The sequence below is a fragment of the Dama dama genome, chromosome 11 (assembly GCF_033118175.1).
Source record: "Dama dama isolate Ldn47 chromosome 11, ASM3311817v1, whole genome shotgun sequence".
NCBI classification, from domain to species: domain Eukaryota; kingdom Metazoa; phylum Chordata; class Mammalia; order Artiodactyla; family Cervidae; genus Dama; species Dama dama.
The window spans coordinates 47433048-47505136 of record NC_083691.1 but is presented as its reverse complement, the minus strand read 5'-3'; positions in this window follow the sequence as shown (position 1 = coordinate 47505136).

Here is a 72089-nt window from a genome sequence, read left to right as displayed (position 1 = left end):
ACTCTGGAAGTAACCAGTAGAATAACGGAGGCAGAAGATAGGATAAGTGAAGTAGAAGATAAAATGGTGGAAATAAATGAAACAGAGAGGAAAAAAGAAAAAAGAATTAAAAAAAATGAGGACAACCTCAGGGAACTCTGGGGCAATGTGAAATGCCCCAACATTCGAATCATAGCAGTCCTAGAAGAAGAAGACAAAAAGAAAGGCCATGAGAAAATACTCTAGGATATAATAGCTGAAAACTTCCATAAAATGGGGAAGGAAATAGTCACACAGGTCTGAGAAATCCAGAGAGTCCCAAACAGGATAAACCCAAGGCAAAACACCCCAAGACACATATTAATGAAGTTAACAAAGATCAAACACAAAGAACAAATATTAAAAGCAGCAAGGGAGAAACAACAAATAACACACAAAGGGATTCCCATAAGGATAACAGCTGATCTATCAATAGAAACTCTTCAGGCCAAAAGGGAATGGCAGGACATACTTAAAGTAATGAAAGAAAATAACCTACAACCCAGATTACTGTACCCAGCAAGGATCTCATTCAGATATGAAGGGGAAATCAAAAGCTTTACAGACAAGCAAAAGCTGAGAGAATTCAGCACCACCAAACCAGCTCTTCAACAAATGCTAAAGGATCTTCTCCAGACAGGAAACACAGAAAGGTTGTATAAACGCAAACCCAAAACAACAAATTAAATGGCAATGGGGCCATACCTATCAATAATTACCTTAAATGTAAATGGGTTGAATGCCCAAACCAAAAGACAAAAACTGGCTGAATGGATACAGAAGCAAGACCCCTATATATGCTCTCTACAAGAGATGCACCTCAAAACAAGGGACACATACAGACTGAAAGTGAAGGGCTGGAAAAAAAATATTTCACCCAAACGGAGACCAAAAGAAAACAGGAGTCACAATACTCATATCAGATAAAATAGACTTTAAAATAAAGGATGTGAAAAGAGACAAAGAAGGACACTACATAATGATCAAAGGATCAATCAAAGGAAAAGATATAACAATTATAAATATACATGCACCCAACATAGGAGCACTGCAATATGTAAGGCAAATGCTAACGAGTATGAAAGGGGAAATTAACAATAACACAATAATAGTGGGAGACTTTAATACCTCACTCACACCTATGGATAAATCAACTAAACAGAAAATTAACAAGGAAACACAAGCTTTAAATGACACAATGGACCAGCTAGACCTGATTGATATCTATAGGACATTTCACCCCATAACAACCAATTTCACTTTTTTCTCAAGTGCACACGGAACTTTCTCCAGCATAGATCACATCTTGAGCCATAAATTTAGCCTTGGTAAATTCAAAAAAATTGAAATCATTCCAGTCATCTTTTCTGACCGCAATGCAGTAAGATTAGATCTCAATTACAGGAAAAAACTATTAGAAATTCAAACATATGGAGGCTAAATAACACACTTCTGAATAACCAACAAATCATAGAAGAAATCAAAAACGAAATCAAAATATGCATAGAAACGAATGGAGACACAATACTGGGACACTGTAAAAGGAGTGCTAAGGGGAAAGTTCACAGCAATACAGGCTTACCTCAAGAAACAAGAAAAAAATCAAATAAATAACCTAACTCCACACCTAAAGCAACTAGAGAAGGAAGAAATGAAGAACCCCAGAGTTAGAAGAAGGAAAGAAATCTTAAAAATTAAGACAGCAATAAATGCAAAAGAAACAAAAGAGACCTTAGCAAAAATCAACAAAACTAAAAGCTGGTTTTTAGACAAGATAAACAAAATTGACAAACTGTTAGCCAGACTCATTAAGAAACAAAGGGAGAAGAACCAGATCAACAAAATTAGAAATGAAAATGGAAAGATCACAACAGACAACACTGAAATACAAAGGATCAAAAGGGACTACTACCAGCAGCTCTATGCCAATAAAATGGACAACTTGGAAGAAATGGACAAATTCTTAGAAAAGTATAACTTTCCAAAACTGAACCAGGAAGAAATAGATCTTAACAGACCCATTTCAAGCATGGATATCGAAACTATAATCAGAAATCTTCCAGAAAACAAAAGCCCAGGACGAGATAGCTTCACAGCTGAATTCTACCAAAAATTTACAAAAGAGCTAACACCTATCTTACTCAAACTCTTCCAGAAAATTGCAGAAGAAGGTAAACTTCCAAACTCATTCTATGAGGCCACCATCACCCTAATACCAAAACCAGACAAAGATGCCACATAAAAAAAGAAAACTACAGGCCAATATCACTGATGAACATAGATGCAAAAATCCTTAACAAAATTCTAGCAAACAGAATCCAACAACATATTAAAAAGATCATACATCATGACCAAGTTGGTATTATCCCAGGAATGCAAGGATTCTTTAATATCCACAAATCAATCAATGTAATACACCACATTAACAAACTGAAAGATAAAAACCATATGATTATCTCAATAGATGCAGAAAAAGCCTTTGACACAATTCAACATCCGTTTATGATAAAAACTCTCCAGAAAGCAGGAATAAAAGGAACATACCTCAACATAATAAAAGCTATATATGACAAACTCACAGAAAACATTATTGTCAATGGTGAAAAATTGAAAGCATTTCCCCTAAAATCAGGAACAAGACAAGGGTGCCCACTCTCACCACTACTATTCAACATAGTTTTACAAGTTTTAGCCACAGCAATCAGAGCAGAAAAAGAAATAAAAGGGATCTAGATAGGAAAAGAAGTGAAATTCTCACTGTTTGCAGATGACATGATCCTCTACATAGAAAACCCTAAAGACTCTACCAGAAAATTACTAGAGCTAATCAATGAATATAGTAAAGTTGCAGGATATAAAATTAACACACAGAAATCCCTTGCATTCCTATACACTAACAAAGAGAAAACAGAAAGAGAAATTAAGGAAACAATACCATTCACCATTGCAACAAAAAGAATAAAATACATAGGAGTACCTCTACCTAAAGAAACAAAAGACCTATACATAGAAAACTATAAAACACTGATGAAAGAAATCAAAGAGGACACAAATAGATGGAGAAGTATACCTTGTTCATGGATTGGAAGAATCAATATTGTGAAAATGAGTATACGACCCAAAGCAATCTATAGATTCAATGCACTCCCTATCAAGCTACCAACGGTATTCTTCACAGAACTAGAACAAATAATTTCACAATTTGTATGAAAATACAAAAAAACTCAAATAGACAAAGCAATCTTGAGAAAGAAGAATGGAACTGGCGAAATCAACCTGCCTGATTTCAGGCTCTACTACAAAGCCACAGTCATCAAGAGAGTATTGTACTGGCACAGAGACAGAAATATAGATCAATGGAACAAAATAGAAAGCCCAGAGATAAATCCACATACCTATGGACACCTTATCTTCGACAAAGGAGGCAAGGATATGCAATGGGAAAAAGACAACCTCTTTAATAAATGGTGCTGGGAAAACTGGTCAACCACTTGTAAAAGAATGAAACTAGAACACTCTCTAACACCACACACAAAAATAAACTCAAAATGGATTAAAAATCTAAATGTAAGACCAGAAACTATAAAACTCCTAGAGGAGAACATAGGCAAAACACTCTCTGACATATATCACAGCAAGATCCTCTATGACCCACCTCCCAGAATATTGGAAATAAAAGCAAAAATAAACAAATGGGACCTAATGAAACTTAAAAGCTTTTTCACAACAAAGGAAACTATAAACAACTTGAAAAGACAGCCCTCAGAATGGGAGAAAATAATAGCAGATGAAGAAACAGACAAAGGATTAATCTCAAAAATATACAAGCAACTCCTGCAGCTCAATTCCAGAAAAATAAATGACCCTTTCAAAAAATGAGCCAAAGATCTAAACAGACATTTCTCCAAAGAAGACATACAGATGGCTAACAAATACATGAAAAGATGCTCAACATCACTCATTATCAGAGAAATGCAAATCAAAACCTCAATGAGGTACCATTACACACCAGTCGGAATGGCTGCTATCCAAAAGTCTACAAGCAATAAGTGCTGGAGAGGGTGGAACTGGAGGAATCAACCTGCCTGACTTCAGACTCTACTACAAAGCCACAGTCATCAAGACAGTATGGTACTGGCACAAAGACAGAAATATAGATCAATGGAACAGAATAGAAAGCCCAGAGATAAATCCACGAACCTATGGACACCTTATCTTTGACAAAGGAGGCAAGGATATACAATGGGAAAAAAGACAACCTCTTTAACAAGTGGTGCTGGGAAAACTGGTCAACCACTTGTAAAAGAATGAAACTAGAACACTTTCTAACACCATACACAAAAATAAACTCAAAATGGATTAAAGATCTAAATGTAAGACCAGAAACTATAAAACTCCTAGAGGAGAACATAGGCAAAACACTCTCCGACATAAATCACAGCAAGATCCTCTATGACCCACCTCCCAGAATATTGGAAATAAAAGCAAAACTAAACAAATGGGACCTAATGAAACTTAAAAGCTTTTGCACTACAAAGGAAACTATAAGTAAGGTGAAAAGACAGCCCTCAGATTGGGAGAAAATAATAGCAAATGAAGAAACAGACAAAGGATTAATCTCAAAAATATACAAGCAACTCCTGAAGCTCAATTCCAGAAAAATAAATGACCCAATCAAAAAATGGGCCAAAGAACTAAACAGACATTTCTCCAAAGAAGACATACAGATGGCTAACAAACACATGAAAAGATGCTCAACATCACTCATTATTAGAGAAATGCAAATCAAAACCACAATGAGGTACCATTACACGCCAGTCAGGATGGCTGCTATCCAAAAGTCTACAAGCAATAAATGCTGGAGAGGGTGTGGAGAAAAGGGAACCCTCTTACACTGTTGGTGGGAATGCAAACTAGTACAGCCGCTATGGAAAACAGTGTGGAGATTTCTTAAAAAACTGGACATAGAACTGCCATATGACCCAGCAATCCCACTTCTGGGCATACACACTGAGGAAACCAGATCTGAAAGAGACACGTGCACCCCAATGTTCATCGCAGCACTGTTTATAATAGCCAGGACATGGAAGCAACCTAGATGCCCATCAGCAGATGAATGGATAAGGAAGCTGTGGTACATATACACCATGGAATATTACTCAGCCATTAAAAAGAATTCATTTGAACCAGTCCTAATGAGATGGATGAAGCTGGAGCCCCTTATACAGAGTGAAGTAAGCCAGAAAGATAAAGAACATTACAGCATACTGACACATGTATATGGAATTTAGAAAGGTGATAACGATAACCCTATATGCAGAACAGAAAAAGAGACACAGAAATACAGAACAGACTTTTGAACTTTGTGGGAGAATGTGAGGGTGGGATATTTCAAAAGAACAGCATGTATACTATCTATGGTGAAACAGATCACCAGCCCAGGTGGGATGCACGAGACAAGTGTTCCGGCCTGGTGCACTGGGAAGACCCAGAGGAATCGGGTGGAGAGGGAGGTGGGAGGGGGGATCGGGATTGGGAATACATGTAAATCCATGGCTGATTCATATCAATGTATGACAAAACCCACTGGGAAAAAAAAAATAATAATAATAATAAAAAATAAAAAATAAAAAAAAAAAGAACTGCCATATGACCCAGCAATCCCACTCCTGGGCATACACACCGAGGAAACCAGATCTGAAAGAGACATGTGTACCCCAATGTTCATCGCAGCACTGTTTATAATAGCTAGGGCATGGAAGCAACCTAGATGCCCATCAGCAGATGAATGGATAAGGAAGCTGTGGTACATATACACAATGGAATATTACTCAGCCATTAAAATAATTCATTTGAATCAGTTCTAATGAGATGGATGAAACTGGAACTCATTATACAGAGTGAAGTAAGCCAGAAAGATAAACACCAATACAGGATACTAACACATATACATGGAATTTAAAAAGACAGTAACAATAACCCTATATGCAAAACTGAAAAAGAGACACAGATGTACAGAACAGACTTTGGGACTCTGTGGGAGAAGGCAAGGGTGGCATGTTCTGAGAGAACAGCATTGAAAGAAGTATACTATCAAGGGTGGAACAGATCACCAGCCGAGGTTGGATGCATGAGACAAGTGCTCAGGGCTGGTGCACTGGGAAGACCCAGAGGGATGGGATTGGGAGGGAGGTGGAAGGGGGAATCGGAATGGCGAAGACATGTAAATCCATGGTTGATTCATGTCAATGTATGGCAAAATCCACTACAATATTGTAAAGTAATTAGCCTGCAACTAATAAAAATAAATGGAAAAAATAAAATAAAATAAACTGCTTGTAAAAGAATGAGAAATCCATGGACAGCTGGTTTTCAAAATTATCTGTGGTGAAATTGATCACCTTTCATTTGATAAGATAATTTAATATATTGATAACTGCTGCTAAGTGATTTAAACATTCTCAGACAAGTGCCATGCAGACAATAAGGCATACAATTTTAACTCTCCATATTTTCAGTTAATAAGTAGAAGGAAAACATTACACTTCATGTGTCCCTGAAACTCACTGCTTTACAGAAATGTCTAAATTAGAAGAGAATTAAGCCCTCATTCCCTTCACACCCCCTCCCCACCAAAGTAGTTTATTTTACTTTACTTTGGAGAAAAGTTTGTGATGCCCATTAAAACAGCATTTGATTAAGCATGATACTAACAGAGTGCTCAAGAACAAACCATGGTGAACTAGTCCCTTACCTTCTGCCAGTGACACATGAATCAGAGAACAGATGACATTTCACATTTTCCAAGACACTATGGTATAGAATTTCCAAGGAAATGAATAACTTACATGATGACCTTTTATGACCAACCTAGACAGCATATTAAAAAGCAGAGACATTACTTTGTCAACAAAGGTCTGTCTAGTCAAGGCTATGGTTTTTCCAGTAGTCATGTAAAGATGTGAGAGTTGGACTATAAAGAAAGCTGAGTGCCAAAGAATCGATGCTTTTGAACTGTGGTGTTGCAGAAGACTCTTGAGAGTCCCTTGGATTGCAAGGAGATCCAACCAGTCCATCCTAAAGGAGATCAGTCCTGGGTGTTTATTGGTAGGACTGATGTTGAACCTGAAAATCCAATACTTGGACTCCTGATGCAAAGAGCTGACTCGTTTGAAAAGACCCTGATGCTGGGAAAGATTGAGGTCAGGGAGAGAAGGGGATGACAGAGGATGAGATGGTTGGATGGCATCACTGACTCAATGGACATGGGTTTGGGTGGACTTTGGAAGTTGGCGATGGACAGGGAGGCCTGGCGTGCTGCGGTTCATGGGGTCGCAAAGAGTCAGACACGACTGACTCAACTGAACTGAAAAGGAAAATGATAAACTCAGTTGTTACTTTCCTGGCACTCAGGAGGGACAAAAAACATTGGCTTATTGCAAGTGACTGTAGAGCTAAGAAGAAAATATTTGAATCAGCCCCTTAAAAATTGAATCAACATTTTCCAGTAATGCCAATTATGAAGCCATAATAACTTTGCTTAGTATCCCTTTGCATGTGGCTTTTTTTTTTAACTCAAAGTGTTAGAATCTTTTTATCTTCCAGTGTTCTAAAGTTTCATAGTAATAACTTCAGTGTAGACCTTATATTTTCATTAGATCAAGTGTTTGGAAGGATTTTCCAGTCTGAATATGAACAATTGTGTCCTTATAATTTTTTGGTATGATTTATATTTTTTCTTGTCTAACTTCTGCCTAGAAAACTTCTGTTTTCTCTGCTGTCTCTTTCAGGGACCCCTTTTACTTAGACTTCTATACTGAACCTCTAATTTTCATATATTTCATATATTTTTGTTTCCTGTCTATGTGTTCCTTAGTTTTAATTTCTGAAAAATTTCTCTTTCAAAACTCTATTGATTTAATAAATGTATGCTGTCATATTTTCAAATAGCTGTTTTGATGATTTTCTGATTTTACCTTTATTATTATGTTAGACAAACCTCTCTTCTGTATTATATATCTACCTTTGTTTTCCTTCAAATAAATCTAAAAATATCAGAAAATGTCCATGAACCATAGCTTATAGGAAGCAACATTATTGTATCTTTACTTTTAGTTGATAGTTTACAGCTATTGTTCAGCTTCCAAATCCCTCTGCTTACAACCTTCTACTGTGTTACATCTATAAAAACTAGAATAATTTCACTGATTAGCCCATGCAAATTGACTCATCTTCACCAATAACTTCTATTGCATGTCTTCTGCTTAGGATGTAGCATTATTCATTCTCATCCTTTTATTCTACTGTTCTTTAAACTAGTGACTATTAAAGAGTACTAATTGCCAATTCAAAGTATTTTCTCACCGCTGCTTCTAAGAGCAGATATTGGGATAGGAGCAGTATTAAGGACCACTATAAGTGGTTTACTTTTTTTTTTTTTTTCTGTCTTCACCATATCATTTTGCAAACATTATGCATGTTTACAACAGCATTTCTGCTAATATTTTTTTCTGCATTCTACTGTTTCTAATGCAACTTATTTAACTTGTATTAGTACAGAGATTATGAGATTATCATTTCTCCATCTTTGGCTAAATAGAAGTTTATGTTTAACCAGAAAATCCTAAACTTGAAATTTTATCCACACTCTAAACCTAACCAAGGATGATGACATAAACCCACTTCCAATTAGGAACTGTTAACAAATTTCCTTAGACTTTGTCAGATTTAAATAATCACACTATGTGTCAATAGAAATTATCAGCAAAATAACTCATAAAAGTTCAAAATTATCTGTAACCTTGAAAAAATAAGAACACAGGGCATTATCATTGCTAAAGATCACACTGCATAACAATTAGAATTATTATAGAAGCTCATTACATTTTTTCCACTCTTAAATATTTGCCAAAGCTTACAATAATCACACCTACAAAGGGAGAAGTACAACCATATTAAAATCTGAAAAATATAATTAAGCACATCACATTCAGGCTGATAAGGCACACATACTAACAATGCATCCTGAAGAGGAAAAAAAAAAAAGTCTTACAATATATATACAGATTAAAACAGAAATTAATTATCTACTTTGAAGATGTTATCATAAACAATTATATTTGAACTTCTGAACTCTTTTATCTTTGTTATTGTCACTTCAAAGTCAAATTTGTGTCTAATTAATTCACACAATTACAGAAAATTTTGATATTATAAACATCCAGTTAGAACTGAACTTCCTATACGGAGAAAGAAAAAAATAGGATACATGCTTGTAAAGAGTGATTCTCCATCACTGATATTGAAAAGTTTGTAAGTCTTCATAGATAGCTCTCTGTTGTTACATATGTCTTAGTTTGTCTAACAACAGCAGGCCAGTTAGGGAGGTGTATGCAAAGTTGTAAGAAGACAAAGAAAACTCCCCTCTTTTCCTTGACTGATCTGCATGTGTTAGTTGCTCAGTCATGTCTGACTCTTTGTGACTGCATGGACTGTAGCGTGCAAGGCTCCTTTGTCCATGGAATTCTCCAGGCAAGAATACTGGACTGAGTAGCTATTCCCTTCTCCAGGGGATCTTCCTGACTCAGGGATCAAACCCAGGTCTCCTGCATTGCAAGCAGATTTTTTACCCTCTGAGCCACGAGGACAGCCCCTGACTGACTTACCCGGTAGCATTTTTTCAAGTAGTAGTATTCTGCTTCCTTGTACTTTTTTCAAGTTTACTAGCTTATATGCTGATTAGGACAGATGGAAATACAATTCTATGTCTTTATTCGTAAATTTTAGTGAGATAATATGCACAAACTAGCTAGAAAAATTATTCTACATGATGAAAGGAATGTGATTGATATTTATGCATTGTTTGAATTATTGATCAATTTTGATATCCAGTTGTTTTCTTCTCTTTTTCCTTTCCAATAATAAATTACATAACCTTAGCTCCACTTTATCAGTCATTATAACAACTATATGTTTGATAGTTCTTGATTTTCTGATTGAACACAAAACCAGAAAGTAAAATGTATTCTCTAGTGAAAAGAAATTTCTGCTCTTTTAAAAGATGAGTGCTTTGCTATATGATATTTAATAGCTGGAGTGGTAGTGGAGATGCAGGCAGCAAGGAGGTTGATTGTTTCCATTTTGGAGGTAGTATGATGGTTTGTCTGTCACTTCATCATTTTATATAGGATGGGAGACCATTTCTTCATTTTTTTATGGTATTTGAATGTTTCTTAAAATATGCCAAATATGTATTTTGTGTCTTTCACAGCCAGCAAAGAAAATCCTGTGTCGAGAAAAATGTAAATTCAACTAGTAAATTGCTTTCAGCATAGTTTGCTTTAATAAGAAACTTTCAATATTAACATCATGATGTCTGGTTGTCTGGATGTCTAAAATAATGTCAGTGCATTCAAGACATTCAGTACATTTTTGAGATATGCCCTTTGAGTAAACTACTTGAAATAATAGAAATGATCTTTGGAAGAGCAATCAGATAATAAGAAAGCCATTTGTGGTCTCATTTTTTTGTTCTTTTTTTTCCTATATTTTTCCCCATTTTAAAGTGTGAACACTTTATCTCTGAAAATCAACTGTTCAGCCATGTGAATTTAAAACCATCATCTCTTTTCTCTTTCACTGCACAAATCATGACAGGCAATTTCTTCATATACAAATTATCTGATATTTTGGTCAATACTGAAACAAAATATGGAGAAATGAAAACTGTTTTCTGTTTCGAATAAATATTGTTTAGTAGGCATTTTACTGCATTTTTATTTTCATGGCAACATTTTTTCTGCCTTCTACAATGTTAATTCTCTAGTAGTACTAGCTTCAATTGTCTATTAAAATCAAGATAATCTTCAATTAAATGGAAATTTCCCCCAATGTAATGGAGCTCCACAGATACAAAGACATTCTCAAACACATTTACTTTGTATATTTATCACTTATATCCAAGGAACTGTTTTGTACTTTGCATACCAGAAGTTTAATCTTACTATAAAGCAAAATATTTACTATGAATGCATCAGTAACTGTTCTTACAGATTGTGTGTTAGTGAAATTATAGAATGTAAAATAATGCCATTTGATAAGGAGATGTTTTTCTCAATAAAATATTATGTTTCTTTTCCAAAATAAAAGTATGATACTTTTTATCAATGTTGTGTCCAGTGTTCAAGCATCTCAAAAAGAGCCTGAGTTATGCATTTTTATGTCTTATATTTTCCCTTGGAAAATATTCAAGTTTTATATGGAAAATAATTCATGGTTTTTCTGGAAACAAATTGTATCACCAGAGAGATTTACATAAAGAAAAAAATTTTAGTCTTTCTCCTTTTTCTGGAAAAAAGGATTGTTTAACTAAAACTATAACATGGATTCAATTCTACAAGCCCAAAGAAAGTCATAGAATCATTTAATATGTATATTTATCAAGTTCTTCTAAATTTGAATGCTTATAGCAATATTTAGTTTCCTCTTTATAGATTTATTTTTTTAGAAAATTGGAAAAGTACATTAATCAAAGTGTATATAGACAGTTTTAAAGATAAACACTTTTATAGCAGTCAGATATAAAAATACATTATATATAAATAAATAAGGTTTATAACTGACAACATCAGAATATATGTAAGCTAGAAATGATGGAAGAGCACTTTTAGAACAAAAAGAAAAATAAGAAAATCCATCAGCTTGGAATTCCAAACACAAAAATGTTTTTCAAAAATGAAAGATATTATTCTGAAAACAAAAGCTGAGAAGTAAAAGTTTTTTCCTGAAAAATAAAAGCTACATACCTTCACTACTAAAGGAAATTTTTTAAGCAAAGGAAAAAAAAATACCAGATGAAAATTTGAATCTATATAAAGGAAGAAAGAGTGCCAAAAATGTCAAATATTTAAGTAAATATAAGAAAATGCTTTATTTTGCGTAAAAATCATTTTAGAAGTTAGTGGGAGGTAGTCTGACTATCCAAAGAAATGGCAAAAATGTAAATCTGATGTTTTCAAATTTTGTCCCCAAAAAACAATGAAAAAAATTTTAACATTGCCATCAAACAGAGTTCAGAAGCAAGATCACATATATACAGTAAATTTTTTTAAACAAAGTTACCTAGATAGCTAAATTGAGCAGCCATTTTTTTCAACAAATAATGCTAGATAAAAATCAGAATGCTAGATAAAAATGTCTCTTATTAGAAAGAGAAATTAAGTTTAATACCCTACCATACGAAGAAAAATAAAAATTGATCATAGGCCTAAATGAAAGCCAAAACTATAAAACTTTTGAAAGAGAACAAGAGAAAATCTTTGTAACATCATGAGAGATATAAATGTACCAGTTAACACAAACAGGACAAACAATCAATGAACTCTTAAGGAAATATATTTTATAAAAGAAGTTCTTACAAAAAATCAAAGTACTTTTCAGATAATTCATTTAGCAAAAATAAAAAGCAATTCACAGTTGTGAAAAACATTTGCAATGCACATGTATGATAAAAGACTTATAACCAAATTCTGCAATTCAATAATAATACAAAAAAAAAAATACTGATTCAAAAGTGATTAATATATTTGGGTAGAGTTCTGATTATAGTAGAGTGATTATATGCCTTTTATAATCACTGTGAATGCTAATAAATCATTTAAAATCACAAGGACTTCAAATGAGTCTTCTGGAACTGTTTCTTCTTTCACACTATGATTCCATAGCTGTAAGATAAATGTGTATAAAATATCCTATGTGTGTGTGTGTGTGTGTGTGTGTGTGTGTGTCAGTCACTCAGTCATGTCTGACTCTTTGCAACCCCATGGACTATAGTCTGCCAGGCTTCTCTGTCCACAGAATTCTCCAGGCAAGAATACTGAACTGGATGGCCATTCCCTTCTCCAGGGGATCTTCCTAATCCAGGGATCTCATCGGTGTCTTCTACATTGCAGGCAGATTCTCTACTGTCTGAGCCACCAGGGAAGCTCACAGTAATATCTCACATTCAGTTCAGTTCAGCTCAGTTCAGTCGCTCAGTCATGTCCGACTCTTTGAGACCCCATGAACCGCAGCACGCCAGGCCTCCCTGTCCATCACCAACTCCCAGAGTTTACTCAAACTCATGTCCATCGATTTGGTGATGCCATCCAGCCATCTCATCCTCTGTCGTCCCCTTCTCCTCCTGCCCCCAATCCCTCCCAGCATCAGGGTCTTTTCCAACGAGTCAACTCTTCGCATGAAGTGGCCAAAGTACTGGAGTTTCAGCTTCAGTATCTCACATTATATATACATTATGCTTGTATTACATAAACAGTTGAACCTTGAACAACATGACTTTGAGCTACACAGTTTCACTTATATATGTCAATTTTTTTTTCGATAAATATGTACTACATGCTTGCATGCTCAGTCGTGCCTGACTCTTTTGAGACCCTATGGATTGTAGCTTGCCAGGCTCCTACATCCATGGGATTCCCCAGACAAGAAGACTGGAGTGAGTTGCCATTTCCTCTTCTAAGGTATCTTGTTGAACCAGCGACTGAACCTGCATCCCCTGTGTCTCGTGCATTGGCAGGCAGAGTCTTTACCACTGAGCTACTTGGGAATGGTGCCATGTGTGCACCTCTGTCCATGGGATTCTCCATGTAAGAATACTGGAATGAGTAGCTATTCCTTTCTCCATGGGATCTTCCCAACCCAAGGATTGAACCCGGGGCTCCTGAACTGCAAGAAGATTCTTTACCATCTGAGCCACCAGGTAAACCCTAGTATAGTACTACACAATTTGAGGTTGGTTGAATCTAAAAATGCAAGACCTTGGATAGAGGATTCCAAATGTAGTTATATGTGATTCTTGACTGTGCAGGGTCAACATACCAAACGCTTGTGTTGTTCAAGATTCAAATATATGTATATATATGTATAAATGTTATATATATATTGGGAAATTATTAAGGAATCTGTATACTGTATGCCATACTGGCTACACAAATTTACATTCATATCAGCTTTGTACAAGGGTTCCCTTTATTCCATATCTTCATTGACACTTGCTTCTTCTCTTTTTGATAGTAGCCATCCTAACAAATTTGAGGTGCTTGTCATTTTTGTCTTCTTTGAAAAGGAAAAGGGTTGGACTATGTGGGATTTTTATTTTTTAGTTCTCAACTTGCACAGAATTTTCATCTGTAGGATATTTAGATAAAATTTATAACAAAAATATTGAGGAAAAAGAACTGGCCAGCAAGAGAACATAGATCAGTGGAGTCTCAAGGAAACAATAGGTTCAATGACATTTGAATTCCTTATTGTGGCTGGCAAACATTATAGATGTAAAAATCACATTTCTATATAACAAGTGACATAATAAGTGAGCACTTAAAAACCTTTGTAAGATTGTGTGTAAATTAAAATGTAACACATGGATAGAGTTTCAACTAAGGCCACAGATAGCCTTTTGAAGCCAAAATATTCAGCTCAAAATGCATTTTTTAAAATAATGTCTGCATTCACCTATCAAGTGAATGAACAGTATTTCTCTAAAATCATTTCCTCTCTTACAAATTGCCCACATCTGACTTACTTCCCTGAAATATATATATATATAGTTGGTATTAAACTTTTCCGAGTTTAAAAACAAACAATAAAGTCCTTAAAAATCTCTCCATCTCATGATCATTTATATAACTCTTATTTTTTTCCTTTTTTACCATTTGAACTTCATCACCTATTTCTCTCACTCCCACCCCCTATCTCTGATAGCCATCAATCTGTTCTCAGTACATATGAGCTGTTTAAAATTCTACATATGAGAGATCATACAATATATGAATTTATGTATGTGGCTCAGATGCTAAAGAATCTGCCTGCAGAGCAGAAGACCCAGGTTTGATCCCTGGGTCAGGAAGATCCCCTGGAAAGGGGGATATATATATATATATATATATATATATATAATTTCTTTATCCATTCATCCATCAATGAACACTTAGGTTGTTTCCATATTGTGGCTATTGTAAATACAATGAATTTGGAAGAGCATATATCTGTTTGAGTTACTATTTTTGGTTTCTTCAGGTAGAAATGTAGAAGTGGAATTAATGGACTGTGTGATAGTTCTGGGGCTTCCCTGGTGGCTCAGTGTGGATAAAGAATCTGCCTGCAATACAGGAGATGCAGGAGATATGGGTTTGATTCCTGGGTTGGGAAGATCACCTGGAGGAGGACACAGCAATTATGCTCCTGTTACTGATTTCAATTTTTATAAAATTTGGTCAGATTGTGACCAGCAAATATACTTAATATGATTTTTACTATCTTAAATTTTTTAAGTCTTACTTTACAGCCTAAAATATGATACATCTTAAGAAATACTTTTTGTGCTCTTGAGAAGAGTATGTATTCTGGTGCTATTGTATTTGAGGTTCTCTATAATCTTTAATGTCTTTTGTGCTTATAATTTCACTGTTTCCTTATTGATTTTTTTGTTTGTTTGTTTAGGTGATCTATCCAGTTAGAAAGTGAGTTATTGATGTCTTCTACTATTATCATATTTCTGCCTCTTTCTTCCTTCAATTTTGCTAATAATTCCTTTAAAGAAGGAGGTGATACAATATTGGTCACATATATATTTACAATTGCTATATTCTCTTGGTGAATTCACTCCTATATACTCTATAGTGACCTTTATCCCTTGTGACCAATTTTGTCTACAAGCCTATTTAATCTAAGTGTAGCCACTTATGTTCTTTTGATTACTATTTCATCAGTTCAGTCTCTCAGTCATGTCCAACTCTTTGTGACCTCATAGACTGCAGCACGCCAGGCTTCCCTGTCCATCACCAACTCCCAGAGCTTACTCAAACTCATGTCCATCGAGTAGGTGATGCCACCCAACCATCTCATCCTCTGTCCTCCCCTCCTCCTCCTGCCTTCAATCTTTCCCAGCATTTTTTCCGGAATATCTTTTTCCATTCCCTCACTTTAAATCTGTATGTGTCTTTAAAACGAAAGTGAGTCTCTTGTAGTGTTAGATTTTTTTTTTTTTTTTCCATTCAGCCACTCTGCATATTTTGATTGGGCAATTTAATCAATTTACATTTAAAATAAATTATTATTGGTATTGTCATTTGAAAATTGCCATTTAAAAATTTTATAACTGTTTAAGTTCCTTTGCTCATTTTTTCCACTTTTGACATTTTCCTTTGTTATATACTTATTTATTTTAGTTGTATGTTTTAGTTACTTTCTCTATAACTTTTGTGTATTTACCAGACAGTTTTCTTTCTAGTTATCATGGGGCTTACACAAACCACCTTATAGATATGACAGCTTTTTAAAAACTGATAATAACTTATTTTCAACTCATAAAAAAATCTCTAGATTTAACGCCTCATACCCCCACATCTTATGCTACTGATGTCATAATTTACATCTATCATGAAATTATTGTAGCTACACCTACATTTAAAACTATTGTCTTTTACCTTTTATGCCAGAGATAAAAGAGATTCATGCACCATCATTACAGTATTAGTGTAGTCTGAATTCAACCATATTTTTACCTGTACCAGTGAGTTTTATACTTTTATGTTCTCATATTGTTACATAGCATCCTTTTATTTCAACTTGAAGAGCTACTTTTAGCATTTCTTGTAAGTCAATTCTAGTTGTGATGAACTGCCTTAGCTTTTGTTTATCTGGGAATGTCTTGAATGTCTTAGTATCTCCTTTATTTCTGAAGGATAATTTTCCTGGTATGGTATTCTTTGTTGTCTTTTTCTTAGCACTTTTTGTATATCATCCCACTCTCTCTTGGCCTGAAATGTTTCTCCAGAGAAACTTGCTGATAGATTTTTATGGGGGTAGGAAGGATGCTTTGTATGTAATGAATCATTTTCTCTCATTGCCTCCAAACTTTCTCTTTTATATTTTACTTTTAATATCTTAATTAAAATGTTTCTTGGGTTAATCTTTTTTGAGATAACTTTTTTGGGGTCTTTTGAGCTTTCTGTATCTGGATGTCCATATTTCTACTAAAACTTAGTATCTAAGTATTCAGCTATTATTTCTTTAAAAAAAAAAAAAAAAAAAAAAAGTTCCCCTTTCTCTCTCTCTTCTTGGAACTTCCATGATGTGAATGTTCATTTACTTGATAGTCCCATTATTCACGGAAATTTTCTTCACCTATTTTTCGTTTTTTCTCTTTTTGTTCCTCTTTTGTTAATTTCAAATAATCTGTCCATGAGTTGGAAGATTTTTTTTCTCTGTGTGATAGAGTCAGTTGTTGAAGATCTCTACTGAATTTTTCCATTCTGTCATTGTATCTTCTGCTCCAGGATTTCTGTTTTGTTCCTTTGTATGGTTTATATTTATTTATTACTTTTCTCGTTTTGTTCATGCATTGTTTTCCCTGCTTTCCTTAGCCGTTTACCTGTGTTCTCTTGAATTTCATTGGGTTACTTTAAGATGATTGCTTTCTATCTTCATTAGTTAAAATTTAGATATTCAATTTTGTCTTGCTTGGTTATCAGAGTTTTATTAGTTTCCTTTGGTGCATCATATTTGCCTGATTTTGTGTGTGTATGTGATTCATTTATCCTTACAATAATAAAGATCTCTTCAGTCTTTACAGATTGATTTTGGTCGGTAAACACCTTCTGTCAGTTCACTGGGCTATTGGGATTACTTTCAAAATTACAGTTATGCTGGATTGAAACCATGCTATGAAATTGTTACTGAATTTTCAGTAGGAAGTACAGTTTGTAGGCCTGTTATCAGAGAATTGAATCTTTGGGTCCCCGTGTGAATAGGACTTCCTTTAAGACCTTGTTCAGTAGAGTAATGCTTGGATAAGTGTTTGTCTCAAGGTCCACTGTTGAATCTGCAGCCAATGAGTCTGTTGTCAGGTACACAGATAAGCATGAATCCCCACTAGTTTCCTGGGACAGCTCCTGCTGGGTGGTTCCTTATGCGTGTAAGACTGGAACCAAGACTGGACTGGAACCAAATCCCAGGGCTACTTCAGGGATTTTATTGGGTCTGAGGTAAGCAGCTCTGTTTCTGGGAAATAGGTGGATATGTCTCTAACCAGGTCTTGAGTGGGCAGAACTGATCCCTGACCAAGGAAAGGAGGATTGAAGCTGTTATATTGTTTTAGGATAAACAGTCAGGCTGTGGTTGGCAGGCTTACCTCCAGGTACATGAACATGTGTGTTTTCTGGTCTCTGGGTAAGGAGGACTATGTGTGGACCAGAGCTAGGAAGTGTTGGAGCTGAACATTTAATCATGTCAGTACCTGCTCTGGGACCAATGTGAACTGGTCTGTCTCCAAGTGTTCTGGTAGGTCTGTCTCCCTGCAGAACTTTGGACTATCAAGACTGCTTACAGATGGCAGTTAGGAGGAGATGGAACCAAGTGTAGATCTATTTCAGGATGTTTGGGATGTAGGCATGAGTGTTTATGGTCAGGTCCCTAGGCCAGCAGGACAATTCACATATTGCATCTAGAAGAAGTTATAATACAGTTACAAGGCATTTAAGAAACTACTGTCAGACCAACTTCCACAGTTGCCTCCAGGGGCTCCTAGACTGGGCCAAGAGGGGCTAGAGCTTGGTCACAGGCCTACTTCAATGTCAATAGCTGGGATCAAAGTCTGCAAGCCTGTCACCTGAAGTATGACTCTTCCAAGGTCCTCTGATATGTTTTTCTGATGACAGGACAAAGGCCAAGTAGCTGAGTTCACAAAAGTATGACGCTGTTTCTGGGTCAGTAGCTGCAAATATGGTTTGTGAGTCAGCCAACTGAGCACAGCCTGCACTCTCAAAATGATGCTCTTTGGTCCTGGACTCCACTGCAGTTTTATCATCTTATATCTGGATCCCAAAACTCCCACAAATGCTCTTTTGTCTGAGGATAATTGCCAAATTACTGTTACTTAGGGGGAAAAAAGTCAGAGACCTTCTATTCTGCCATCTTGCTGACATCACCTTAATTGCAGTTTTCAACTTTTAATAGTGTTTTCTTCCACCAGTGTAATTACTTGATGCTGGTTTGTGTGATGCTTGAATACATATTTTTTCCATAAGTTTGAATATATCTCCTCAGCAATTTCACATTTTAATCACTGACATGAGTTATAAATGTATAGTACAATAAAATAAGATGAATCTTGATGACTAAAAAAATTATCACTGTAACATTAGATTCAAAGAGACCATAAAGTTTCTTAGAGAAATGAACAGTCTGGTATACTCATTAAAAGCTGTTAATTAACTAGCTTCCTTCAGGTGACATTCTTTCACATTAATTTAGGACAGTGTACAAATGACAAAGATGACACTGGAACATTGGGAAGGTTACTTGATGAATGCCCAACCAAATAAAGTACTGTATGAATCATTTAATTGGATATGTTGTGTAAACAACTAAATGTTTCTTTTTTTTTTTTTTGTCCCCACTTTTTGTTTTCAAGTACAGAGGTGACTTTCCTTGCTTTTCTGTTATTATTTTAATAGTGTATGGAAGGATCAATTTAAAATTGAACAGTCACCTCTAAAATGCTAATTCCCCTTAGTCCACAAAGTAATTTTGAATGTGAGAAAGTACATTATTTTTCTCTATATGTCATTTATTTTGTTCATTGCTTTTCACCTCATTTTTAAAAATAATGTATCTAGTAATTAAATCTTGCTTCTGAAATATAATTGTTTACAAATCTGATTAATTTCAAAAATATTATAGAAAAGAAGATGAAAAATATGATGATAATTGGCAGAAATTTCTTTTTAAGTGGCAATAGCTGATTTGAAATGATAATGCAGTATGCAGGGACAAGATTTATTTGTTCTGAATATGATTTCTGTCAAGTTAATAAGATAACTAAGTAAGAAGCATCTACTTTATAAATCCCAGCAAGGATAAAAGTTGTGTCTAAGAGATTTATTTTCTACAGAAATATCTTCTTTTCTATCAAATTACATTAAAAATCAATCCTTTCACTCCAAGTAACTATCTCTGATAGACTGAATTAAGTATTATGATATTAAAAATCAGTGTCATATTATGTTAGATTTGGAAATGTTAAATAAAATGCATAGTGTTCCTTTATTTAAAAGATAAACATGCTAGAGTAAGTATCTCTGATGATTTTGAGACAGGAGATAGATGGGCCCCAGGTCAAGCAGCTGGAGTTCATTCCCAATGGACAGAAACTCCAAAATATCAATATCAGGATAACTGGGAGACGAGTCTGGGCCCGCTAGATAAGGGATAAGAGACCACATATTTCTCATTCTTGAAATCAAGGAAACCTTCCTCACTTGAAAGCTCCTTGGAGGCTGAAAGGGGAGTGGATGTCAAGTTTACCCATAGGCTTCTTTGGTGCAATCCATCTTGGCTGAGAAATACATGAGCATATTAGAGGATTCTGAAATATACCAAATACAGATTCAGAACTAAGCAAATCAAAATGATTGGTCAGAAGAAATCCAGAAGAAAATGCCCTATATAAGTGACTTAAACTACCACAAAGGTACATCTCCCTCTCTGAGTCCATCCGTGTGTCTAGCCACTCATACTGTACTCTTTTTAACTTTACTCCTTATATTATGCAGAAACTCAGTAAGTTACAATTTGCCCCATCGTCCCCCCTGTTCCTGATTCTAGATGTAGCCCAAAGAGTGATTAACAGTCAAGAACAAACTGAGGAGAAAGAGAGAAACCAATGTGAGAAAAGGCAGATTGGGGTCTTACAAAACTGACAGTTGCTGTCAGTCATGCTTTGCAACCTCAGAACAACAAAAGGGGGCCAGGAAAGTTCAATAATCTATCTAGAAGTAAGATCAATAATTGGGGAATGCTACAAACGCAAATAAATTGACTACTGGACCTGAGATTGCTAGAAAGAGCCTCTGGTGCTAAGCCCAGTCTGCAAACAAACAGGTCATTAGAAGAGGGACTGCCCTCAGTCCTAAGGGGGAAAGGAAGTTCCCACTTCTGAAATGGCCTTACTGGATGACTGAGATGGCCCAGGGATTCTGGGAGCTCCCTCTCTCCCCAGCCCCACTCCAACAAGATATCTATCTCCATTGAGGAGCCCTAGATGGTCATGTACTTGGCAGATAAGAAGACTGAGTTTTTAATTGATATGAAAGCCATTTAATTTATCTTTAATTTCTCTCACTGGACATCTTTCCTTCAAAAGCTGTACTGTGATTGGTGTCACTAAAAAGCCTTGTACCATTATTTTACTGGACCACTCACTTGCCAATTTGAGCAGCAGTTGACTTCATTTGACTTTTTAGTTGTACCTGACTGTCCCATCCCACTTCTGGGAAGAGACCTTCTGAGATCCCTTGGGGCCATACTCTGCCTAGGAAACCCCAAGAAACACTGATTTTGACTCTAAGACAAACCAGCCAGAAGAGCAGAGTCCTATTTCCAGCCATATTCTAAAAGCAGTGGATCATTTAGTATGGGACAAAGGAATTCCTCAAAAGGCCATAAATTCCCAATCTCCAAGAATTAGGCTTAGGCCAGAAACTTCCAATACTTAGAAGAGACAATATCCCACAAAGTTGGAAGCTAAGAACAGTTTACAACACTTCTTAGATAAATTCTTAAGACATGGCCTGTTGGTGCTCTGCCAGTCTTCATGCGATATTACTATTCTGCCAGTTGTTAAGCCAAATGGGTAATATAGGATGGCGCAAGGCCTTTGAGCAGTAGACAAGGTGCTGGTCCCCATACATACCCTTGTCACCAATCCTTAAAGTGCATTAGCCCAGATCCCTGAGGGTGCTAAATGGTTTATTGTGTTTGATCTCAAGGATGTCTGTTTTGGTGTTTTCTTTTCTTTTCTTTTTATTTTTTCACATCTCAGGTCATCCCTCGTCACAATATCTGTTTGTCTTTGAGTGGACTGATCCCAACTCAGGCCAAATGTGACAACACATCCTGCTTCAGGGATTTCGGCATAGCCCACACTTGTTTGCACAGGTCCTAGGAAAGGAACTAAAGGAAAAACACCTAAAAGACGGTGTCATCCTATAGTATGTAGATGACATATTAATATGTAGTCCCTCCATGGAGGCCTCAGATCAAAATACCATTGAAGTTTTTAATTTCCTTGGGGCCCAAGGTTACAGAGTCCTCAGAAAAAGGTATAAATCTCAAAGCAACAAGTTAAATATCTGGGAGATATTGCAAACCCCTCTTCAAGCCAAGGACACAAGAGATTAGTTTATTCTAAATCTACAGCAAATTATCTTAAATATGTTTGTGTGTGATAATCACATTAATTTGGGGAAAAGGAGAATATTTTTATCGCTTTTATTTCTCTTTAGTTGCTTTTTCCTCTGTTCTGCTTTACTCCCACAAATGTGAAATTCAACTCTTCTTCATTCAATAGTGCAATGCAATTATATTTTCTTTCATTTTGCCTCCCTGTGCTTCAGGGTGTATTTTCCTTCTGCCCTATCTCTGGTTCATTAATTACTCTTTTCATTCTAAAACCAAATAACTGCAGCATTTTTGATAGGCAAATTTAATCATCCTACATATATTACAACCACTTAACATATACTTTTGTCATTTCTTGCATTTCCTATACATGGGGTTTTCTTATTTCTTCCATTCTCAACAACATGATTCTTCCATATTTTGGTAGATAATTTTCCAAGAACTCTAGGCTGCTTCTTTCTATTTCTATCATACTCATGAGACAAAATTATTTGGTACAGAAATTAACATCTCTAGTAGTGTGGTTCTTCTACACTGCTTCCTGAGTTGGGGACATATGCTCAGCCTACTTTGTCAAACGGAGTCCTCCAGTTGCATTTTTACTTTGTTGGTAGTTAATATTTGGCTTAGTATGTTTCCTAGGAGTCTTTTCTCTTTTAATCCATAATTTGATTTTTTTTAATAAGAAAAGCAAATACTCTCCCATTTGTAACTGCCTTCTCTGGTGTGTGCTATGTGTCTGTTGGTTTGTTTTTGATATGTCTAATTTTTGGATTGGTTCTTTCTCTTCTCCACTGTATCTATCAGTTATATTTTTCATGCTGTTTATTTTTCCAAAAAGTCATTAGTGTCTTTTTTTTCTCTCTTGCCCAGCTTTGTGAGTTTTTTATTCTTGTTCACATCTTTCGTACCATTTCAATAGACCTTGGAGTAAATAGGAGAGAGAGGAATCCTTTCTCTTATTCATTCTAATAAATGATTGTGATCTATTTCATGTCAGACATTATTCTAAGTGCTGGAGATATAATAATGAAGAAAACAAATTCCCCATTATGATTGCCCTTAACAATGGATGCTTGTGTGTGAGAGATACATATGACTATATAGATAAATATTTAATATTTAAAATACTGTGTAATGATGTTACAAAAAATAAAACAATATAATAAAAATTTGCAGAGACTTAAAACAGGGAGATGTTATTTCAGATAAGGCAATCTGAATCAGGGAAAATTTCTCTGATAGGCATGATTTTCTCAAGTACTAGAAGTGGGTGTATGTGTTTAATGTTTCATTTTTGATCCTTCCAAGGGATAATAAATACAGCTTACTATGGGTCATCCATTAATTGATTAAACTGAGAAAATTCAAATAAGATATATTAACAAAGCACATATAGATCATGCAATTTATTTTGTCTTTAATACAGAATATTTTCATCTTAAGTTTTTCCATAATGTCTCTGACATACAATTCCATCTATATTCTTATGGAGAAAATTGATATTTGAAGGAAATAATCCAAGAGATGTTTTTCCCTTTGCTTACTACATATTCACAAGGCATTTATCTCTTGAAACTAAGTAGACTGTTGAGAATTAGCACTATTATCACATCATTGTGACACAGAATGTTTTAGGATGTAGAGGAATCAATGATCACTGTATATCTTACCAGCAATGGTAAGTACATACATCTAGAGTATCTTGATTATTTCAAGAAATAAAGAACAGCCACTAAAGAAGAGACATATAAGCAGCAAAATATATCTGTAAAAGTTCACATTTCATATACCATCTTATACCATAACAGAACAATTAAAACTGCATTGTATATATATATATATATGTATATATATACACATACATACATACTCACATATATATATATATATGTGTGTGTGTGTGGAAACAAACATGGAAAATAAAGTGTGCTTATTGAGAAGGCAGTCCTTTAATTAACTTTGAATGAAAGTTAAACACCAAAATTAACTGAGCTGAGATATGAATCAAGGATTTCACCAATATTTAAAATTTCCAAGTTAATTTCTGGTATATTATATACAATCAAATAATTTACCCCATTTTATATTTACCCCAAATGATAATATTTATCCATTTGGCAAAAAAGGCATTGTTTAATTAAGAAGTGATGGTGTTTTATTTGCCATCTTTATGTCTTAAAATTTTAATATAAGCTTCTATATCAATAAACATCTACATTAACTTTATTTTTCTGAAAATAAACATTTTATTGAAACATCAAGATGGTTTTATTACTGTTACTCTTCACTGGAGATAACATGTGATACTTCTCTAGTATCACAGCCATAAAGTTTAATTTGCTTGTTAACATAGTTACTGTTCTGTAATTAATTATTTTTGAATATTTATTTTAATGACTTCTTCCCTCTTAAAAGTTCTAACAGTATTTCTCAAAATTTATTGTCTTTTCCTTGATTTTCTTGATTAAGTAAAATTCTGTATACTGAATGGTGAGGCCAAACAACAGCTGACTTCATTTTTTTGGATCCCATAATTCAGCTTGCAAGACTGAATGTACAAGCGTCTTGGTAGGAATCTGTTCAGTTCAATTCAGTCGCTCAGTCATATTCAACCCTTTGTGACCCCATGGACTGCAGCAAACAAGGCTTCCCTGTCCATCACCAACTAACAGAGCTAATTAAACTCATGTCCACTGAGTCGGTGATGCCATCCAACTATCTCATCCTCCGTTGTCCCCTTTTCCTCGCAACTTCAATCTTTCCCAGCATCAGGGTCTTTTCCAATGAGTTGGTTCTTCACATCAGGTGGCCAAAGTATTGGAGTTTCAGCTTCAACATCATTTCCTTCCAATGAATATTCAAGACTGATTTCCTTTAGGATTGACTGGTTGGATCTCCTTGCTGTCCAAGGGACTCTCAAGAATCTTCTCCAACACCACAGTTCAAAAGCACCAATTCTTCAGCACTCATCTTCCTTTATAGTCCAACTCTCACATCCATACATGACTACTGAAAAAACCATAGCCTTGACCAAATGGACCTTTGTTGGCAAAGTAATGTCTGTTTTTTAATATACTGTCAATGTTTTTCATAACTTTTTTTCCAAAGAGTAAACGTCCTTTAATTTCATGGCTGCAGTCACCATCTGCAGTTATTTTGGAGCCTCCCAAAATAATAGGTAGTAATAATGAATATCATAATGAATAATGAATACCATGATTGGCATTTAGTGGTTTCCCATTTATACACTGTGTGTGTGTGTGTGTGTGTGTGTGTGTGTGTGTGTGACCGTGCTCAGTCATGTCTGACTATTGTGACCCCATAGACTGTAGCCCACCAGGCTCCGCTCCATGGGCTCTCCAGGCAAGAATACTGGAGTGGGTTGCCATTTCCTCCTCCAGGGGATTTTGCTGACCCTGGGATCCAACCTGAATCCCTTGTGTTTCCTGCATTGGCAGGTGGATTCTTTACCATTTGTACCACCTGGGAAATCCCTTATACACCATACCTTTGACTAGTTAACACATGATGAAGAAAGGCATCAACAAACCCCACCCATAAAACAGAGCATTCGATTTTATTTTTTAGTGATTTATTATGAAAAATAAATAGAAAGGAATATGTACATTTGTGGGAGGCATTGAACAGGGTAGTGCAGTGGCTGTGGCAGCAGCGCAGAAGCGGGGCAGCGCACCACTGAAAGGAGCGACCCCACGTCCAAGATCAGGGGCGGTGGCATAGAGGAGCTACTCCATAGCACTTTGCTGGAGCAGGCGTGAAGAGACACCGCATGTCCAAGATAAGAGAAACCCGGTAAGACTGTAGGCACTGAGAGAGGACATTAGAGAGCAGACAGACTGAAACCACAATCATAGACAACTAGCCAATCTGATCACATGGAACACAGCCTTGTCTAACACAAGGACACTAAGCCATGCCACATGAGACCACCCAAGATGGACGGGTCTTGGTGGAGAGGTCTGACAGAATATGGTCCACTGGAGAAGGGAATGGCAAACCACTTCAGTATTCTTGCCTTGAAAACCCCATGAACAGTATGAAAAGGCAAAAAGATAGGACACTAAAAGAGGAACTCCCAAAGTTGGTAGGTGCCCAATATGCTACTGGAGATCAGTGGAGAAATAACTCCAGAAAGAATGAAGGGATGGAGCCAAAGCAAAAACAACACCTACTTGTGGATGTGACTGGTGACAGAAGCAAGGTCTGATGCTGTAAAGAGCAATATTGCATAGGAACCTGGAATGTTAGGTCCATGAATCAAGGCAAATTGGAGGTGGTCAAACAGGAGATGGCAAGAGTGAATGTCGACATTCTAGGAATCAAAGAACTAAAATGGATTGGAATGGGTGAATTTAGCTCTGATGACCATTGTACCTACCACTGTGGGCAGGAATCCCTTAGAAGACATGGAGTAGCCATCATACTCAACAAAAGAGTCCAAAATTCATTACTTGGATGCAATCTCAAAAATGACAGAATAATCTCTGTTCATTTTTAAGGAAAGCCATTCAATATCACGGTAATCCAACTCTGTGCCCCGACCAGTAACACTGAAGAAGCTGAAGTTGAACGGTCCTATGAAGAACTACAATACCTTCTAGAAATTACATAAAAAAAAGATGTCCTTTTCATTATAAGGGGCTGGAATGCAAAAGTAGGAAGTCAAGAAACACCTGGGGTAAGAGGCAAATTTGGCCTCGGAGTAGAGAATGAAGCAGGGCAAAGGCTAATAGAGTTCTGCCAAGAGACCGCACTGGTCACAGCAAGCACCCTCTTCCAACAACACAAGAGAAGACTCTACTCATGGACATCACCAGATGGTCGACACCAAAATCATATTGATTATATTCTTTGCAGCCAAACATGGAGAAGTATGGGAGCTGACTGTGGTTCATATCATGAACTCCTTATTGCCAAATTTGGACTGAAATTGAAGAAAGTGGAGAAAACCAATAGACCATTCATGTATAACCTAAATCAAATCTTTTATGACTATACAGTGGAAGTAAGAAATAGATTTAAGGGACTAGATATGATAGACAGAGTGCCTGATGAACTATGGCTGGAGGTTTGTGACATTGTACATGAGACAGGGATCAGGATCATCCCCAGGAAAAATAAATGCTAAAAAGCATAATGGCTTTCTGAGGAGGCATTACAAATAGCTGTAAAAAGAAGGGAAGTGAAAAGCAAAGGACAAAAGGAAAGATATACCTATTTGAATGAAGAATTCCAAAGAATAGCAAGGAGAGATAATAAAGCCTTCCTCAGCGATCAATGCAAAGAAATAGAGGAAAACAATAGAATGGGAAAGACTAGAGATATCTTCAAGAAAAGTTGACATACCAGGGGAACGTCTCATGCAAAGATGGGCTCAATAAATGACAGAAATGGTAGGGACCTAACAGAAGCAGAAGATATTAAGAAGAGGTGACAAGAATACACAGAAGAACTGTACAAAAAAGATCTTCATGACCCAGATCATCACAATGGTGTGATCACTCTCCTAGAGTCAGACACCCTGGAATGTGAAGTCAAATGGGCCTTAGGAAGGATCGCGATGAACAAAGCTAGTAGAGGTGATGGAATTCCAGTTCAACTATTTCAAATCCTAAAAGATGATGCTGTGAAAGTGCTGCACTCAATATGCCAGCAAAGTTGGAAAACACAGCAGTGGCCACATGACTGTAAAGGTCAGTTTTCATTTCAATCCCAAAGAAAGGCAATGCCAAAGTATGCTCAGACTACCACACAATTGCACTCATCTCACGTGCTAATAAAATACTGCTTACAATTCTCCAAGCCAGGCTTCAGCAATACATGAAGTGTGAACTTCCAGATGTTCAAACTGGTTTTAGAAAAGGCAGAGGAATCAGAGATCAAATTGCCAACATCCACTGGATCAATTAAAAAAAAAAAAAACAAGAAATTTCCAGAAAAAATATTTATTTCTGCTTTCTTGACTATGCCAAAGCCTTTGACTGTGTAGATCACAATAAACTATGGAAAATTCTGAAAGAGATGGGAATACCAGACCACCTGTCCTACCTCTTGAGAAACCTGTGTGCAGGTCAGGAAGCAACAGTTAGAACTGGACATGGAACAACAAACTGGTTCCAAATAGGAAAAGGAGTATGTCAAGGCTGTGTATTGGTACCCTGCATATTTAACTTATATGCAGTGTACATCATGAGAGATACTGTGCTGGATAAAGCACAAGCTGGAATCAAGATTGCTGGGAGAAATATCAATAACCTCAGATATGCAGATAACACCACCCTTATGGCAGAAAGTGAAGAAGAACTAAAGAGCCTCTTGATGAAAGTGAAAGAGGAGAGTGAAAAAGTTGGCTTAAAGCTCAACATTCAGAGAACTAAGATCATGGCATCTGGTCCCATCACTTCATGGCAAATAGATGGAGGAACAGTGGCTGACTTTATTTTTTGGGGTTCCAAAATCACTGCAGATGGTGATTGCAACCATGAAATTAAAAGACGCTTACTCCTTGGAAGGAAAGTTATGACCAACCTAGATAGCACATTGAAAAGCAGATACATTACTTTGTCAACAAAGGTCCATCTAGTCAAGGCTATCATTTTTTGTGGTCAGGTATGGATGTGAGATTTAGACTGTGAAGAAAGCTGAGTGCCGAAAAATTGATGCTTTTGAACTGTGGCATTGGAGAATACTCTTGAGAGTCCCTTGGACTGCAAGGAGATCCAACCAGTCTTTCCTAAAGGAGATCAGTCCTGACTATTCATTGGAGGGACTGATGGTAAAGCTGAAACTCCAATACTTTGGCCACCTGATTCGAAGAGCTGACTCATTTGAAAAGACCCTGATACTGGGAAATTTTGAGAGCAAGTGGAAAAGGGGATGACAGAGGATGAGATGGTTGGATGGCATCACTGACTCAACGGTTTGGGTAGACTCTGGGAGTTGGTGATGGACAGGGAGACCTGGCGTGCTTTGGTTCATGGGGTTGCAATGAGTCGGACACCACTGAGCTACTGAATTGAACTGAACTGAACATGGAAAATAAGATATTAAATTACATGGAGACAAAACACACATACAGAAAGAATGTAAATGGAGCAATAGTAAACCTAAAAACTAATTACTCTGCACAAAAAGATTAGGACAGATTTCCAAAAATTAGAAGTATTATAATTTGGAAAACTTAAAAAACAAGAATGGGCTTTTCAAAATCAAACATTTGAGTATATATCCCCAAGTTCAGCAGTTTGCTGGAAGTTTAAGTAATCTCAACCTTCTACAAAGTAGAAAAATCCTAATAATGACAAACATGTACAATATGAGCCAAATTTTCAAAATCCAATTGGAGAAGACTACCATCAAAGTAATAAATACTCTTGAAAATGTTAAAAAAAAAAATAAAAGAAAATGAAAAAGAAAATTTATTTATTTATTTTTTATTTTTATCAGTTGGAGGCTAGTTACTTTTCAATATTGTAGTGGTTTTTGCCATACATTGACATGAATCAGCCATGAATTTACATGTGCTCCCCATCCCGATCCCCCCCCCCCCACCTTCCTCTCCATCCCATCCCTCTGGGTCTTCCCAGTGCACCAGCCCTGAGCACTTGTCTCAGGCATCCAACCTGGGCTGGTGATCTGTTTCACTCTTGATAGTATACTTGTTTCAATGCTATTCTCTCAGAACATCCCATCCTTGCCTTCTCCCACAGAGTCCCAAAGTCTGTTCTATACATCTGTGTCTCTGTTTCTGTTTTGCATATAGGGTTATCATTACCATCTTTCTAAATTCCATATATATGCGTTAGTATACTGTATTGGTGTTTATCTTCTGGCTTACTTCACTCTGTATAATGGGTTCCAGTCTCATCCATCTCATTAGAACTGATTCAAATGAATTCTTTTTAATGGCTGAGTAATATTCCATTGTGTATATGTACCACAGCTTTCTTATCCATTTGTCTGCTGATGGGCATCTAGGTTGCTTCCATGTCCTGGCTATTATAAACAGTGCTGTGATGAACATTGTGGTACACATGTCTCTTTCAGATCTGGTTTCCTTGGTGTGTATGCCCAGGAGTGGGATTGCTGGGTCATATGGCAGTTCTATTTCCAGTTTTGTTTTGTTTTGTTTTGTTTTGTTTTTTAAGGAATCTCTGCACTGTTCTCCATAGTGGCTGTACTAGTTTGCATTCCCACCAACAGTGTAAGAGGGTTCCCTTTTCTCCACACCCTCTCCAGCATTTATTGCTTGTAGACTTTTGGATAACAGTGAGGATGGCTGGCGTGTAATGGTACCTCATTGAGGTTTTGATTTGCATTTCTCTGATAATGAGTGATGTTGAGCATCTTTTCATGTGTTTGTTAGCCATCTGTATGTCTTCTGTGGAGAAATGTCTGTTTAGTTCTTTGGCTTATTTTTTGATTGGGTCATTTATTTTTCTGGAATTGAGCTTCAGGAGTTGCTTGTATATTTTTGAGATTAATCCTTTGTCTGTTTCTTCATCTGCTATTATTTTCTCCCATTCTGAGGGCTGTCTTTTCACCTTGCTTATAGTTTCCTTTGTTGTGAAAAAGCTTTTAAGTTTCATTAGGTCCCATTTGTTTATTTTTGCTTTTATTTCCAATATTCTGGGAGGTGGGTCATAGAGGATCTTGCTGTGATGTATGTCAGAGAGTGTTTTGCCTATGTTCTCCTCTAGGAGTTTTATAGTTTCTGGTCTTACATTTAGATTTTTAATCCATTTTGAGTTTATTTTTGTGTGTGGTGTTAGAGAGTGTTCTAGTTTCATTCTTTTACAAGTGGTTGACCAGTTTTCCCAGCACCACTTGTTAAAGAGTTTGTCTTTTTTCCATTGTATATCCTTGCCTCCTTTGTCGAAGATAAGGTGTCCATAGGTACGTGGATTTATCTCTGGGCTTTCTATTTTGTTCCATTGATCTATATTTCTGTCTTTGTGCCAGTACCATACTCTCTTGATGACTGTGGCTTTGTAGTAGAGCCTGAAGTCAGGCAGGTTGATTTCGCCAGTTCCATTCTTCTTTCTCAAGATTGCTTTGTCTATTTGAGTTTTTTTTGTATTTCCATACAAATTGTGAAATTATTTGTTCTAGTTCTGTGAAGAATACTGTTGGTAGCTTGATAGGGGTTGCATTGAATCTATAGATTGCTTTGGGTAGTATACTCATTTTCCCAATATTGATTCTTCCAATCCATGAACAAGGTATATTTCTCCATCTATGTGTGTCCTCTTTGATTTCCTTCATCAGTGTTTTGTAGTTTTCTATGTATAGGTCCTTTGTTTCTTTAAGTAGATATACTCCTAAGTATTTTATTCTTTTTGCTGCAATGGTGAATGGCATTGTTTCCTTAATTTCTCTTTCTGTTTTCTCTTTGTTAGTGTATAGGAATGCAAGGGATTTCTGTGTGTTAATTTTATATCCTGCAACTTTACTATATTCATTGATTAGTTCTAGTAATTTTCTGGTAGAGTCTTTAGGGTTTTCTATGTAGAGCATCATGTCATCTGCAAACAGTGAGTTTCACTTCGAAGAAGAAGAAAATTTAAAAGAAAAAAATCTATTCAAAAATTGTCACAAGAAAAAATGATATAACAGGAGGATACAAATCTTATCTTTTCAAGGAATAACTAATGAAACAATTACCAAATCATCAAAATATTTCTGAAAACCACAGACAGGAAATGACACAAGAGAGAGGAAAGGCAAAGAGCAGAGTATAAGTAAAGAGGGGAAATAATTTACATACAAAACATGGGAATGAGACTATCATCAGACCTTTGAAAAATAATATTCCCTTTTAGCCGAAAATAGAGCACAACATTTTCAAAATTCTGCTGAAAGGTATTTCTAGGTTGGAATTTTGTAGTTAGTTAAATATTTGTAAAAATATAAAGCAAAATTTGACCTTTTCAAGTATTCAAAATAATCACCCCCCTCTGCCATGTATCTTTCTAGGAAGTTGCTTGATTTTTTTATTCCACTGAAACAAGAGTTTAGGCAATAAAGGAATGAACACAGAGAGAAATGAAGGAAATCTTTAGAATGCCATGAAAGGTCACGTAAAAGGAATCCTAAGGATTGTTCACCCAGAAATCCCAAAAGCAAAACAAAAAAAACAGAGAGCCAGATAATATTTTGACCAGGATGGCAGAGACTCCTAAGAGATGGCCAGACTATGAGGATTTTTATAACACCCAATAGAATTAAAGAAAGTACTAAAGAACATTAAGCAACGATATATAGAGAAAAATATGAAGTAATTATTGTTGTAGACAGGACATTTGAGTGTACAAACTTGGGTGTGTGTCAGAATCACCTGAGTTCACACAGATTGCTAGATCACTGCCTTCCACACTACACACACTCAAAAACAAGCCTGCCCAAGATTTTTACCTACCTCTACGTGGGTATATGAGAACCAGCTCCCAGTTGGTTCTGGGAGTACCAATGACATGCTGAGATAAGAAGCAATTTCACAGCATGAGGAAGAGTTATTTCTGGAATGTTGTTGATAGGAACAGAATACATACAGGAAGGTTTAAGTCCTTCCTCCTTATAGCTTTACTGTCCTCCTGTGGTACATAAGGCTAACAGTTAGATATTCAAGTAAATTCATAGAATATTAAATTATCTAAATGTGAAACTATGATGGATTCAAAAAATTCATGTAAAAATGATCCTCTCAAAGTTTTTTTATGGGGTTTCTCTAATAAGATATGTGTCATTTTGGATTCAGAGATTAAGATTTAGAGGTAGAATGAACAAAAGAACTGTTTTAATTTAGCTGTTTTTAACATTGTGTCCAAAATACCACTATCATTGTATACATATATATATATATTTCTCTGTCACTAAAAAAAGCAACCTGGAGAATATGGTAATTTAACAGTTCTATGGAAATCAGCCTCCTTCTACTTCTCTTTTTCACCATCCTATTTTTGATTACCATCTTGGAGATTCTTTCCCTTTCACAGATAAACAAGGAAGCTCTATCTGTTATATCTGCATGTGTGATTTAAAGGATAGGAAGAAGAAAGTAGGAAAAGCACAATAGTTTCACATGGCTTTCCCAAAATCCTTACACATTTCTGCTTAGATCTAATGAGTCAGAATGCTGTCAAAGGTTATACTCTGCAAGCAAGGTTGAGGAATGCCATCTTTTAGGCAGCTTATTCAATTCCTAAATAAATTCTGGATTCTATAATTAAGGAATGATGAGTGGAATGTTATTTGGTGATAAGTGTCAGGTTAACCCCGGGAAGCTAATGCATTAAGTTTTAGGTATTTTGTATTTTGTAAAAGCTATAATTGAATAACAACATTAAAATTAATTACAAATATTAAATATTAATTATGAAGTATTGTATAATATTAAAAATGGCTCATTATATGAAATTTCATTCAATTTGAGTATTGAAGGATGAATAATAATCAGCCAGGAAATAAACTGTGAAAAATTCTTAAAAAGATGGGAATACCAGACCACCTTAACATGCCTCCTGAGAAACCTATATGCAGGTCAAGAAGCAATAGTTAGAATTGGATATGGAACAGCAGACTGCTTCCAAATTGGGAAAGGAGTACTTCAAGGCTGTATATTGTCACACTGCTTATTTAACTTATATGTAGATTACATCATGTGAAATACCAGGCTGGATGAAGCCCAAGCTGGAATGAAGATGGCAGGGAGAAATTTCAATAACCTCAGACATGCAGATGACACAACCCTTATGGTAGAAAGCAAAGAGGAACTAAAGAGCCTCTTGATGAAGATGAAAGCAGAGAGTGAAAAAGCTGACTTAAAACTCAACATTCAAAAAACTAAGATCATGGCATCTGGTCCCATCACTTTGTGGCAAATAGATGGGGAAACAATGGAAACAGTGACAGACTGTATTTTCTTGGGCTCCAAAATCACTGCAGATGGTAACTTCAGTCATGAAATTAAAAGATGCTTGCTCCTTGGAAAAAAAAGTAATGACAAGCCTAGACAGCATAGTTAAAAGCAGAGAAATTACTTTGCTGACAAAGATCTGTATCGTCAAAGCTATGGTTTTTCCAGTAGTCTTGTATGGATGTGAGAGTTGGACCATTAAAAAGGCTGAGGGCTGAAGAATTAATGCTTTTGAACTGTGGTGTTGGAGAAGACTCTTGAGAGTCCCTTGGACTGCAGTGAAATCAAACCACACCATCCTAAAGGAAATCAGTCCTGAATATTCATTGAAAGGATTGATGCTGAAGCTGAAGCTCCAATACTTTGGCCACCTGATGCGAACAGCTGACTTATTAGAAAGGACCCTAATGCTGGGAAAGATTGAAGTCAGGAGGAGAAGGGGATGACAGGATGAGGTGGTTGGATGGCATCACTGACTCAATGGACATGAGTTTGAGCAATCTCCTGGAGATGGTAACAGACAGGGAAAACGAGTGTGCTGGAGTCTATGAGATTTTAAAGAGTCGAACACGACTGAAAGACTGACAACAACAAAGAAACAATTTAGGAGGGAAAGAGGAGTTTCTGGAGAGAGAAACAAACTTGGAAAGTACTGAAGATGCTGGAAACACAAATAATGAATTATTTTTAAGGGAAAATAATAATAGTTGCTTCATCTAGGAATTTAGAAATATACACACAACCTCCTTCTCTATGGTATTTGAAAATGGTAGATATAAAACTAGCAAGACAAATTAACACTTTATTATTAGCTGTGGATTTTACCTCCAAAGCATAAGATAAAATTCCTTAAGCTAGGTTGAATCCTCTTTAGAGCTCCTTCATCTCAGTCTCCCAAGGGACCTTGAGAACAATATGACAAAGCTCTAAGTATCTTGCCTGTGTGCTGTGCTCAGTCACTTCAGTCAAGTCCGACTCTTTGTGACCCCGTGGACTACAATCCCCTGGGCTCCTTTATCCATCGGATTCTCCAGGCAAGATACTGGAGTGAGTCGCCATACCCTCCTCTAGAGGATCTCCTGAACCCACAGATGGAACTGACCCAGGAATTGAACTCACGACTCCTCTGGCGCCTTCACTGAATGCAGATTCTTTACCCACTGAGACATCTGGGAAACCCCTCTAAATATCTTCCTTATATCTACTCCCAAACCTAAGGCTCAAGCCGAGCAACTCTAATGCAAGAAGATATAAAAGTGGATCAGCACACTCACCTTCAAATATCAAAAGGAGTACAACTAGAAGAGTACAACTAGAAGGGAATATTGTTCTTGGCCCACTGCCCAAGTAGGGCCAGGATAGTGCAGCTCTTGTGTACAAACTGCCTTCATGTTGAATGCCCAGACAAGGGTTCTTGGCAGCCTCTAAACCTTATACTTGATATGGAATACTTTAAACAATGTCATCAATAATTCTTTTTAGATAAGTAGATTTACAGGCTTCTCAGGTGGTAGTAGGGGGTAAAGAACCTGCCTAACAATGCAGGAGAGGGAAGAGACGTGAGTTCAATCCCTGGATTGGGAAGCCCCCCTGGAAAAGGGCATGGCAGCACACTCTTTCAGAGGAGCCTGGCAGACTGTGATCCATAGGGGTCACAAAGAGTCAGACACGACTGAAATGACTTAGCACACATGCACACACAGGTAGATTTACATACAAGTGCTTAACAACTTTCCCAGGTCACCCTGATCACATTGGTTGAGCCAGGTTGTAAAATCAGGGACCCTGTGTCCTGAGCACTCTTTCCTTCCTCTTATGCTACTCTGTCTCTTTGATAGAACATTCTTATTACTGTTCTATTACTTGATCTTCACAGCAACACTGTGAGAAATGCAAAGAAGGTATGATAATTATTTTATTATTTTGCTGAGAAAAGTGAGATTGGGTTCACTCAATGTACACAACGGTTAAGTGCCAGAGGGGATGTGACTTAATGTCTTATGATTCCAAATCCAATTTCCTTTCGACTTTACAGCTGATTAAGATTTGTATAGTCACTGTCACTTTCTGTTCTTAACTCATCAGTCAGTTCAGTTCAGTTCAGTCCCTCAGCCTTGTCCGACTATTTGCAACTCCATGAATCGCAGCACGCCAGGCCCCCTTGTCCATTCCCAACTCCCAGAGTTCACTCAAACTCATGCCCATCGAGTCAGTGATGCCATCCAGCCATCTCATCCTCTGTCGTCCCCTTCTCTTCCTGACCCCAATCCACACACACACACCGCCCCCCCCCCCCCCCCGCCCCCAGCATCAGGGTCTTTCCCAATGAGTCAACTCTTCGCATGAGGTAGCCAAAGTACTGGAGTTTCAGCTTCAGCATCAGTCCTTCCAATGAACACCCAGGACTGATCTCCTTTAGGATGGAATGGGTGGATCTCCTTGCAGTCCAAGGGACTCTCAAGAGTCTTCTCCAACACCACAATTCAAAGGCATGAATTCTTCGGCGCTCAGCTTTCTTCACAGTCCAACTCTCACATCCATACATGACCACTGGAAAAACCATAGCTTGACCAGACGTACATTTGTTGGCAAAGTAATGTCTCTGCTTTTTAATATGCTGTCTAGGTTGGTCATAACTTTCCTTCCAAGGAGTAAGCGTCTTTTAATTTCATGGCTGCAGTCACCATCCACAGTTTTTTTGGAGCCCAAAACAATAAAGTCTGACACTGTTTCCACTGTCTCCCTCTCTATTTCCCATGAGGTGATGGGACCAGATGCCATGATCTTAGTTCTCTGAATGTTAAGCTTTAAGCCAACTTTTTCACTCTCCTCCTTCACTTTCATCAAGAGGCTTTTCAGTTCCTCTTCACTCTCTGCCATAAGGGTAGTGTCATCTGCATATCTGAGGTTATTGATATTTCTCCCAGCAATCTTGACTCCAGCTTGTGCTTCTTCCAGCCCAGCGTTTCTCATGATGTACTCTGCATAGAAGTTAAATAAGCAGGGTGACAGTATACAGCCTTGATGTGCTCCTTTTCCTATTTGGAACCAGTCTGTTGTTCCATGTCCAGTTCTAACTGCTGCTTCCTGACCTGCATACAGGTTTCTCAAGAGACAGGCCAGGTGGTCTGGTATTCCCATCTCTTTCAGAATTTTCCACAGTTTATTGTGATCCACATAGTCGAAGGCTTTGGCGTAGTCAATAAAGCAGAAATAGATGTTTTCCTGGAACTCTCTTGCTTTTTGATGATTCAGCGGATATTGGCTATTTGATCTCTGGTTCCTCTGCCTTTTCTAAAACCAGCTTGAACATCTGAAAGTTCTCGGTTCACGTATTGCTGAAGCCTGGCTTGGAGAATTTTGAGCATTACTTTACTAGCATGTGAGATGAGTGCAATTGTGTGGTAGTTTGAGCATTCTTTAGGATTGCCCTTCTTAGGGATTGGAATGAAAACTGACCTTTTCCAGTCCTGTGGCCACTGCTGAGTTTTCAAAATTTGCAGTTTTAATTCAGGCTTATTATTCTCCTATTATTCATAAAGAATAATACAAGGCATTTTCTGAACATCACAGTCCACCTAATGGATTTGGATAGTAAATCTTTCTAAAATATTTATTTTGCACCTTACATTTTGTTGACAAATACAGGTACTCTGAAAACAGTAGGGTTATCTGAAACTGAAGTGGCTCATTCGTGTCCGACTCTTTGCAACCCCATGGACTGTAGTCTCTGTTCATGGCTCCTCCGTCCATGGGATTTTCAAGGCAAGATACTGGAGTGGGTTGCCATTTCCTTCTCCAGGGGATCTTCCCCACCCAGGGATCAAACTTGGGTCTCCTGCATTGTACACAGATGCTCTTACTGTCTGAGCCACCAGGGAAGTCCAAGGATCATCTGAGTCTTTACTAAATCATGTGAATTACTTCCCACATCTCTGTGAACATGTGCAGAGTCAGATTTAATTCACTTTTAATATCAGGGTGAAATATTGTTGTTGAACCATGAAAGACACTGGGATTCTTGGCCTCCAGAGGAGAAGAATTGAATCAGGAGCCAGAGACGAGCCTTGATCACTCAGAGCTTTTGTGTAATAAAGTTATATTAAAGTATAAAAGAGATAGAGAAGTTTCTGACACAGACATCAGAAGAGGGATGGAGAGTGTCTCACCCCCCCTGCCAGTGTTAGCAAGGGAATTATATACTCTCCAACTAGATATTACAATGAATCAAAAGAATGTGTGGAAGTTGCAAAGATCTTACTCAACCCATTCCCACAGTTCACATTTCAAGATAACAGTATTAGCCAGAAGGCCCTCAGGAGGGAGAAACTGTCCTCAATCAGGATACATTGCTGCTATATAATCCTTAATACAGAGTCCAATCCCAAAGAATGTTCAAATTACCACATAATTGCACTCATCTCACATGCTAGTAAAGTAATGCTCAAAATTCTCCAAGCCAGGCTTCAGCAATACGTGAACTGAGAACTTTCAGATGTTCAAGCTGGTTTTAGAAAAGGCAGAGGAACCAGAGATCAAATAGCCAATATCCGCTGAATCATCAAAAAGCAAGAGAGTTCCAGGAAAACATCTATTTCTGCTTTATTGACTACGCCAAAGCCTTCGACTATGTGGATCACAATAAACTGTGGAAAATTCTGAAAGAGATGGGAATACCAGACCACCTGGCCTGTCTCTTGAGAAACCTGTATGCAGGTCAGGAAGCAGCAGTTAGAACTGGACATGGAACAACAGACTGGTTCCAAATAGGAAAAGGAGCACATCAAGGCTGTATACTGTCACCCTGCTTATTTAACTTCTATGCAGAGTACATCATGAGAAACGCTGGGCTGGAAGAAGCACAAGCTGGAGTCAAGATTGCTGGGAGAAATATCAATAACCTCAGATATGCAGATGACACTACCCTTATGGCAGAGAGTGAAGAGGAACTGAAAAGCCTCTTGATGAAAGTGAAGGAGGAGAGTGAAAAAGTTGGCTTAAAGCTTAACATTCAGAGAACTAAGATCATGGCATCTGGTCCCATCACCTCATGGGAAATAGAGGGGGAGACAGTGGAAACAGTGTCAGACTTTATTGTTTTGGGCTCCAAAAAAACTGTGGATGGTGACTGCAGCCATGAAATTAAAAGACGCTTACTCCTTGGAAGGAAAGTTATGACCAACCTAGACAGCATATTAAAAAGCAGAGACATTACTTTGCCAACAAATGTACGTCTGGTCAAGCTATGGTTTTTCCAGTGGTCATGTATGGATGTGAGAGTTGGACTGTGAAGAAAGCTGAGCGCCGAAGAATTCATGCCTTTGAATTGTGGTGTTGGAGAAGACTCTTGAGAGTCCCTTGGACTGCAAGGAGATCCACCCATTCCATCCTAAAGGAGATCAGTCCTGGGTGTTCATTGGAAGGACTGATGCTGAAGCTGAAACTCCAGTACTTTGGCTACCTCATGCGAAGAGTTGACTCATTGGGAAAGACCCTGATGCTGGGAGGGATTGGGGTTAGGAAGAGAAGGGGACGACAGAGGATGAGATGGCTGGATGGCATCACTGACTCGATGGGCATGAGTTTGAGTGAACTCCGGGAGTTGGTGATGGACAGGGAGGCCTGGCGTGCTGCGATTCATGGGGTCACAATAAGTCAGACACGAATGAGTGACTGAACTGAACTGAACTGAATAGGGTCCAAACCAAGTTGTTTGTTGTGTATCATCAGTTCCAGGCTTAAAGATAAAAACCTTTTATGTGACTCAGACTAAGGAATGTAAAGGGAAAAAAAAAAGTTTATCCTTTTCTCCTTCTTGAGAATTCCAGACCCCTATCTCCTTGCTGACCCCCAGACTTCTTATCAACCTGCCTAGGAATTGCCTCTCTCAAGGGCTCCAAATTTAAATACATATTTTTTTTTGTATTTTACTAATTCAAATCTGAGGTGGACTGGATATTCTTTAGTTAGGTTATGTTTGAATTGTTCATCCAGCCTGTGGAGCCTGAAACAACAGTATGGGAGAAAATGATTTCAAACATGTGGGACATTATTTATGTGAAGCTGTATTCTGTAGGTGGAAATAAGAAAGTTAAACATTAAACAGAAGAGGTATGGGAGATAGATTCAGGAGATCTCGGTAAACTATAATAAATGCTGGAAGAAGTTATTGAGGTAGAATAGAAACAACCCTAGCCTATGCTTAGTCAATTTTCAACCTCAGCTTCAAAGAGCTGCAAGAAGTTTTAAGTGCCATCCAATTAAGTTGCCTTATTATTAAAAAAAAAAAAAAAAAAAAGTTGCCTTCCAAACCCTTTCCAAAGATTTCACTAATAAAACACATTCAGTAAAGACGTTTGAAAGCCAAAGGAGAAAGCAAAAATAAAGGTATGAATGTCTATTAAATATTTTAAAGTAAAATGGCCACTATTTCATTTAAGAAATACTACTACATTATTGTAATGAACATCTACTTAAGCAGCAAGTTTAACAATAACAGCAAAAGTGTTAATAAAGCTTGTAATTTCATTTGATGGACCAATGGAAGCAGATTAGAACTCTGAAATGGTTGTCATTTCAAAAGTTATCACATCTAAGATTTGAAAACAAGAAACAAGTAGACAAACCAAAAACCCTCTCATAATCTTAACAATAAGTTTGAAGGCAGCATGTATAGAGGGAATAACATTTAAAGGACTATTGGATCTATATTGGAACTACATAAATGGACCTATACAATTTCATAGAAACTGTTTTGTGGGTATCATGGTATCAGAGTATTCAGAGTAAAGGCATAGAAGAAAGGTTCTTCTACCCCAAGGACTATCATAGGCCAAGTCCTGTGCCAAGCATTAGGAGAAAAAAAAAGAAGAAGAAGAAGAAGAAGATGGAGAAGAGAAAGAGAAGGAGGAGGAGGAGAAGGAGGAGGGGAAGGGGAAGTAAAAGGAAAAGAAATGAAGCAGTGCTGCCCTCAAGGAGTTGAAAGTTCAGGAATAAAATCAAACTAAATTTTAAGAGTGCTATATGGACATGTACATCTGGCAGGACTTGTTCATTAACTGTTAAAGAATGAGTAAGAAGAATTTTTACCAATGCGTAACCAGGCCTTCAACAAAATTAATGATGGTTTAATATTTTTGAGGAAATAGATGACATTTATGACTCGTATACAATAATTGTATTAGGGTGATTCTAGGTATGGAAAGAAGCAACAAGGGAAAATATTTCCTGGATCACTAATAAGACAAAAGTTCCAGAGAATCTTTTATTATCAACAGGGTATAATCTAGAAATTGCACAAGAATCTAGAAATTCAACAAAAATATTTCCCTGACCTGAGAAGAGGTCAGCCTCCCAGCACTGTGGGGAGGAAAAAAAAAAAAAAAAAGGTCATGAAATGTCTCACAGATATCAGTCAAACTTCCAACCAAGAGGGGGCATTGATAAATGGAATATTGACTACCATATAGGTAAGCAAAGGATGTCACAATCATCAGTAATTGCAGTTCTCCAGCATGAGCTGCCTGAGCCCTTAGGAGACAGAAAGGAAAGACCTGCCACAGAACAGCCATCAGACTGCAGCCACTCCCTAGGATGAGTCCTGAGTGAACTCATGATGGGAAATCACAGGATACTGCTACCACCCCCCTCCCCAGGATAGTTTAGGTGCATATCAAAGGAATGATTTCAGTAAGCCTAGACTCTTAACTCTTCCCATACATAAAGAAGTGCTAAATTCCTTAACTTGGGATATTTGGTTTTCTTTAATTAACAATAATCTTTTGACATTCAGACTACCTGCCCTTTGCTGCAAAATCTATATAACCTAGCTCCTTGCCTTGCATCCTACAAGCAAGTTCCCTTAGGTTTACTTGAGATGCTAAAAATTACTTGAATCCTAAAAATTCCCACTGAATAAAACATACACACACACACACACACACCCATACAAAAATAATATGTAAGAAAGATTTTTAGAGATGGTTCTGAATTTTCTGGTTTGTACATCCTGAAGAATGGTGACATCATGTTCTGAGATGATATACCAAGGAAATTAAATAGGTTTGGAGGTTCCTTGTGGAAAATTTTAATAGTCAGATGAACAATTTCAGAACTCAGTAAATATCAGAAAGACATATGAATTTGGGAGCCATATGTATAAAAACCAGAGTTGAGTGCATGAGATCTTCCTGAAGAAAAATTAAGAAGAAAAAACATGTACTAAAACAGAAACCTGAAGAATATCACAATATAATTGATGAAAAAAGAAAATCTATCTCTAAATCCATCTCTCTCTAAAGGAGGCTTAAACTAGATCCTTGATGAGGAAACATGAAAAGAAGAGTTCAGTGGTATGGAAGTCAAAATAATTCATACCTAAGAACCTGGCAGCAGTGTCAAATCAGAAATAGAGATCAGGACCAACAATTTCAAAGTTTTGTGGTTATATTACTAATTAAAATATTTTAGAATTAAAAATACTTTAATTTATATTACATGATAATGTAAACAAATACAGAATATTTATTTTCATGGCTCCTCATGATTTTAGAGGTTGTCCACATCCCTTGGTTCATGAACCCATTTCTCCACCTTCAAAGTCAGTAATAGCCATTTAGACCTTTCTCATATTGCATTACTTTAGAACTTCTCTGCCTCCCACTTCTCTCTTTAAGGATTTTTGTGTTTATATATTAGATCCAACTGGATAATATAGTTTTTATCTCTTTATTTTGAGGTCTTGATTAACAACTTGATTTCACCTGCAATATTTATTCTGTTTTGCCAGGTAAACTAAAACAGTCACATGCCCTAGGGATTTGGACATGAACAGTTTTGAATCTTAGTATTTTCCTGATTAATTAATTTTATCACTTTATTTTCAACTGTTATGTGACATATTCATTAAGCATGTTCAAGGTAAGCCAGAGTTAGCTGAGGCTTTCTTTTTCAACTTGACTTACTAATCTCTATATTTAATAGGTAATTAATCTTGTGCATAATGATTACTACTAAATTTACTTGACTTTTTCTCATTTTTACTTTATTTTTATTGTGTATTTAATTTGCCCTCTTTTCTTTCTTTTCCTGACTTCACAGTCTTTACACATATATCTTTATTTTTACTCTGATTTTTCCTTCTCTTTTTTACACAATTGTATTCATGCACTTTAATATGGTCATACCTCCATATACCAAAGGATTGGTTCCAGGACCCCATGAGGTTACCAAAATAAGTGGATGCTTAAGTCTTTTATAAAATGATATAGTATTTGCATATCACTTACACACATCACCTGTCATGTACTTTAAATAATCTCTAGATGACTTATATTATCAAATACAATGTGAATGCTATGTAAATAGTTGCCAGAGAAAGGAAAACTCAGATTTTCCTTTCTGTACCTTTCTGAATTTTATAAAAACATTTTCTGATTTACCTTTCAATGAATATGCAGAACTGGAACTTGTGGATATATAGGACCAACTGCACTACTTATTTATTCAGTAAACATCCCATCCTATAGCCTTTCAATTGTTGCAAAAAGTTATGATTTCAACTTTTAAATATTAGCTATATTTTTGTAGTCATTAAACAGATACACCATGTTATAATGAATTCATTGTCATGAATTATTCCTTGCTTCTCACTTTTTTCCCACTTTCATCATTCTTCTCTATAAATATATTTTACACTAAATACTACATCAAGGTATTGTAGGTTATACACTTTGATAGATTTTTTTAAATATCTGAAAATTATGCCTTGATTAATAAGGTTGGTTGAATATAGAATTCACAGTGACACAATTTCCTTCAACACTTTGAAGACTTTACTTCATTGTCTTCTTACATCTGGGATTGCTTATTTTGCTATTATTCTCTGAAGACTCTGCAATTAGTCTTATTTCATTCCTTTGAATATCACTTTTGTTTCCTTCAGGTAGTTTTAATGTTTTCTCTTTATCATTAATACTCTGAAGCTTTACTTTTCTTTTCTGGCTGTGCATTTATATTTATATATCTTTATTGGCACTTATGAGTTTCCCATCTATGTGCGCATATATGCTCAGTTATGTCTGAACCTTTGCAACCTGATAGACAGCAGCCTCCTCTCTCCATGGAATTTTCCAGTCAAGCATATTAGGGTAGCTTGTCACTTCCTTCCCTAGGGGTCTTCTCTATCCAGGGACCAAACCCATATCTCCCACATTGCAAGCAGATTCTTTACCACTGAGCTACTGGGAAAACTAGATCTATACACTTGTTATTATTATTAGTATTATTTTATCAATTCAGATAAATTCTTAGTTATTTTGTCTTTAAATAATTACTCTGCTTTTTTTCTCTCTGAAATTTTAGAGTTATGAACTACCAGGTAAGATGTCTGGCTTTTCCAAATCCATCCTCCGAGGAAAGCCATGTGTAGCAACCACATACAAATAAAAAATAATGCTCAAGAGTACTCCAACTGCTGCAAGCCTCAGATGTCTGGATATTTACAGTTGAAAAAATGAAGATACAGCTTCCTGTAATATTGCCTCTCATCCTGAAAAATAAGGAGTGTCTAAAAAGGGAGCTTCTCACTTACCTTCTTTTCCAAAACTTTGAAACCCTGAGCCACCGTGTCAGAAATCTGGCTGCTGGAAGCCACCATGGTAAAAAGAACATCTGGAGAGAACAGGCAGAGATAAATGCACTTGAGGAAACACAGCAATTATAGATCCAGATATTCTAATTTTCTTCTCAGTCTAATGTTAAGACATGTGAATGAACAAGGCATCTAAATGCCTCTAGACCCTAGTCTTTGAACTGAGACAGCTTACATCCATCAGAACAGAGGTGAAGGTTTGTTTAGATTTCTGACCCATAGAATTCATAAATTATAGTTGTTTATTTTATGCCACTGAGGTGTTTTTTTTTTTTTTCCACAATCAGAGTAACCAACAATATGTGGTCTTTTTTCATACCTGTTTGTTTTTGTTTTAAAATTGCTTATTTCTCTATGCAAATTTTAGTTCTGTTTTTAAGATTCTTAAAACTCAATTTTAAAATTATTTCATAGTTATTCTAGGATTTCCCTATTATTAATATTAAAATAGTTTCATCTTTTTTGATAAGTTATTAATAGTTGGCTTCTCTTTTTATAGGGCTTCCCTGGTAGCTCAAGTTTTCCACACATGTTTCAGAGAGCTTACTTTGAGTTTGCTTTTATTTTCTTTTTTTTTTTTTTATCTTAGCCATTTTGTTTAACTTTATTGTCATTTTATCCAGCTGCCTCATTGCACAATCTAAATCTATTTCAAAACAAGGTTTTATTTTTAACTGAGGATTTTTGTGTTATGGTGACATTGTACATGTTGCCAAAGTTATTAATTAGTTGTCATCATGCTCTGTGCAGGTCTCATCTGCCTGATAGTTTCCATTCCCCCTGCTTATGCAGGTAATCAACATGACACAATCTCAGGAAATAATGTAATATTTTCTCAGTCTACTTTCTTTCAGAGAGAGACACAGGAGGGTCATTTATCTAGGCAGTTTTAAATTTCTCTTTGGATAGGAGGAAAATAAAATGACCCAGATATTATAGAAATATTGCCACATTGCTTTGACTGTATAGCTCTAACAGAAAGCCACAAATTGTCATGACCAGATCTGCATGTTTTGCTTGATAGACAGATGGTCTGACAGTTGTTGCTCCAGAGCAACTGGGTAATGGATAAAAGTGTGAGAAAGAGGTATTCAAAAATAGAGTGTTTGCAATTAATACTTCTGACAGACATAGTTTAAGATGATTCAGTGACCCAAAATGTAGCCATGTGAGCTAGTAGAATGTACTTTGTGTTCACCAGAATTTAATAAACCAAAATAAAACATTGGCATGGGAATTCTAATGCATCAAATTCTCCAGAATGATGGCAGCACTAGGACAGTTAGCTAGCTGATAAAGAAAGTCAGTCAATGATAAGAATATAGGACATTCCTGGTTTAACCATATTAATGATGTGAGAAAATATTATTTTGTAATAAGTAAATACCTTAAAGAATATTTGTTTTAATATATACTTTATAAACATGCAAGTAAATACAACCTAAATACTAATCAAATACTGAAAAATTGTCAGAATTGTAAAGGACAAAATATTAAAAATATATTTTATGGTTTTGTACATTTTTCCATGATTGTTGTGTATTGCTCTTTGTGATAAAAGAGTAAAAAGTAGATATATTTAGAGAATGTTTATATATATTTGAAAAATCCAAAGACATACATACACATATAAATTTTTAATTGGTTTTGTCTTTTTTGACTATAGATCAAGTATGCTATGGGGCTCACACACAAATAATTTGCCAAAAAGGAGCATTATGATATTATGTACGGGCGTGCATAGGTGCTAAGTTGCTTCAGTTGTATTCAACTCTTTGTGACCCTATGGACTGTAGCCTACCAGACTTCTCTGTCCATGGGATTCTCCAGGTGAGAATACTGCAGTCGGTTGCCCTGTCCTTCTCCAGGGGATCTTCCTGACCCAGGAACTGAACCTACATCTCTTACATCTATGTATATTGGCAAGCAAGTACTTTACCACTAGTGCCACCTTGGAAACCCCATAATATTATGTAATAAATACTAAATATGTAGTCAATATTATTATATAACAAGTATTATTATTAATAGATTTTTTTTTCCCATCATCTGTGAAAGAGTGGGCTACACAAGATGGTTTTGAGCTTGTTTCCCTAATACTAACGTTCCTGTGTTTTAAGTGTTTTTAAATTATTTACAATGAGCTGTTGTAAATTGTCCTTAAAATAAGGCAAACATATGATGGAATCCTTGATTTTTAAAAAATTAAAATTAAGTTGGTAATATAAACATGGTTTTCCCTGCTCTAGGTATATGTATGAATATTATTTACAATGTTGAGATTCCAGTGTTGCTGAACCCAAGTTCCTGTGCCTAGCTCACAGTAAAACCAAACAAACTGAAATGTCAGAGTTTGGAGCAGAGAAAGATGTACTCTAAGGGCCATGCAAAGAGAATAGGGAGGCTCATGCTCAAAAAACTCAACCTCCCTAATGGATTTACACGAGTAAGTTTTTATAGGGAAAATTTCAGGGGAGGGCTGCAGAGTATATAGCTATTCTCTGATTGGTTGGTGGTATTCTAGAAATCTCAATAATCAGTCTCTGGTTCCAACCATTCTGAGGTCCACAAGCTCAAGCTCAGCCTAAAGTTAATATTCTCCTTTTGGTTGGGGACGTTTGTTTCTGCTGAAGAACTGAGATATATATCAGATCATTATGCACCTTCCCAGGACCAGTCCCCATTCCTGCACTATTTCTTTCTGCATTCTCTCACTTCCCTAATAAGGAACTGTTTAAATCTGCCCCTTGAAGCTCAGAGGTCTAGGAAGTTGAAATCTTTTTTTCAACAATTGAGAAATGGGAGACACAGAAGGGCTTTCATGCCTAAGAAGACCCCACAGAGTCTTACTTGGTTTCACTAGCACCATCAATTTTGTCATAATTTTGCTAGGAAATAATGTTCAATTATCTCCTCACATTCATGAATTATCTACAGTGATAAATGTATCATGTCTAAAAGAGTGATATCTGGTGCCTTCAAGTGCATGTTGGGCTTATATATTTAAATTTTAATAGAAGTAAGACATAGTGGTAAGGTAATGATCCACAATTTCAAGTATGCTTGAAGCTTTTTTTAAAAGAAATATTCTATGATTTCTAGTATATGCTATATTATCATTTTAATATATTGTTTTACCTCAGAAAAATATTAACATTTGTATGTATATACGATTTGATTTTTCATAATTACAATATAAGTCTTACTATGATAAAACAGAAACTTGGATTCAGTATTACTTTTTCTCTTGCTTTAGAAAAGGGATAAACATGCCATAATTTTTATAAGATTACTTTTTTATATTATCTTTTCCTAATGAGACAATTTCAATTTGAAAGGAAAAAATGCTCTTTATCTTAAAATGTCCTGTTATATTTCCTGATTTTATGTGAAATAAGGTGTAAGTAATAAGAAAAGCAAAGCCTATTAGGCTGTTGTAAGGTTATGTTTTTATCAAGACATTTACTTTTGGAGCTATTTTCCATTTCTTGCATCTAAAAAAATCAAATAACTGAAACAGAATTATGATCTTGTCTGAATTACTATAACTTCTCTCATCTCTACCATTTCAAGCCTCCAATAGATTGACTATTATAACCAGAAAACACATTAAGGGCATAAAGCATCTTCAGTCTCTCTGAAGTCCCTCTTGTAACATGTGCAGTGCTAAGAATAAAGTTATGTGTTCAATAAATTCTTGCTGAAACCAGATTTTTCCTGAATCTTCCTTATTTATCATTGTAATCATTTCTCTCTCTATTCCAAAGTATATCCTAGTTAATATAACTTTCTTGTCTCTAAGGCTAAACTTTCTGCCTATTCTCTTGACCCCTAACTTGTTACCTCCTCAGAGAACGCAATGGGAACCCACTCCAGTACTCTTGCCTGGAAAATCCCAAGGATGGAGGAGCCTGGGGGACTGCCGTCTATGGGGTCGCACAGAGTCGGACACGACTGAGCAACTTCACTTTCACTTTTCACTTTCATGCATTGGAGAAGGAGACGGCAGCCCACTCCAGTGTTCTTGCCTGGAGAATTCCAGGGACAGCGGAGACTGGTGGGCTGCCATCTATGGGGTCGCACAGAGTCGGACACGACTGAAGCGACTTAGCAGCAGCAGCAGCAGCAGGGAAATTGCTCCATCAATTACACATTCTTCTACAGACTTTTCAATCATTTGCCTCTCACTTGACTTCTTCCTTTTTGCTTTTAAAATGTGTTTTTTTCTAGAGTTGAAAACAATTCAAACGAGTCAACCAAACAAGCAATCAACAAGCAACAAGAAGAAGTAACTTTCGTCCTGTAGTTCTCTTTATTTTTTTTCATGTCCAAATTCTAGAATGTGTCAAATTTTGAGCTTTGTCGTCTGTATAATTTCGTTCATGGCTAATTTAATAGTCAGCATCCAGAATCCTCCTGCAATGCAGGAGACCCCAGTTCTATTCCTGGGTTGGTAAGATCCCCTGGAGAAGGGATAGGCTACCCACTCCAATGTTGTGGACTTCACTGGTGGCTCAGCTGGTAAAGAATCTCCCTGCAGTGCAGGAGACCTGGGTTTGATCCCCGGATTGGGAAGATACCCTGGAGAAGGGAACAGCTACTCACTGAGCAACTCTCACTTTCCAGAACTTGGTAAGAAAAAACAAAACAAAACATTTTTTAATTTTATTTTATTTTTTCCCCTCTGACCACTTATCTGATCCTGGAGGACTTATGCTGGAAAACACATTTTTATCCTCAAGCCAGCTTCATTTGATATCTAAAATGTAATGATGTATATTAAGCAATTCTGTGTCCTTCTGCTTTGAGTATTCTGGGGGTAATGATTATTTTACCCAAACCTGTCTCATCATTTTGACAATACATGATAAACTTTAGAGAATCTCTGCCTGCCTGGTTTCCTCATTGGTAAGTGGGGATAAATAATAGAGCACAATAATGCTCTGAGGATTATGTGAGCTAGTACAAATAAAAAGGACTTAGAACAGAGCCCTGAACTTAGCAAATGGTCAACACATTTTAAATTATGATTATAATGTAAAGAGTTATTAATATTTGTTGCCTCAATGACTCCGTGTGTTTAAATGATAAGCTTCATGAGGACTTCTTCATTTTACTCTTTCTTCCTTTCCATGTTGATCCAGTTACATTACAATTATCCATCAAAAATGATTCCCGTGCGTCACAAACTACAACTCCCATGACACATTCAATAAAGGCATTTGCCCAAAGGTCTTTGCCCTGCTCTCTTTCTGCCTGCTCTGACCAAACCTCAGGCTTTTGGGTGACTTTGTATGCCCTCTGGGCATGCCGTGCTCCTCTCTCTAGTATCTGTGAGTATATTTAATCTTTCCATACATCTCTCCTAGTGTAATTTTCACAGCTGTGTTTGGGGGGATCCTTAAAGACCCAGAGAAGGGTACTTACTCTCCTCCCCTACCCTTTAGAACACAATAATAATAATGGTTATAATGATTATTCCTTATATTAAAAACAATGAACCCCCTTCCACAATTTTCACAAGGTTTAATGAAAGAAAATCTTACAGTGAATTCCTGCTCTGAGATCAGGAATTTAAGATCCTGTTCAATTGTGTCTCATCCTTACTCCTGAAGCTGCTGTCTTGTTTTCCAAATTCATTCACTGTGCTTGAGTACAGCTCTCCATTTACTCTGTCAACAAGCATATTATATAGATTCTTGCATATGCATCATGCATAGGAAACTGACTTTAATGGGATTTTCAGACTAATTAGAGGAGGAATACAGCACTGTGTAAAAGATAATATGGCTTCAAACTGATCCCATGATACCAACGTTCTTAAAGATGGTAACGATAACCCTATATGAAAAACAGAAAAAGAGACACAGATGTACAGAACAGACTTTTATTTATTTATTTTTTTTTATTATTATTTTTTTTTTTCCAGTGGGTTTTGTCATACATTGATATGAATCAGCCATGGATTTACATGTATTCCCAATCCCGATCCCCCCTCCCACCTCCCTCTCCACCCGATTCCTCTGGGTCTTCCCAGTGCACCAGGCCGGAACACTTGTCTCGTGCATCCCACCTGGGCTGGTGATCTGTTTCACCATAGATAGCATACATGCTGTTCTTTTGAAATATCCCACCCTCACATTCTCCCACAAAGTTCAAAAGTCCGTTCTGTATTTCTGTGTCTCTTTTTCTGTTCTGCATATAGGGTTATCGTTATCACCTTTCTAAATTCCATATACATGTGTCAGTATGCTGTAATGTTCTTTATCTTTCTGGCTTACTTCACTCTGTATAAGGGGCTCCAGCTTCATCCATCTCATTAGGACTGGTTCAAATGAATTCTTTTTAATGGCTGAGTAATATTCCATGGTGTATATGTACCACAGCTTCCTTATCCATTCATCTGCTGATGGGCATCTAGGTTGCTTCCATGTCCTGGCTATTATAAACAGTGCTGCGATGAACATTGGGGTGCACGTGTCTCTTTCAGATCTGGTTTCCTCAGTGTGTATGCCCAGAAGTGGGATTGCTGGGTCATATGGCAGTTCTATGTCCAGTTTTTTAAGAAATCTCCACACTGTTTTCCATAGCGGCTGTACTAGTTTGCATTCCCACCAACAGTGTAAGAGGGTTCCCTTTTCTCCACACCCTCTCCAGCATTTATTGCTTGTAGACTTTTGGATAGCAGCCATCCTGACTGGCGTGTAATGGTACCTCATTGTGGTTTTGATTTGCATTTCTCTAATAATGAGTGATGTTGAGCATCTTTTCATGTGTTTGTTAGCCATCTGTATGTCTTCTTTGGAGAAATGTCTGTTTAGTTCTTTGGCCCATTTTTTGATTGGGTCATTTATTTTTCTGGAATTGAGCTGCAGGAGTTGCTTGTATATTTTTGAGATTAATCCTTTGTCTGTTTCTTCATTTGCTATTATTTTCTCCCAATCTGAGGGCTGTCTTTTCACCTTACTTATAGTTTCCTTTGTAGTGCAAAAGCTTTTAAGTTTCATTAGGTCCCATTTGTTTAGTTTTGCTTTTATTTCCAATATTCTGGGAGGTGGGTCATAGAGGATCTTGCTTTGATTTATGTCGGAGAGTGTTTTGCCTATGTTCTCCTCTAGGAGTTTTATAGTTTCTGGTCTTACATTTAGATCTTTAATCCATTTTGAGTTTATTTTTGTGTATGGTGTTAGAAAGTGTTCTAGTTTCATTCTTTTACAAGTGGTTGACCAGTTTTCCCAGCACCACTTGTTAAAGAGGTTGTCTTTTTTCCATTGTATATCCTTGCCTCCTTTGTCAAAGATAAGGTGTCCATAGGTTCGTGGAGTTATCTCTGGGCTTTCTATTCTGTTCCATTGATCTATATTTCTGTCTTTGTGCCAGTACCATACTGTCTTGATGACTGTGGCTTTGTAGTAGAGTCTGAAGTCAGGCAGGTTGATTCCTCCAGTTCCATTCTTCTTTCTCAAGATTACTTTGGCTATTCGAGGTTTTTTGTATTTCCATACAAATTGTGAAATTCTTTGGTCTAGTTCTGTGAAAAATACCGTTGGTAGCTTGATAGGGATTGCATTGAATCTATAGACTGCTTTGGGTAGAATAGCCATTTTGACAATATTAATTCTTCCAATACATGAACACGGTATGTTTCTCCATCTGTTTGTGTCCTCTTTGATTTCTTTCATCAGTGTTTTATAGTTTTCTATGTATAGGTCCTTTGTTTCTTTAGGTAGATATACTCCTAAGTATTTTATTCTTTTTGTTGCAATGGTGAATGGTATTGTTTCCTTAATTTCTCTGTCTGTTTTTTCATTGTTAGTATATAGGAATGCAAGGGATTTCTGTGTGTTAATTTTATATCCTGCAACTTTACTATATTCATTGATTAGCTCTAGTAATTTTCTGGTAGAATCTTTAGGGTTTTCTATGTAGAGGATCATGTCATCTGCAAACAGTGAGAGTTTTACTTCTTCTTTTCCTATCTGGATTCCTTTTACTTCTTTTTCTGCTCTGATTGCTGTGGCCAGCACTTCCAACACTATGTTGAATAGTAGTGGTGAGAGTGGGCACCCTTGTCTTGTTCCTGATTTCAGGGGAAATGCCTTCAATTTTTCACCATTGAGGGTGATGCTTGCTGTGGGTTTGTCATATATAGCTTTTATTATGTTGAGGTATGTTCCTTCTATTCCTGCTTTTTGGAGAGTTTTAATCATAAATGAGTGTTGAATTTTGTCAAAGGCTTTCTCTGCATCTATTGAGATAATCATATGGTTTTTATCTTTCAATTTGTTAATGTGGTGTATTACATTGATTGATTTGCGGATATTAAAGAATCCTTGCATTCCTGGGATAAAGCCCACTTGGTCATGGTGTATGATTTTTTTAATATGTTGTTGGATTCTGTTTGCTAGAATTTTGTTAAGGATTTTTGCATCTATGTTCATCAGTGATATTGGCCTGTAGTTTTCTTTTTTTGTGGCATCTTTGTCTGGTTTTGGAATTAGGGTGATGGTGGCCTCATAGAATGAGTTTGGAAGCTTACCTTCTTCTGCAATTTTCTGGAAGAGTTTGAGTAAGATAGGTGTTAGCTCTTCTCTAAATTTTTGGTAGAATTCAGCTGTGAAGCCATCTGGTCCTGGGCTTTTGTTTGCTGGAAGATTTTTGATGACAGTTTCGATTTCCTTGCTTGTGATGGGTCTGTTAAGATCTTCTATTTCTTCCTGGTTCAGTTTTGGAAAGTTATACTTTTCTAAGAATTTGTCCATTTCATCCAAGTTGTCCATTTTATTGGCATAGAGCTGCTGGTAGTAGTCTCTTATGATCCTTTGTATTTCAGTGTTGTCTGTTGTGATCTCTCCATTTTCATTTCTAATTTTGTTAATTTGGTTTTTCTCTCTTTGTTTCTTAATGAGTCTTGCTAATGGTTTGTCAATTTTGTTTATTTTTTCAAAAAACCAGCTTTTAGCTTTGTTGATTTTTGCTATGGTCTCTTTAGTTTCTTTTGCATTCATTTCTGCCCTGATTTTTAAGATTTCTTTCCTTCTGCTAACTCTGGGGTTCTTCATTTCTTCCTTCTCTAATTGCTTTAGGTGTAGAGTTAGGTTATTTAATTGGTTTTTTTCCTGTTTCTTGATGTAAGCCTGTAATGCTATGAACCTTCCCCTTAGCACTGCTTTTACAGTGTCCCATAGGTTTTGGGTTGTTGTGTTTTCATTTTCATTCATTTCTATACATATTTTGATTTCTTTTTTGATTTCTTCTATGATTTGTTGGTTATTCAGAAGCGTGTTATTTAGCCTCCATATGTTTGAAGTTTTAACAATTTTTTCCCTGTAATTGAGATCTAATCTTACTGCACTGTGGTCAGAAAAGATGACTGGAATGATTTCAATTTTTTTGAATTTTCCAAGACCAGATTTATGGCCCAGGATGTGATCTATTCTGGAGAATGTTCCGTGTGCACTTGAGAAAAAGGTGAAGTTGATTGTTTTGGGGTGAAATGTCCTATAGATATCAATTAGGTCTAGCTGGTCCATTGTGTCATTTAAGGTTTGTGTTTCCTTGTTAATTTTCTGTTTAGTTGATCTATCCATAGTTGTGAGTGGGGTATTAAAGTCTCCCACTATTATTGTGTTACTATTAATTTCCTCTTTCATACTTGTTAGCGTTTGCCGTACATATTGCGGTGCTCCTATGTTGGGTGCATATATATTTATAATTGTTATATCTTCTTTTTTGATTGATCCTTTGATCATTATGTAGTGTCCTTCTTTGTCTCTTTTCACTTCCTTTATTTGAAAGTCTATTTTATCTGATATGAGTATTGCGACTCCTGCTTTCTTTTGGTCTCCTTTTGCATGAAATATTTTTTTCCAGCCCTTCACTTTTAGTCTGTATGTGTCTCTTGTTTTGAGGTGGGTCTCTTGTAGACAGCATATATAGGGGTCTTGTTTTTGTATCCATTCAGCCAATCTTTGTCTTTTGGTTGGGGCATTCAACCCATTTACATTTAGGGTAATTATTGATAGGTGTGGTCCTGTTGCCATTTACTTTGTTGTTTTGGGTTCACACTTATAAAACCTTTCTGCATTTCCTGTCTAGAGAAGATCCTTTAGCATTTGTTGAAGAGCTGGTTTGGTGGTGCTGAATTCTCTCAGCTTTTGCTTATCTGTAAAGCTTTTGAATTCTCCTTCATATCTGAATGAGATCCTTGCTGGATACAGTAATCTAGGTTGTAGGTTATTCTCTTTCATTACTTTCAGTACGTCCTGCCATTCCCTTCTGGCCTGGAGGGTTTCTATTGATAGATCAGCTGTTATCCTTATGGGAATCCCTTTGTGTGTTATTTGTTGTTTTTCCCTTGCTGCTTTTAATATTTGTTCTTTGTGTTTGATCTTTGTTAATTTGATTAATATGTGTCTTGGGGTGTTTCGCCTTGGGTTTATCCTGTTTGGGACTCTCTGGGTTTCTTGGATTTGGGTGGCTATTTCCTTCCCCATTTTAGGGAAGTTTTCAGCTATTATCTCCTCGAGTATTTTCTCATGGCCCTTCTTTTTGTCTTCTTCTTCTGGAACTCCTATGATTCGAATGTTGGGGCGTTTCACAGTGTCCCAGAGGTCCCTGAGGTTGTCCTCATTTCTTTTGATCCTTTTTTCTTTTTTCCTCTCTGCTTCATTTATTTCCACCATTTTATCTTCTACCTCACTTATCCTATCTTCTGCCTCCGTTATTCTACTCTTGGTTCCCTCCAAAGTGTTTTTGATCTCATTCATTGCATTATTCATTTGTAATTGACTCTTTTTTATTTCTTCTAGGTCTTTATTAAACAGTTCTTGAATCTTTTCAATCTTTGTTTCCAGGCTATTTATCTGTAACTCCATTTTGTTTTCAAGATTTTGGATCATTTTTATTATCATTATTCTAAATTCTTTTTCAGGTAGATTCCCTATCTCCTCCTCTTTTGTTTGACTTGGTGGGCATTTTTCATGTTCCTTTACCTGTTGGGTATTTCTTTGCCTTTTCATCTTGTTTAGATTGCTGTATCTGGAGTGGGCTTTCTGTATTCTGGAGGTCTGTGGTTCCTTTTTGTTGTGGAGGATTAACCCAGTGGATGGGGTTAGACGATTGGCTTGTCAAGGTTTCCTGGTTAGGGAAGCTTGCATCAGTGTTCTGGTGCGTGGAACTTGATTTCTACTCTTTGGAGAGCAATGGAGTGCCCAGTAATGAGTTTTGAGATGGGTCTATGTGTTAGGTGTGACCTTGGGCAGCCTGTATGTTGATGTTCAGGGCTATGTTCCTGCGTTGCTGGAGAATTTGCGTGATGTCTTGCTCTAAAACTTATTGGCTCTTGTGTGGTGGTTGGTTTCAGTGTAGGTATGGAGGCTTTTGGACAGTCACTTATCACTTAAAGTTCCTTGTAGTCAGGAGTTTTCTGGTGTTCTCAGGTTTTGGGCTTAAGTCTCCTGCCTCTGGATTTCAGTTTTATTCTTCCTGTAGTCTCAGGACTTCTCCAACTATGCAGCCCTGATAAGAAAACTTCTAGGTTAATGGCTAAAAGATTCTCCCCCGTTAGGGACACCCAGAGAGGTTCACAGAGTTACATGAAGAAGAGGAGAGGGAGGAGGGAGATAGAGATGAACAGTAGGAGAAAAAGGGGGACTCAAGAGGAGAGAGACAGATCTACACAGCTGTCTGTTCCCAGAGTGTTCTCCGTAGCCCAGTCACCTACAAAGATTCACAGAATTGGATTGGGAAGAGAAGGGGAAAGGAGGAAATAGAGGTGTTCTGAGGTAGAAAACAGAGAGTCAAGATTGGGAGAGAATAATCTTCGGTTTAAAAATAGGGCTTCTCTTCTTTTTTTTTTTTTTTTTTGTAAGGTTATAGTGTATTGAAAATGAAAATTAAGGAGTAGTAGAGGAGTACTAGAGGACTTTAAAAGAAATAAGAGAAAAAGAAAAATAGAAAATAGAAGAGAAAAAGGAAAGAAAAAAAAGAAAAAAAAAGAAAGAAAAAGAAAAAAAAAAAAGGAAAAAAAAATTTTTTTTTTTCCCCCTAATTAAAAAATCGTAAAAGTCTATGGAAATGAAAGTTAAGGAGTAATTGGGGAGTAATAGGGGATTTTAAAGGAAAATAAAAGAGAAAAAAGAAAAAAGAAAAAAAGAAAAAAAAATTAAAAAAAGAGAAAAAAGTAAAATTATATCTAGGAGTTTCTCTGGAGCTGTTGCGGTCAGTGTGGGTTCGGCTCAGTTTCAGATAGCTCCTCGTTCCAGCTTATGCTTCTCGATATCTACAGGCTCCTCCGGTGTAGTCAATGTTTCCTAGAGGGATTTTAATCTGTTGCACCAGTCCCTTCTGAAGCGGTTCCCTTTGTTTATTTGGCTTCTGTTTGCCGGTCTCTTCAGAGCCTCATTTCCGCCCTGACACAGGCGGGCAGAGGTGGACTCTTATTCAGGTAGCTAGTTCCGTCGCTCTGCGGGGAGGGGCTTGCGCCGCGGGGATGGGCTGGGGCTGCCAGGAGGGGCTGATGCTGCTCTCTCCTCTGCGCTGCTCAGGCTCCCGGCTGTTCTATATGGAGCGCGCCCCGCGCTGCGCGAGGTTCCAGCCCTCGGGTGTTCCACAAAAGCGCGGAGGGAAAAGCTGCGCCCGCTCTCAGTGCCTTCCCCGTCAGAGCGGTCCAGGCAGCCAGGGGCTTGGTGGGCGCGCTATCCCCAGGTGTGGCGCGCCCCCTCCCCTCCGCGGACCCAGTCTCAGTTTCCGCTGGCGCCAGTCGGGTGCGAGTGCCTTCTGCCCTCCGCGGCCGCAGCCCCAGTCCCCGCCCGCGCCGGTCGGGTGCCTGCGCCCTGTGTCTCGCCGCGACCTTCCCCTCCCCCCTGCCTCCTGCCTCCGGCGGGGCTGGGCCGGTCCGCAGCCTGCGAGCTCCTCTCTGGACCCTCTCGGTCTCTTTGTTCTGCGAACGGCCGGCAGTGTGTTCGGGCCGGCTAATTTACTCTCTCTCCTTTGGTCTCCCACAGTTCAAGTTGGCAACTCACAGAAGCTCCCTCCGATTGTCCTCAGGGCACTCAGGCCCGGACCCTACCCCAAGCAATGCCGCCTAAGAGCTCCCGGGACGGATCTCCGTCCTTAGCTCTTTTGTCTCACTTTTTATCTTTTATATTTTGTCCTACCTTCTTTCGAAGACAATGGGCTGCTTTTCTGGGCGCCTGATGACCTCAGCTAGCGATCAGAAGTTGTTTTGCGAAGTTTGCTCTGCGTTCAGTTATTCTTTTGATGAATTTGTAGGAGAGAAAGTGGTCTCCCCGTCCTACTCCTCCGCCATCTTGGCTCCTCCCAGAACAGACTTTTAGACTCTGTGGGAGAAGGCGAGGGTGGGATGTTCTGAGAGAACAGTATTGAAACAAGTATACTATCAAGGGTGAAACAGATCACCAGCCCAAGTTGGATGCATGAGACAAGTGCTCAGGGCTGGTGCACTGGGAAGACCCAGAGGGATGAGATGGAGAGGGAGGCGGGAGGGGGCATTGGGATGGGGAACACATGTAAATCCATGGCTGATTCATGTCAATGTATGGCAAAAACCACTACAATATTGTAAAGTAATTAGCCTCCAACAAATAAAAATAAATGGAAAAAATAAAATTAAAAAAAAAAAAAAGTTCTTTGGCTCTCTGAATCACAATGCATTCCTCTTTTGCCCTCCTTCCTTTTGGGCTCCTACCTGCCAGTATTTTGTGCAGACCCACTTCTGTCCTGTTACTCATCATTCTTAGTTTCCTCAAATTCAGGGATACTCTTCCAATTAACAACTAAAGTCAGTTCACAGAAGCTAATAAGAAATTTATGTGACATTATTAAAGTGAGTTTCAAAGTTAATTGAAACTAGAGATCAACTTGCAAATTCCTTTTACAAAACAAAAGATTTTAAATCCTTTGTGTAACAGTGCAAACTGCTGAAATGAACCCTTCTGCCATACCACATCTTTATATTGCAAAAGTGAATGCATTAATATTTGTTTAAATAGTATTGTCTTCTTTTCTGTGCTACAGAGATCATGTCAGATATATCTTATAGCCTAACATCTTCCCTAAGTATCATTCTTATTCCAGTTCACTTGCAACAAGATGTCTTTTTATTACTTCAGGCTTAACATGGGTAAAGGCAGATTTCTATTTCATTTCAAATTGTTTGCTATGTCTGACTTTTTCCCAGTGTTATAGATCTCTAAACAAAAACTACTTTTCATTTCTTGCTAACATAAATTTCCTCCATGCAAACAGTTCTTCAGAGATACTGTTTCTGTATACATAATTAGATTGACTTGATTTTTTTCACTTAAAGATTCATTTGTGGATTTGATGAGCTATGAAAGACTGGCACGTATCACATTTAATATGGAATGATGGTTTGGTCATTTTTATTAGGTAGAAGAGTATGTGCAGTAAATCTTTTGTAGTGAACAGTCTCCATTTTTTCTTATTTTACATATTGTATGTTCACAGGCGTGTGTTTCATGTTTTATACATTTGCCTATGTTTAATACATCCCATTATATAAATTTTCTTACTTGTACACTAGAATCTTGATGTAATTATATCCTGAATTGAGCTTTTTTAAAGTATTTTTCTCTGTAACTGTTAGTGCGCTCTTTGATCAGCACTTTATAAATACATACAAATAATTTTATAAAAATGATTAAAATGCATAGTAATATGCATTTTATAATACCTCCATAGCATGCATGTAAAATTTATGTACAGATCAAATTGTCACAATGCCAGCACAAGGTATCTTGTAATCAATTCTGGTTGGGTCCTCTAATTACTTAAGATATAAATTATCTATTGACTTTGGAAAATTCACATTGGTCTATGTTAGATGCCTAGCCTTCTGCATCTGATCTGATAAATTAGTTGTTGTCTGTCATTCTTTTTTTCCCCCAGTCGAAGTTAACAGCAAAAATCTACTGATCAAATGACTATTTCCTATAGACAGCACTGTAGCTGACATTCTTACAAATGGGCATAGCGTTTGCAAGTTTGAACATGTTAAATTGGAGCAAGAATAGGTAGTCCTGTCTTCTAGAGATAGTTCTCCAAGACCCTCCATATTAAGACCAAGCATAGTCCTACAGGCTCAGCATTTTTTTTTTTTAATTAGGGTATAATTGATTTACATTGTTTTATTAGCTTTGAGTGTACAGCAAAGTAAATATATTACACATATATGTATATCACTCTCTTTTAGATTATTTTCCCATATAGGCCATTACAAAGTATTGAGTAGAGGTCTATATACTATTCAGTAGGTTTTAATTAGTTATCTATTTTATATATACTATATATTGTAGTATTTATCTGTCAATCCTAATCTTACAATTTATCCCTCATCCTTCTACCCTTGATAACCATGTTTATTTTCCACATCTGCAATTCCATTTCTGTTTTATAGATAAGTTCATTTGCAGCTTTTTTTTTTTTTTTTTTTTTTTTGCATTCCACATATAAGCACTATCATATGAGATTTGCCTTTCTCTGTATGACTTACTCCACTCTGTATGGCAATCTCTCAGTCCATCCATGTTATTGCAAATGGGATTATTTTGTTATTTTATAGCTGAATAGCATTCTGTTATGCATGTACCACATCTTTATCCATTCCCCTGTTGACAGACATTTATCTTGCTTCCATTCCTGGCTATTTGTAAATAGTGCTATTTTAGATTAGAGATTGTAGACTTCTCAGAAAGTATCAATTAATAGTAGAGTAGACTTGAGTCAGACTGTTTTACGTTCAAATTCATGTGCTGGTAAATTAAACTAGAGGGTCACAGGCAGAGCCATACTGAACATGGGAGATTGAAACTCAATTTACCTAAATCTGAGTCACTCTGCCAAATTTATGATTAACCTCTAGTCCCTTTCTTATCCTGCTATAACAGACCCAGAAGAGCCTTGTTTTCCTTCTTGCTTCTTTAACATGTTCACTAGCTCTTAAGCTTTCCTGTCTGCTTAAGATTAAGCCCATCATAATCTTTTACATGATCATTATCTTAAACCAGTACCCTGATTCATAACCCTAAACTACTGAGGTAATATTCTAAGGCTTCAATCAGCTTCTCTCGAACAGATTTAATCAATGACATCTGGAGAGTGAGTTGAGAACTGAAAACTCCTAAACCATCATATAGTCCCTAAATAAATGATAAAATGCCCCCACTATTGCTTCTGCCCTCTCCTAAAGGGAAGTTAAAGGATCTTCAAACCTTAATGAGCCTGTTTAGCAGGAACATAGAGCATAATCACGACCATTAGGGACAAACTACGTCAGAAGGTGGTGCCCAAATGTCTGCCACTGAGATCCGATGGGGAAACTGGGCTCACAGAGACCTCTCCTCCCTACCCTTGCTCCTTGGCCTTTAAAAATCTTACACCCTGGCCAGCCAACGAGATGGATCTGAGACAAGTCTAGGTTTCCCATTGTCTGTGTTGGTGCCTCCTTGACTAATAAACTTTTCTCTGTTCAAAACTCTAACGTTTGTCTGGCCTCACTGTGCATCCTACACGTGAACTTGGGTTTGACAACAGGATTAGGGAAATATGCACGGGCCACTGAACCCACCTCTTTGAGTTACAGCAACAGGGAACAGAAACCAAAAACAAAGAGAATAAAAGGAAATCAAGAAGAAAAGCAATGAGTAGAAAAAAATATATTACACATACTATAATGTTCTCAAAAAACAAGAGAAGATATTTCATCCATGAAACATGAATAGGCATTATAAAGAAGTGAAATTCACAAAAACACAAAAACCTCTAGAAATTAAAAAAAAAAAAAAAGTAATAGAAGGAATGAGTAACTATCCAGAGGTTTTGGTGGAAATAATTTTGGAAAGAATATCCCACAAAATAAAAATTTAGCAATAAAAGAATAGAGATAAGTTAAAGAAAAAAAAAAAAAAAACATGTTAAGAAACTGGAGCATTTGTCTTAGGAATTCAATATCTATCAACATCTATTCAACATCAGAATTCAATATCTATTCAACGATGGGAATTCCAACTAAAAGGAACAGAAGAGGGGAAGAAATTACAAATAAACTATTTAGGAAAATTTCCCATAGTTGAGGGATATTCATTTACACTTGAGCTAAGTGCCAAGAAAAGTCAGTTCAGTTCAGTCGCTCAGTTGTCTAACTCTTTGAGACCCCATGGACTGCAGTATTCCAGGCCTCCTTGTTCATCACAAACTCCCGGAGTTTACTCAGACTCATGTCCATTGAGTCAGTGATGCCATCCAAGAAAAACAGAGAGGAAAAAGAAATGAAAAGAAGCACCCACTCTAAAACATCTTTGGAGAGAAGAAGAGTTCCTAGAAACTCAAAGAGGGAGGCAGGTATCAGTAGTTATTATCCTATTTTGAACCAGATAAAGGTAACTATTCATATAATTTGAAAAGAATTTTCTGGAATAGTTAGGCACAGGCACTGTTTCCTAGAAAAATCAGAAGATGTAAAGTCATTTTTATCTCTGGAGTAGAAAGTGAGGGCTATCGTGTGTTCTATATCACAGGATTGGGGAAGGGAAATTTTGAGATTTTCCTCTGGAGGAAGCACCATGGAAGGTAGAAGGGAGAAATAATTAAATTTGAAGAATCTTACCCAAAAGCTGTAGGTGAAATCACCCTAATGAGGCAGGGTGAGTGAGGTACGGATTGCTCCATGAAAAATTATGCTAGAAATCAACCTAAGAGAGAAGAATCACTTCAAATGATCCCCAAAACAGTGTTATTCTATAGAGGACACATTCTACTCCATGAAAACTCATTCTAAGGACACTCACTCTTAATATAAGGTTCAAGAAGCCATGGCTATCTTATCCATTGCTTTGATTTTAGGTGCCATTTTGAGCTACCATTGTTGCATTTTTCTTTGGGTAAATATTTAATGAGCTCATGCAAGTGCCAGGATGTTTTCTGGCATTGATGATGTTGTTGTTGTTGTTTACTCACTAAGTTGTGTCTGACTTTTTGTGACCCCATGGACTGTAGCCCACCAGACTCCTCTATCCATGGGATTTCCCAGGCAAGAATATTGCAGTGGATTACCATTTCCTTCTCCAGGGGATCTTCCCAACCCAGGGATAGAACCTGCGTCTTCTGCACTGGCAAGCAGATTCTTTACTGCAAGTCACCAAGGAATATATCTGCTTAAATAGATACAAATCCTTATTTCAGAGAGGTTGCAACCTAGTATCCATATTTAGGTGACCAGGAAAGCAAGAAATAAGGCTTTAATCACACCAGCTTCCAACAACCACCTTCATTCCAACAACACTCTGAATACCTTTCCTGCCCAATCTTTGAAAAGGATATCAGAATTGGCTGTGGATGGAGATGTAAATTTATTAGTGTTTAAATTATATGCATAAGTAAACATTGTTCACAGTTGTGCCCTTTTATGAAAAGTAGCTATGCTCACCACTATGCTACCAAAGCAGGTTGTGGCCTCTTAGGAAATTTTGTACTCAAATTTATCTCTGTTTTGTTCTGTAAGTATAAAATAGTCTAGTGTAGGCCTCAGCTCTTTCCCTCAATTCTTTCTGCATCTTCAGACAATTTCTCTTAAACTTTGTGTACCACTTTTATTTTCTTTAGTAAAGAAAGAAATGTCTTTCAAATGTTTACTTAAAGTTCTCCTTTTTTAAATTAAAAAAAAATTGTGTCATGGAACAATGTGAAAAGCAATATATATATATATATATATATATATATATATATATAACTAGCCTAATATGTTACTTTTAAATTTTTTGAGGCCAATCATTATTTATTTTATGTTTATTTTTAATTTAAATTTCCTAGTTGTTGTTTTCCTTGTATATTGATGTATGGTATGCTTTTCTTGAAAGCAAAAGTCTTTCCAATTTCTTCTTTAAGACTGATATTGTCATTTTAAATGTGTGTATAAAGATTCCTCTCACCCACAACTTTAGAATTTCTTAGGAAAAGAGTGCTTGAAACAGAATGTGCTAGTATTTTCTATAGGAAACATTGTTATTTATTAGCTATTGGAAAGAGTGTCAAGTGCTATGACTTAAAAGTTTAAATAACTATGAGTTGAAGCAATATTAAGAGACAAACTTGCCTCCTCACTCTCATTGCTGTCTTCTCTGTACATGCTCCATATTGGGAGAGGACTCTAGGTTTCTCTGCCTTGTTAACTAAACAGACAAAAAAAAAAAAAAGAAAGAAAGAAACGAAATAAACAAACAGAAAAGAGAGCCAATGCAGACTCCAAAGTTCTTTCTCATTGCCAAGTGTGACTCTGCCACATGTGTAGCTTTCTTACTCCAGCTGTAGATACATCTGCTAGGGCTTTTTTTGGCATTGAAGTAGCTTTCCACTAGGATTTCTCCAAAATAACAATCTGTCAGTGCAAATGTTTACAAGCACCATTTTCTGGAAGATACCTTACTCCACCCCCCGCATATATATAGCATTCATACAAATAAACATTTTTATTAAAATAAAAATTCTTTATTGTTAAATATTTCAAATGATGTAGCAAAAATTAAAGAATAACATAACAACTACTCCTTTACATTCTTGGCTCTACCAACACTTGTTGTTATGCTATATTTATTGCAGGTTATCTAAGAATTAAAATGTGACAAAGACAATTGAGGTCCCTGTAATTTTCTTCCTAATCTCATTCCCTTCTTTCTTACCTGAATGGTAACTTCTACCATGAATTCAAAGTTTATGATTTTGGTGTATATTTTGCTAAATACTTAGTTAATCATAAATGGTCTATTATCATTTTGCAGATTGGCTATTATTTATATATCTGGAATCTAGTTTCATGCCTACAGGCATAATTCTGCAAATTGCAACTTTCTCTGTGCACATATGTGTGATTTTCTAAGAAGTAATAAAGTGAATTCCTGAATTACAGAGCTTGATCATCTTAGATTGTATTATATTTTGTCAAATATCTCTCAAAAAAGCATGAGTGCTCCTTGTTCTTGACTCCTTTTCCAAAAATTATATTCTCAGACTTTTCAACATTTGCTGACTATTGAATCGGCATGTAAAGTGATGTCAGTTATAAAAATAATTTACTGTTCTTAAACAATTAGTAAAATTGAACACTTTCACCTAACTGGTTTTTGGATTTTCTGTTATTTCTTTATTAAAATTCTCTCTTTTGACTTGAATATTCTCTGTAGATCATGGAAAGCCTGTAGGAAATTTTTTTTAAAAATGTGGTTAAAGAAATTAAAAGAAGCTAACAACATTCCCTTCTAAAATTACTTTGCTGAATATTTCCTTAAAGAATGAATTTTGAATATTTTCAGGTGTCTTTTCTTCATACACTGTGGTGTATAATTATTGCTTTCTTAAATCTTATAGTTTTAAGATTTTTCTGACATTAAATTCATTAATATCTACTAGTAGTTTATATGTATTTTTATATACTTTATGTGACATTAGGATATAATTTTCTTTTTCTTGTACTCTTCTTGACTAAAGAAGATTTTTATTAAAGTTTCAGCGTTCTCTTAAAGGAGAAAGTAGCTATTCCTCTTTTTCTATATTCTAAAGCTGTAAATATATACTTAAATTGATCAGGGAAATTTGAAAGCCCTTTGGTAACAATGACCTGTTTTGGTGCTAGCTCAGTCTGATTTCCTGAAATTCCCATATAAAACACAAAGCAAGTAGATAGCAACGTCAAAACTCACAAATACTATTTACATCAAATTAGAAAACAAGATGTCCTCCTGAACCAGTAACTTTAAGGGTATGGGTACACAATCAGCATCTGCACAAGAGAAAATGGGACATAACAGAGGAGCGCAAAACCTAAAAACAAGAGAACCCATAAAAGTCTTCCTTTCCAGTATTCAAAATTTACAGGGCAACATGCACAGGGCTGTTATTTGAGAATGGCAGCTGGCCATGTTAGGAGTCTTGCTAAATCAAATTTTGGTTTAATGCAAGGGACCAGCAGTAAGTTCTAAGCTTGAACCATATAGAATCATGTGTGTTTGAAAAATATGTGTAAAAACAGTAAATTAGGTGACTCTGAGAAGCTTGAAAAATATCCTATATTGTGTCCTTCTATATAGACAAAAATATCAATCACATAGATCGGAATAGTTACTAGGGAAAAGACCAAATCAGAGGAATAGAATCAGTTCAGTTCAGTCACTCAGTCATTATAGCTCTTTGCTACCCCATGGACTGCAGCACACCATGCTTTCCTGTCCGTCAACAACTCCCGGAGTTTACTCAAACTCATGTCCATCAGGTTGGTGATGCCATCCAACCATCTCATCCTCTGTCATCCCCTTCTCCTGCCTTCAATCTTTCCCAGCATCAGGGTCTTTTCAAATGAGTTAGTTCTTCACATCAGGTGGCCAAAGTAGTGGAGTTTCAGCTTCAACATCAGTCCTTCCATTAATCACCCAGGACTGATCTCCTTTAGGATGGACTGGTTGGATCTCCTTGCAGTCCAAGGGACTCTCAAGAGTCTTCTCCAATACCACAGTTCAAGAGCACCTGGTCTTTGGCGCTCATCTTTCTTTATAGTCCAACTCTCACATCCATACATGACCACTGGAAAAACCATAGCTGTGACTAGATGGACATTTGTTGGCAAAGTAATGTCTCTGCTTTTTAATATGCTGTCTAGTTTGTCATAGCTTTTCTTTCAAAGAGCAAGCGTCTTTTAATTTCATGGCTGCAGTCACCATCTACAGTAGTTTTGGAGCCCCCCAAAATAAAGTATCTCACTGTTTCCATTGATTCCCCATCTTTTTGTCATGAAGTGATGGGACTGCATGCCATGATCTTAGTTTTCTGAATGTTGAGTTTTAGGCCAGCTTTTTCACTCTCCTCTTTCACTTTCATCAAGAGGCTTTTCAGTTCTTCACTTTCTGCCATAAGGGTGGTGTCATCGACATATCTGAGGTTATTGATATTTCTCCTGGCGATCTTGATTCCAGATTGTACTTCATCCAGCCTAGCATTTCACATGATGTATTCTGCATATAAGTTAAATAAGCAGGGTGACAATATACAACCTTGATGTACTCCTTTCCTGATTTGAAACACGTCAAAATATTTTTTAAAATTTTTATTTCAAGAATGCTTTCCTGATATTAAGAGGGAAATACATGAAATACATACTAAAAATAAAAAACCATATACAGAAAAACTAGTAACAAAACATAATCTAGTAAAACTCCTGGACTTTAGAAAATGTTTTGAGGCATCTTGGAATATATAAGGAATATATATATACGTAACAATGAATAAGGAAGAAGAAAATAAGATTATATTTCAACAACAATTCTTTGGCTAGAAATAAATGGAGTCAAATAGTCAAAATACCCAAATAAATTGAGAGACCAGGATTTGACAATCTTGAAAAACTGATTTTCAAATATAAATGGTACAAACTTTATCACTGTACAAGAATTCTTGAAAGGTTGTTTTTATGAATTGCTTTTCAGGAATCATTTTACAGAACATGTTCTAGGTAACCTGAACTGGAGATGAAAATTAAATGTGTAGTTATTTATAAAAATGAAAACTAAATGAGATTTAAAGGGAGAAAGTACAGAGTGTGTTTGGTGTATGCTTAAAGTGCTGGCAGTGTGGATATATTTCAACTATTTTAAAAATGGGACAATAAGGAAAATGCATGCATAAATGTTTATACTGTCTTGAATAGTCCTACTGGTGGCAGTATTGTTTTGCTGAAGCTGTGGAATGCTCAATATGGGATTGATAATATTGGTAATTATGGGTTATTCTAATTCTGTTATCTCCTATGTCTTTGAAAGTCATGATCCTCAGTGTGGAAAAAAAGAAAGACATGTAATTTAAAAGGGATATAATAAGAACTTAATAGTCTTAACTTTGATTTGGAAGTTCAGCATGAATTCATCAGGGTTACTTTATTTTTAAAATCCTAATTCTGTTCACTAAAAATCCCTAAAAAAATTACCAGTCTGGTAACTATTAGCCTCCCAGCACCCAGATTATGAGCACGAATTACCATTCCCCCCAAAAAAGAACCAGGGGTTTTTAAATAAATGGTTGGTTCGAGGTAAGAAGTTTACAAGGTAAGTCTGTACCAGAATTTGCATAACAAATAATTTGGAAACCAGCAAGACTACTAGAGTTCTGCCAAAAGATCTCAGAAGACAATTTGCAGAAACCCACACTGGCTATTGAGGGATATTTTAAGATTAAATTAAGATAAGAGTTGAAATGAAACAAAGCCAAGCAAGAGGCTGAAATCCATAAGTTAATAATAATAATTTAAAAATTGCCACCACTTATGAAGATTTCATAGATAAACTATATTACTGTTTATCCAAATAAAATCTGATGGCAAGATTCTCTAAATAAAAGTATTGAAGTTAATAAATATTATGCTAGAATTAGCTTACTAAAGTGTTTAAATATCCAAAGATTCATAAATCTGGACACTTAGTCTCAATGACTGCTAAAAATCACAAAGAGACAACAAGGGGCTCAGTTCAGTTCAGTCACTCAGTCATGTCCAACTTTTTGAGACCCCATGGACTGCAGTACACCACACTTCCCTGTCCATCACCAACTCCCGGAGTTTGCTCAAACTCATGTCCATTGAGTCAGTGATGCCATTGAACCATCTCATCCTCTGTTGTACCCTTCTCCTCCTGCCTTCAATCTTTCCCAGCATCAGGGCCTTTTCCAATGAGTCAGTTCTTCACATTACGTGACCAAAATATTGGAGCTTCAGTTTCAACATCAGTCCTTTCAATGATTATTCAGGACTGATTCCCTTTAGGACTGACTGTTTTAATCTCTTTGAAGTCCAAGGGACTCTCAAGAGTTCTCCAACATTACAGTTCAAAAACAAGGGGCTATGAATCTCCTAATGAAAAAATACACCATACATTATAGTACATTGAAACAGAGATTTAACCTGAAATGTAACCTCTGGGTCCAGCAGATAATTTGCAGGAAATACAGAAGATCAAGAATATGTTGAACTGAGGCATTAATATTTAATCTTCCAAAATCAAGACAGCGAGAAACTCAAGAAACTTGAGTTCTTTAATAGCTATTTGTAACAAAAAGAATCAAGAGAAATCTGTAGATTAAAAGCTGATCAGAATGGCCATCATCAAAAAATATGCAAGCAATAAATGCTGAAGAGTGTGTGGAGAAAAGGGAAACCTCTTGCATCATTAATGGGAATGCAAATTGATGCAGTCATTATGGAGAACAGTATGGAGATTTCTTTAAAAACTAGGAATAAAACTGCCATATCACTTAACAAGCTATACTGTATACCTTGAGGAAACCATAATTGAAAAAGACAAATGTATCCAAATGTTCACTGCATCACTATTTACCATAGCTAGGACATGGAAGTAACCTACATGTTCATCAACAGATGAATGGATTAAGAAGTTGCACATATATACAATGGAGTATTACACAGCCATAAAAGGAACACTTTTGTGTCAGTTCTAATGAGGAAGATGAATCTAGAAGATACATAGAGTGAAGTAAGTCAGAAGGAGAAAAACAAATATATACTGATGCATATATAGGGAATCTAGAAAGATGGCACTGATAAACTAATTTGTAGGGCAGCAATGGTGATGTAGACAAAGAACAGACTTGTGAACACATAGAAGGAAAGAGAGGGTGGGACAGTTTGAAAGACTAGCATTTAAACATACACCACCATACAAAAATTAGATAGTCAATGGGAATTTCCTGTTTGACTAAGGGAGTTCAAACTGGGGCTCTGTAACATCATTGATGGGTGGGAAGGAATGGAAGATGGGAGGGTGTTTCAACAGGGAGGGGACGTATGTATACCTATGGCTGATTCACGTTGATGTATGGCAGAAACCAATGCAATGTTGTAAAGCAATCATGCTCCAATTAAAAATAAATTAATTAAATTAAAACAAATAAAAATGGAATAGATACTTTGTTACTCTATTTTGCTTCTAGTGATTGGTCTGTTCAAATTATGTTTCTTCTTGATTCAATTATGGCATTCTTTATGTTTCTAGAAAATTTTCCACTTCTTCCAGGTTGTCTATTTGTTGGCATATAACCGTTCATAGTATGTTTTTTGATTTTTTGTTTGGTTGTTTTTCTGAAATATCAGTGTTATTTTCCTCCTTAATTTCTTATTTATTTGGATCCTTTCTATTTTATTCTTGGTGAGCCTAGTCAGAAGTTTATCCTTATTCTTGAAAAAAAAGAAACAACTCGTGGTTTTATTGATTTTTTCCCCTATATATTTAATCATTACTGTATCTATGTATGAGCTTCCCAGGTGATTCAGTGGTAAAGAATCTGTCTGTCAATTCAGAAGATGCAGACTTGGGTTTGATCGTTGGGACACGAGGATTCCCTGGAGTGGGAAATGGCAACCCCCTCCAGTATTCTTGTCTGGAAAATTCCATGAACAGAGGAGCCTGGCAGGCTATAGTCTATGGGATTGCCAAGAGTTGGTCATGACTGAACATGCATGCAGCACACATATGCACATGTATTTATGTATTCTCTGACTTTTATTGTTTCCTTTCTTCTGCCAAATTCAAATTATGTTCATTCTTTTTCTAATTCTTTTTGGAAGTTGGTTAGTTTGTTTACCTTGGGTTATTCTTGTTTTTATGAGGAATTCCTGTATTGCTATCAACTTCCCTTTTAGGAATGTTTTTGCTACACCCTGTAGGTTTTGTATGGTTGTATTTTCATTGTTAACTGTCTTGAGGTATTTTTTTTAAATTTCCACTTTGATTTTATCATTGAATCATATATATATTCATTAGCCTAATAAAAGTTACCCTTAAATTTTTTGAGGCCAATCATTATTTAGTTTATATTTATTTTTAATTTAAATTTCCTAATTATTGTTTTCTTTGTATTTTGATGTATGGTATGTTTTCATGAAAGCAAAAGTCTTTCCAATTTCTTCTTTAAGACTGATATTGTCATTTTAAATGTGTGTATAAAGATTCCTCTCACCCACAACTTTGGAACTTCTTAGGAAAATAATACTTAAAACAGAATCCACTAGTATTTTTTCTATAAGAAACATTATTTATTAGCTTTTGGAAAGAGTGTTAAGTGCTATGACTTAAAAGTTTAAATTACTGTGAGTTGAAGCAGTATTAAGATACAAACTTGCCTCCTCACTCTCATTGCTGTCTTCTCTGTACATGCTCCATGTTGGGAGAGGACTCAAGGTTACACTATCTTGTCAACTAAACAGAAAAACAAACAAACAAACAAACAGAATAGGGAGCCAGTGTGGACTCCAAAGTTCTTTCTCATTGACAAGTGTGACTGTACCACACGTGTGGCTTTCTTGCTCCAGCTGTAGATACAACTGCTAGTGCTTTCTTTGGCATTGAAGTAGCTATCCACTAGGATTTCTCCAAAATAGCAATCTGTCAGTGCAAGTGTTTACAGACGCCATTTTCTGAAAGATGCCTTGCTCCATCCTCTGCATATATATAGTATTCATACAAGTAAACATTTTTAATAAAATAAAAATTCTTTATTGTTAAATATTTCAAATGATGTAGCAAAGATTAAAGAATAACATAACAACTACTCTTTACTACTCATTGTTTTTTATTTGTTTGATTGATTATTATTATTTTTTTTTTTAGTAGTTTATGTTTAGTTTCAATGTAAACTTTCTTTCTTGTTTCTCTTTCTATGTTTTATTTCTAGTTTTAACGTGTTATGGTCAGAAAAGATGCTTGGAATTATTTCTATTCTCTTAAGATTTGAAGCTGAAACTCCAGTACTTTGACCACCTCATGTGAAGGGTTGACTCATTGGAAAAGACCCTGATGCTGGGAGGGATTGGGGGCAGGAGGAGAAGGGGACGGCAGAAGATGAGATGGCTGGATGGCATCACTGACTCAATGGGCATGAGTTTGAGTAAACTCCAGGAGTTGGTGATGGACAGGGAGGCTTGGCGTGCTGTGATTCATGGGGTCGCAAAGAGTAGGACACGACTAAGCGACTGAACTGAAATGAACTGAAGTTTGCTGAGGACTTGTTTTGTGTCCTAGTATGTAGTCTTTCCTAGAGAATGGTCTGTGTACACTTGAAAAGAATGTGTATTCTCATTTGGGGGGATATAGTTCCTGTAGATATCAACAAAGTCTATGTGTCCTTTTGTGTTGTTCAGTATCTCTGTTATCT